The sequence below is a fragment of the Podarcis muralis genome, chromosome 7, assembly GCF_964188315.1.
Source record: "Podarcis muralis chromosome 7, rPodMur119.hap1.1, whole genome shotgun sequence".
In the NCBI taxonomy this organism is placed as follows: Eukaryota; Metazoa; Chordata; class Lepidosauria; order Squamata; family Lacertidae; genus Podarcis; species Podarcis muralis.
This window is the reverse complement of record NC_135661.1, coordinates 32932056-33004144: the sequence shown is the minus strand read 5'-3', so window position 1 is coordinate 33004144 and position 72089 is coordinate 32932056. Positions and strand designations below refer to the sequence as shown.

General features: G+C 45.2%; 1 protein-coding gene across 1 annotated transcript; it reads right to left on the bottom strand.

Moving 5' to 3' along the window:
• Window positions 1-63563: 63563 nt before the first annotated feature.
• Window positions 63564-69015, bottom strand: UQCRFS1 (ubiquinol-cytochrome c reductase, Rieske iron-sulfur polypeptide 1). Its single transcript, XM_028740250.2, has 2 exons — window positions 68730-69015; window positions 63564-64363 (listed from the first exon to the last, which is right to left on the bottom strand). Exons 1-2 carry the CDS (start codon window positions 68938-68940, stop codon window positions 63753-63755), a joined length of 822 nt encoding a protein of 273 aa, XP_028596083.1. The 5' UTR covers window positions 68941-69015; the 3' UTR covers window positions 63564-63752.
• Window positions 69016-72089: the final 3074 nt, after the last annotated feature.

Below are 72089 nucleotides of genomic sequence, written 5' to 3'. Positions count from 1 at the left end.
TGCATGGTGGCAGCAGGAGGCCCCATTAGCTAAAGTGGTACCTCAGGTTAAGAACAGTTTCAGGTTAAGAATGGACCTCCAGAACGAATTAAATACTTAACCCGAGGTACCACTGTACCACAGAGTAAGCTGTCTTGCCAGGCTTAGCTAAGTCCACTTCCCATCAAGTCTTTGTTCACTCCATCAGCCTACCTGATGAAATCAGTATGTGAAGAGACTAACTAAACATGTGATATTTTCCTATGATGGGGGAAGAGAGAACTATTTTGGAACTCACTTGAAAAGACATGTTTTCTTTGCTGTGTATTTTGTGTTTTTAAATTTCTGCTGGGGGTTATCTCACCCTCCAGAGGACTTGCCCTGAACTTGGAACTTGGCATCCAGGAATTCTCCTTTTATACCTTTTATTTTCCCCTTGCACCAACAATATCAACCTAATCCTTAATTTCAGAATCAGGAAAAAAGTCATTGTCCCAATCTCCTTATTCTCATACATAGCTATTTTAGTCAGTGTGGCCAACATACATTACCAACGTTCTCCATTATCTGTCCACAAAACCAAAGTTACACCTAAGTGCCATAGACTACCGGTGATGTAATTTGCATTATATCATGAGAGGCCTTGTGGACTAAATCAGTATTTTAAGTGGTGAATAAATAACAGGTGTGGTCAACTTGTGTCCTGCCAACCTAAAGTCCTCCCACTTATGCCTCTCCTCCTCCTTCTGCATTTTAGATGGGGGCCTGAAAATTTTGGGAAGATTTCTGATAGGTACCAGAGGTCTTGAAGATCTACCATGCTGGTGGCCGTCATGTTAGAGTTCCCAGAATGCCCAGCATTGGGAGGAGATAATGGCTTGTCCCTGCAAAAAAAGAAGCAGCAGCAGTTGTGAAGGAACATAGTGGGTGTTCCACCACCTTTGGAACAGGGCCTTCTGGGAAATCTAATATCGTGACCAACAGCACAATGAAGCCTCAAGAGATCTGGTAGGTATTGTCCCCATAGGGAGATTGCTTCATCTCCCAAAATAGTCAAGACACAAAGAACATGAGAAGATCTCTGCTGGATCAGGCCAGTGGCCCATCTACTCAAGCATCCTGTTCTCACAGTGGCTAGCCAGATGCCTGTTATTATGAGGCATACATCCCTCAACCCTGAAGCTAGAACCCTATCCTCATCATGGTTAGTAACAAAAAATAGCCATATTCTCCTTGAATTTGTCCAAACCTCTTTTAAAGTCATCCAAGCTGTTGGCCATCACTGCCACCAGTGGGAGCAAGTCCCAAGTTTGACAATGCACTGTGTAAAGGAGTACTGTCTTTTACCTGACCCAAATCTTTCAACAAACACATTTTTGGTCACTTCTATCAAAAAGCCAGTGAAGCAATCTTCTGGCTGGCCTGGCCATTGAACTTTGGCTCATCAGGTGTCAAAGTTGCACATTCCTCCTATATCATCTTAGGAGTCATCACTCATGTAAAATTCCCTATTGTTCAGTAGGATTTTATTTCATAAAAAGATCCCACATGGGCACAAATTCAATCCGCAATATGCACTTCTGATATGGGAACAATAAATAACCATTGTGAAGAGGTGGGCACCCATCTTGCCTGCTTAGAAATTAATTTTTTCCCCACCTGCTTTGCATTGAGTTCATATAGCCAAAGCATTTGCATCTTTGCAACAATGTAGCTATGAGCTATACTGCCCGCCCATCCGCCTGCACCCACCCCCTCCCCACCCGCATACACTTTTAAACAAGGAACTTTAAATAAATGATAAATGTTCAGCGAACCGGGCCAATAGCCTGCGATAAACATTCCTAAACCCATTATTCTGCATAAAGGGTGCCAAATTCTGCTCTCAATTATGCCGGCATAAATCCAAAGTCAGGATTTGCTGGAGCCAGAACTCATGGCTGTAAATAATGTAAGAATATGCCTTTTGGTGCCCAGAAGGAAAGGGAGAGAGGCAGGAAATAGATTGTGGGCTGGCAGCTGAAAGGATGCATTATTCCCAAAACCATTTTCCAAAGCGTCTGTGTCTTGGCCTCCAGAATCCACAACAGCATGAATACATTGATGGTATTTTCTTACCATTAATATTGAAGGACATCACCTTCCTGACACTTTCAGGTTGTCTGGATAGGAGACAAACTGATTGCTGTCACCTTTCCTTGAGCGCAACTCCCTGCCATTCAGGTTCCCTTTCACTCACATCTGCAACTTCTTTCCTCCCCAAGTGAAGTCAATCACTTTGGCTCCTTTCAATTTATTTTATTTTATTTAGCATTAAAAAGAAAAAAAATACCAGACATTATGAATGCTGGTGACCTTGTTTTCTATGTCCTTCCTACCCCACCCAGATAATGCACATATATCAGGAGTGGGGAGCCTCCAGCCCATGGACCTAATTAAGCCCGGCATAGGTCATAATTTGGCCCATGTGGCTGTTTCTCTCAAATCAGGGCCACCTGCCCCACACCTGTCTTTTTGTTTTTGATTTCTGCTGATGATTTTTTTTAAAAAAACTTATAAGTAAGTTCATCACGCTACATACACATAACAGCGTAATACATGAATTAAACAATGAGAGTAATTTCATAATTGCCCATCGTTCAGCCCAGACACTGAGATCCAGCACCGAGGGCCTTCTGGCGGTTCCCTCATTGCGAGAAGTAAGGTTACAGGGAACCAGACAGAGGGCCTTCTCGGTAGTGGCACCCACCCTGTGGAACACCCTCTCTTCAGATGTGAAGGAAATAAGTAGCTATCCTATCTTTAAAAGACATCTGAAGGCAGCCCTGTTCAGGGAAGTTTTTATCATTTAACACTGTCTTGTTTTTAATACTTGATTGGGAGCCGCCCAGAGTGGCTGGGGAAACTCAGCCAGTTTATTATTATTATTATTATTATTATTATTATTATTATTATTATTATTATGTTTTTATCTCTACATTAAGCCTTATTGCCAACTGTTCGTTAGTGGCTAGATTGATTATAAATCCCTAACTAGTGCTGGGTATGAATGATCCAGATCTTCCATGTTAAATAAAGTTTAGCCAGTTTCTCATAAATCTATTTTGCCAGCATTCTCCTTCTTTGCTCTTTAAATAATAAGTCAGCTTTATCATGGCTGTATATTCCCAAACCTTTTCATGACATGTTCCAATAGAAGGTACAAAATATTGCCTCAATGTTTATTTTCTTTCATAGATTGCTCTAGTTGCTGTGATTTTGTAGGAGGCTAATGCTTTGCATTCTGTGATTGATTTAAAGAAGAATTCCCTGGATCCCTAGATCCAAACACAGGGCAAGCATTCTCTGGTAAGAGAGTCCCAGCAGAGATTTTAAATCACAAAACATGCAGCAAAGCAAAGCATTGAAATATAGGCTGTTAGACCTTTAAAACACCCCCTTTTAAAGTCCCTTTTGAATTATTTTCCCATTTGGCATAGGAAATACCACACAGTTTTGGTAAGTTAAAAAAAAAATGGTTTACTTACAGACTTGTCAAAGGTCAGATTCATGTGCTTTTCCATACAGCAACAAGAAAACACAGGTGGGGGGGGGAACATGTAGTTACAAAACTTGGTACAATGTCTCTAAACACACAGTCTGCACTTGGACCAATTAGCCTAGATGACTTCTCTGGTCAGAATCACATGGTGGATGAGACTGAACAAAGAGAATTTGCTGACCCTGCATCCCTCAAGGAGACGGGACGTGATGTAGTCAAGTATGGCAAAACAGCTTACTCTATGGTCTTAAACCATTCTTGCATTAACTAGAGCTAAGCATGCTGGTTATATGATACTGAATTTCCCACAAGTTTATGAGAATTCGTTATTTGAAAATCCCCAGCATTTGTAAGCTGGGGGACTCACTGGAAACTTTCAAAGTGTGTCTCATTATATTTTACTGGGTTTGGAGGGAAGACTGAAGGTTGGATTATTTTAATGAGATCTGGTTATGTTTCATACAATATTGCTAAGCATTTGTTGGAGGGCTAGGAGTCAAGAAAGTGGTGTATTGAGCCCCAATCCAGAGAACTATTGCTAAATTGTTATGAAATAGGTTTTTAGTCACTCACAGCTAATTTCTCCAACTGATTTCAATCAAATTGCATAGTTCAGGGATTTGATTACCTGTAGTTTAAGTGTTGTATTCCCTGTAGTTTGGGTGTGTGTGCGCGCGCGTGCACCCCCCCCCCACACACAAATATGCATCTATTTATAACATACTGGTAAGGGAAGAAAGGTAGAGAGTGGTTTAACAGCCAACCCATCTCCACACCGAAATCTAGGAATTGTCACTCCATGAATATGGGCCTCTGAACCACTCTCAGGACCCTTAGTAAACTACACCTCCTAGAAATATTTGGGTGAAGCAATGCCTGTTTTAAGTGGTATCCTGGCACTTTGAATGTATTGTGTGAATGTGGCGTCAGTCAGCCATTGTTTACACAGTTGCAGTATACGTTACTCCTATTTTTTTGGCCCTGGGTCATGTGTTAGGATGCTCAGGCCCTTTGCAGTGGATTTATGGTGGCCAGCCACTATCCCCTGCGGCCTGGGATAATGCCATCCTGATGCTTTACAGTAACACATTACCAGTGTCCAAAAGGGTTGTTATGACTTCTTGTAAAGCTTTCAAAGACACCAATAAAATATTGATATCAAAATCCCAACATAGCTTTAAACAGGCAAATCAATGAGAGCAAAGGAAAAGCTGGTCAGGAAGCATGCCAACTTAACAGAAGTGTGATTTGCTACTGGACCCGCATAAATTATTGCTTCCGGATGATGCCAAACATTAGGTGGCAAGCAGGCGTGTGGGAAGGCTGGAGGTAATGCCATGGTGCCAAAGCCAGGGTGACAGCTGTGGAGATTATGTAGCTTCCCCAAGTGAATTGCAGCTCACCGTTTTGTCAGAGGATTTTGCACCAGGAGAGATGCAAGGCCCATGCAGCCTGGGTTGCCCGGGAGACTGCAGTATGCTTCACCCCCTATTGCCCTCTCAGAGCTACAATTTATAGAGTTTCCTGGGAAGATGGATGGACTGTTAAACCACTGTGGAAATTGTAGCTCTGTGGGAGAGAACAGGGGCTCTGTTCCGGCTCCGTTCCTGATTGCCCAGCCTCTCATACCTTGAAGCCACTACGTCATGCTTCCACAGCAGCCACTTTGTGATATGCCACACCCCTTCACTGTAGCCATTTTGTGACTTGCACCCATGGTGCTTTCTCAAGAGCCAGTGTGGTGTAGTGGTTAAGAGCAGTAGGCTCGAAATGTGGGAACCGGGTTTGCGTCTCCGCTCCTCCACATGCAGCTGCTGGGTGACCTTGGGCTAGTCACACTTCTCTGAAGTCTCTCAGCCCCACTCCCCTCACAGAGTGTATGTTGTGGGGGAGGAAGGGAAAGGAGAATGTGAGCCGCTTTGAGACTTCCTAGGGAAGTGATGAAGTGGGATATCAAATCCAAACTCTTCTTCTTCTTCTTCAAGATGCCAAATGCACCCACTGGCTGAAAATATTTGGTGGCCCCTGTTGTAGCCATTTTCCGGAGGCCTGAGCGTTTTTCATATCCTCATTAAGAGTACACTGGCAGTCCTTTGTGGCTGCTACTCAGGATGCATGTCACCCCAAGTTGCCCCGAGGAAGCTCAGGATGTGAGTGTGTTAAATCAATCAATCAACCTGCTCATTGTCAGCTTCTCTGCATGGAGCACGCAGGCCCTGTGCAAAGGCTTTGGTACCAAGACTTTGCTGAATAATGGTAACTGCCAGAGGGACATTTGGTGCGCTCTCTTTGCTCCAAGCTCCCCTGCTGCTTATCCTGGAGTCAACCTGCTGTTTGAAATGCCAAATGCTTGTTAGGAAGATGTAATCTATCTCCAGCGACTGCAGGAGTTGCATTGTGAAAGGAGCTTGGATATGCCCAATCAATTCTCTATAATTATGCTTTGCATTTGGTTGTAGATATGGGGGGGGGGGGACGTCAGATCTTAAGGAAGTCCCGATGGCAGTTTGTTGTGAACAACTATTTTGGCATGAGCCTGCCCAAGATATTGGCCTCATCTGCATTATACATTTAGGACCATATCATACCACTTCAAACAGTCATGGCTTCATCCAAAGAGTTCACTGGGAAGAGAAAGGAATGTTAGAAAATGAGAGGGAAGTGCTAGGATTATCACACCATACACTGAAAGCACTGTGATGCCACAGGATGGAACTAGGCCCCATCTTCACTACACATTTAAAGCAACACAATGCCACATTAAACAGTCATGGCTTCCCCCAAAGAATTCTGGGAGCTATTAAGGATGTTAAAGATGCTGAGAGCTGTTAGGAGGCCCCTATTCCCCTCATAGCCTACAATTGCAAAGTTCCCTGAGAAGAGGGCTTTATTGTTTAAAACCACACTGAGGACTATAGTTCTGGGATGTGTGAAAGGGGGTCTCCTAGCAGCTCTCAGCACACTTAGCAAACTACAGTTCCCAGGATCCTTTGAGAAAAGCCATGACTTTTTCGACAGATCTGATCCTGCTTTAAACATATAGTGCAGATGGGGCTAAGGGTGAGTGATGACGCATGGCTATGATACACCACCAAACTGACCTAAGGCACCATGAGAATGCATCAGACTGGACTGGCACAATCGCTATAGGAGCTTGTTTTTCAGCAAGCTCCCTCCAGGAAAGGGCCTCAGCTCAGTGGCAGAGTATCTGCCTTACATGTAGAAGGTCCCAGGTTCTATCCCTGGCGTCTCCAGGTAGTACTGGGAGGTACTTCCTGCCTGAAACCCTGGAAAGCTTCTACCAGTCAGTGTAGACAATACTGAGCTATCAGGACCAATAGTCTGTTTTGTGCTCCTAGGTTCTCATCCACCCTGGCTGAAAGTACCAACTTCAGAGGGACTGAGAAAGGAGGTGCCGAACGATCGAGATCCAACTTGCCAGAATAGCAAACGAAACAAAAAATATATATGAAAAGGGAGTCTTTAAAAGAGGGAGGCTTAAAAAAAAGAAACAGTGATGAGAAATAAGATTGTTAAGCAACATTTTAAAAAAATTCTTCTCAATTATGAATATTCATAAGTCTGAATGAAGTATGGACTCAGTTAACAGCACAGCATGGAATGCAAACCAAAAGTAATTTAACACCTGTTTTGCTTCTGTGAGAATATTAAGGCGCTTTATCTTAAATAGCCGAGGCGTCATTTTTCTTTCTTATGCAAATGCTAATGAGTTATTTATTGTCCACCTGTTACAAACATCTCCGCCCTTGTCAGTCATGTTTTACATGCTCTCTGAACAAGCCTCGGTGCATCCTAACGGAAAAGCACCTTGGCATTTTAATGCAAAGCAATATCCAATAACTAACCATTTTCCTCACCCCCCTTTTTAAAAAAGGTTTTATATAGAGAATGTGCATATCAAATTGAAAATTGTGATATATTTATCACAAGTTTTCTAAGAATCCATGAAAAAAGAAGGGTGGGGAGTTAGACAAAGTTTAAATAATCATGATCTATACTTCGTAATCAACGTCATGAAATGAATTTGTTTCCATTTTATTTATTTAGAATATTTATGTTGCAATTTGTAGCCCAGAGAGGCTCTCCAGGTGCATAATTCACCCAATAAAAGTCACATTAAAATCTGGTATCAGGAACCGAAATAGCAGGGTGTCTTGATAGTGTCAGGATTACTCCAAGGATATTTCCTCTTCGTTCATTCATTCATTCATATGCATATAATTGCATTTTGATCCCACATTTTTTCTCCAAGGAGCTCAAGGGTGGCATACGTGGTTCTCTTCCCTCTCCATTATTTCCTCAAAACAACCCTGTGAGATAGGTTAGACTGGGAGAGGGAGAGTGGCCCAAGGCCACCCAGTGAACTTCGTGGCTGAGTGGGGATTTGAACCCTTATCTCCCAGGTCCCAATCCAACCCCCTAACCACTACACCTCACTGGCTTTCTTGGTCTTCTCAGTTTTGGTCTCCCCTTTTGTCAACCTTGCTCTTTTTTTGGCAAGGTTTCACAGCCCACTGATATCCTCTGGTTGGAGGCAGTGGAGCTAAGCAAGCTGGATCACGGAGCAGCTCAGCCCATGATGGAGTGATATCTTCCCAGTAGTCTATTATATGGCAGTAGAAGATGGCAAGGTGGAGTGGAGGTCCTACCTGTCATTTGTACAGCCACATCAGTTAGGGTTTCCATATTTCAAAAAGTAAAAACCCCAAAATTGTTTAGCTCCCCTCCTTTTTTTTTTTTTTTTAGGAAAACAGAAAATAGGAAAGCACAATTTTTCAATTGACTTGCCTAAGATCCAGGACAAAGCACCACCTTTCAACCCCCCCCCCCCCGACATCAATTCCACCTTTGAAATACTGGATATATACCAGCCCTACATTAGTAGCTTAGCAGGAATTAGTAGCTTAGCAGGAAGTAGAAGGGGAGGGATGAGCAGATGGGAAAACCAGTGAGGTGCAAATGCACCAGCAGGAACACTTGTGATGTGCTTGCACCACCCTGACCTCACCGCCTCACCCTTTCCCTCTATTCCCTGGTAAGCAGCTGCAGTGAGGCCAACGAGACATCAGCTGGGCACAATCCCACCACACAATCTGCTACTGTTACAGGGGTATGCAATATCACGCCTGGACAGTATCATGAAGAGGAGGCTACACAAAAGAGGCACCCACTCAGATGGAGCATGACCATGCACAGCAGAACCATAGGATGAGAATTCACCCTGCCTCATCTTTAAAAGCTTGCTGAGCAGAACGTGCCAACTGTTGGGGCATCTTCCTAGCTTCCATTCAGTTATGGACCTCTTGCCTTGCTCATGTAGCTCAGAATCTTGACTTTTGAACCTTGTGTTTGTCTGACTAAAGATCTCTTCCCTATTTTCAATTAGGAGTCACTGCTGTTGCACTTTGGGGACAGGAGTCTGACAGCTATGGTCCTTCCATCTAGATCTTTAACCTCACTTTCCCCCCTCCTTTGACAATGATTATAGGAAAACAGCTGTCCCTCTTTAAATCTCTCTGTCTCTCCCTCAGTCTATCTCTAGGAGTGATAGCACTGTGCTTGCCAACAAACACAGCTCAAAGTGCGCAAAACCCAGACCCAGGAGATACACACACATCTCACCCTGCATATTAAGTGGATTCTGCCAGAAACAGCAGACCAGGCATTTCGACCACATTACACTATTTCATTTATTGTTTCAAAAGCGTCCCGTTGCTGTTTGTTTTTCTTTAAATGAGTTTTAGTTATCTAGGTGCCCAACTATTCCACATGTTTGAATCCATCCAAATTCAAGCAGAGATTAAAACCTCAGAGCAGAGGAAGGAGGGAAAAACACTAACTCAGCTCTCAGTGATTTGGTGATGAAATATAATTGCACCTTTGGAAGGAAATCGCAAGCTGGGAAGGGAGGAAAAATACACAGTTCCCCCTTCTGACAAATTAGCTGTGCGCTAAGATGCACCTCCAGCAGCACCTGGAAGTGCTAAAAGAGCAAGCTACGGTCTGCTTGCACTTCCAAGCTGATCTTAAAAATACGAGGCAAGCTGACACAGGCGTCAGATGATGGGTGAAAATTCGCAAGATTGCACCTACCAAAGGGAGCTCCGGGCGGCTTGGGAAGGGAATGATAAGTGACCTTGATGAGTAGAACTTTTCTGCACATTAGCTTTTTTTCTCCCCCTTGTCAAAAACTTACAGAACTTTGATAATGAAAAAAGAATATATGCATAGTTCAAGAAAGGGGCAGAATCTCATTTGCACACCAGATGTAGGTTTGGCTGAACTCCTTTCTCTCTCCTTAAGAGAAGAAGAGCCCTAGTGCATTAGACCTCAAGCCCAGCACCCAGAGAACATAAGATGGGGCCTTCTGGATGTGGACAGTGGTCCACCTGGTTTAGCACCTTGTCCTCATAGTAGCTGACCAGATGCCTGTGGAGAACGGCTAAACAGGACCTGCTCACAAGGGCACTCTGCCTCCTCTACCTTCTTCAGTTTAAGGCAGGGCTTAGTCCTGGAAACTATTTTCAAGGTTCAGCCATACAGCATTATGCTTGCATTCTGTTTTCTTTTCTTATGGCCCAGATCTTTTAATCTGAATTGTTTCAGCCAGGAGTGATTCACCTCGCAGGCTGGCTAACCTGCAGGCCTTTAGATCTTCACAGAATTGTAGAGTTGGAAGTGATCCTGAGGATCATCTAGTTCAGTGTTTCCCAACCTTGGGCCTCCAGCTGTTTTTGAACTACAATTCCCATCATCCCTGACCACTGGTCTTGCTAGCTAGGGATGATGGGAGTTGTAGTCCAAAAACAGCTGGAGGCCCAAGGTTGGGAAACACTGATCTAGTTCATGGGTAGGCAAATTAAGGCCCGGGGGCTGGATCCGACCCAATCACCTTCTAAATCTGGCCCGCAGATGGTCTGGGAATCAGTGTGCTTTTACATGAGTAGAATGTGTCATTTTATTTAAAATGCATCTCTAGGTTATTTGTGGGCCATAGGAATTTGTTCATTTCCTCCCCAAAAAATATAATCCAGCCCCCCACAAGGTCTAAGGGACATTGGACTGGCCCCCTGCTGAAAAAGTTTGCTGACCCCTGATCAACTCCCTGCAATGCCCAGATCTCAACTAGATCATACAGTACAGGTGACCATCCAGCCTCTGCTTAAAAACTTCCAAGGAAGGAGAGTTCACCACATTCTGAGGGAGCTCATTCCAGTGTCGAACAGCTCTTACTGTTAGAAAGTTCTTCCTGTTGTTTAGTTAGAATCTCCTTTCTTGTAACTTGAATCCATTGGTGTCAGTCCTAGCCTCTGGAGCAGGAGAAAGCAAGCTTGCGCCATCCTTCATGTGACAGCCCTTTAGCTATTCGAAGATGGTTATCATATCTCCTCTTAGTCTCCAACTCCCACCTACCCCAGCCAATATGGACAATGGTCAGGGGATGATCAGAGTTGGAATTCCAAAACATTTGGAAGGTCACTGGTTTCCCATCCCTTTGTTGCTTAAGAAAAGATTCCCAATCCTCATAATTCAGCATTCGTGTTGCAAGGACAGGACACAGACTAAGCTTGTGGGCCTTTGTTCCAGTGATGGCAGCTGGCTACCGAATGGGATAATTAAGAAAGTCCAACCATCCTTCAGACCACTGGCATCCCCAGATATAGACAGCTCATTGAGCTTCTCAGTCTATCAGGAAGCCAATTTGAAACACTGGCATTGCTGAGACCAGCTTGGCTTGGCCTCACTGCTTCTGGGGTTTGTTCCCTTGCTGGGAACTTTGACAAGGTTCTAAAGCCGAAATCCACTGGGCTTTGACTAATGTGCATGTTGCTTAAAGTGAAAGAGGACCTCCCTGGGCTCAGAGGGACTCAAGCTTATCTAATGTGTTTGGCACTTGAGCCCTAGGAGAAACTTGGCCAGAGAGGGAACTATTTGAAGGAGGGGTTAGGGTGGCCACATACACATTGCTAAAGAGAGCAAATGGTCACACAGATTTGTATATGATGTGCCTCTGTTGTGTTATACGTGTAGATGGAAATTTGAAAATAATAACTTTGCTAATAATTCAATACATTCCACCATAGAGAGGAAGAATGTGACCATGTGACCTTTGTGCCTGCTCAGTTAAGGGTCCCAGTGGTCACTGCTGATGGGCAGTTTCAATGCCCTTGATACCCCTTCCTAAAGTTGCTTTATCTTTAAACTAGACTTTGACCAGACAGGCATAAAGGGAAGGGCTTGAGTCATATTTCTCCTACCAATGTTTTATTTGTGCTTGTTATACAGACTTTGTGTTGTGAAAAAACAGACTTTGCTTTACTACAAAGTTACTAAAGAATATTAACTACAAAGTTACTACAGAGTAACTACAACATTTTGTCAGCTGCATCTACGGCAGTGTTTTCCAAACCCTGCAAGCTAGGGATGGTGGGAGTTTTAGTCCAAAAACAGCTGGAGACCCAAGTTTGGAAAACATTGATCTACAGGGAGGAGACTGGATGGCTGAATGCTGAGAATATTCATCCAGCAGTTACTGATATAGAGTAACAGCAACATAACTAATTGTCCTGATGGTCCATCATATTCTAACAAGGACGAGATTGCAAGTTGGCCTTCTGTAGAAAGCTGACACAGGCTGGATTTTTAAAGCCTGGGATTCTCTAGATGTTGGGGAGAATAGTTGTAACCTAGCATTTTCCCTGAAGTGCTAGGTTGCTGCTGTTTTACTTGGAGGAAACTACTGACCGACCCATGTACCTATCTAGTTTTTAAAATATTGTGTGAGCCCCTTCTTCATTCTGGACATTCTCAGACATAAGTTTACCTATTCAGTGAAAGTTAAAGGCAAAGTAAAGGTACCCCTGCCCGTACGGGCCAGTCATGTCTGACTCTAGGGTTGTGCGCCCATCTCACATAAGAGGCCGGGGGCCAGCGCTGTCCGGAGACACTTCTGGGTCACGTGGCCAGCGTGACGAAGCTGCTCTGGTGAGCCGGCACCAGCACAGCACACAGAAACGCCGTTTACCTTCCCGCTATAAAGTGGTACCTATTTATCTACTTGCACTTAGAAGTGCTTTCGAACTGCTAGGTGGGCAGGAGCTGGGACCGAAAGACGGGAGCTCACCCCGCTGTGGGGATTCGAACCGCCGACCATGCGATCGGCAAGCCCTAGGTGCTGAGGTTCTACCCACAGCGCCACCCGCGTCAGTGAAAGTTATCCTTGGAAAAAAGAAACCCTGTAGCCCTTAATAGAGACTTTACACAGGGGTTGAACCAATTCCTCATTTCACAGTCTTCTTCCTCATCGTCGTCCCCTCCCACAACTCCTAGGCATGCCCACTACTGCAAATCAAGAGTAATTCTCCTGAAGTGTGCATGTGTCCCATTTTCCTCAGCTAAGCTTTACAAGAAGCAATCTCATAAGCTCAGAGGGGGTCTTACTGCTTCTTAAGCCACACGCAGGCTATGGCCATATGTTCTGCTTCTACCATAATGAGGGACACAGATCACTCAACACTCCCTCCCCCCAACCGCCCATGAGGCAGCAAGGAGATATGAAAACCTGATTCGTGACCGAACTGCACCGAGAGATCCCAAACTCCTGTCACAGTGTCCTCTTCTCATTTTATTTGACAAAGAAGCCAAGAGGAATGACTTTAATTCCGGTTAATTAGCGAGAGAACATTAAGACTGGAATAGAACGGAGAAATATTAATGCGGGGAGTCATTAATCTTTGACATTGGTAGGAAAGGGTTATTCGTTTTCCAGACCAATCCTGTGTCTGTTTACCTGAAGGGAAGGCTCATGGGGGTTCAATAGGTTTCTTGCAGTTGAGAGCGGGCAGCTTTCATTTTCAGCTGAAGGGCCACATTTGCTCTCTGGGAATGTCTTGGGGGCCACATTCCAGTGACAGGCAGAACCAGAGACAAATGTGGGTAAAGCAGAGGTAAAAGGGGATGGAGCAATTGGTGTGAATTTTGTTTGCATATATTAGGCTTCATTCTCTCTCTCACTCATTCACACACACACACGCACACACACACACACACACACACACACACACACACACACACACACCCCATTCTAGCAAGCAAGAGGCATTATCACAGGACAATTATTTCAGCTAGCCAAAAGCAGTCAAGGAAGGCATGGGGCAGGGCCAGTGAGGGTAGCATGAGGCTCAAGAGGATGACCTAGCTGGATCTGATTAGCAGCCTTGTCATCCGCATATTGTTTTCCTCTTCCCCATCCCCTTTTTCCTTTTGTGTTGTGCATTTCTTTTCTCAGCTGCAGCACATTCAAATACAACCCACCCACGCCAAGTGAGCAAAGAGGATCCTTTAGAACAAGGGTAGAGAACCTGTGGCCCTCCAGATGTTTCTGAAATTCACATTCCATTTAATTCCTAAGATTTCTACACTGCTTGATTGTAAAAAACAGCAACACCCAAAACACCCCAAAGCAGATTGCAAAAAAAAAGATAAAACAATAAAATTATCACTAAGAGAAATTGACAAAGGTAATTTAAGAATTTAAAAATATAAAATGATGATAGGCTAAAAGCAGATTAAGACTTGCATCAACTTTCTAAACATCTGCGAATGCTTGTCTTTAAAAAAAAAGTTTTTGGCAGGTGCCAAAAGGCATACGGTGAAGGCGCCTGCCTGATACCAATAGGCAGGGAGTTCCAAAGTGTAGGTGCAGCCAATGTGGAACAAGTCTTTTGTGGCACCTGCAGCAGTGCCAGTTCCGCTGATCCCCGGAATGCTTGCTGAGGCTGATGTGAGTTGTAGTCAGTGCTATTTTTCACTACTACAGACCACCATGAACACCTCCCTTGTTCTCTTAGAAGGGCAATGGCGCCCACCTGAGAGGTGTCGGAACTGAGTTCCAGTGAGTTCCAGCTGAAAAAAGCCCAAGTTGTAGTTCAGCAATATTTGGAATGCTGCAGGTTCCCTACTCCTAAATTAGATTTTAAAAACCACCCACCATTTTCTTGTAACATTGCTGTTCTTTATCTCTCCTCCTGGTTCTTTTCCAGAAATTTGCCTCTTGCAAATGAGTCTCTGGCCCCCTTTCCATGTTATCGAAGATAATCTCAGCCCGCACACTTCTTATTCTGCTCCTCCGATTAACTATGCGGCTCGCCTCAGCTAATTTGACAGCTGTTCTTGCCTAACTGGCTTCCTTTCTGAGTTCTTTATTTCCAGTCTCCTCCTTGCTCAGTCGCTCTGACTCAGTTTTATGTTCAGCCTGCAGCAAAGCAGCCAGGCCTGCTTCCTAATCCCTAAGAAGAAATGCCTTGCCAGCTCCCTGCACAGGGGGTAACCTTCAGTTCCACGTACCCAGATTTTATTACGTGCTTTTCAATGCTCTGAAACCTTTAGCTGGCGTTGATTGTCAGAATCCGCTGCTGGAGCCTCCATGGCTACCAGTGGTACTGATAGGCTTTGCTGTTTTGGACATGGTGACCTTACACCTCAAGGGGTATTAAGGGAATCAGCCAGGGTTGCAAACAGCCTGTCTTGCAGGAGTCAGCAGCTCAAGAAGCAAAAGAGGGAAGCAAAAGGTTGTGATACCCAGTCTTTGCAGAGTAGGCTACATTGCAGCCACATGGAAGGCAGAGGTTTCTGCACATGAGCTGAGCAGGAACCTTGATTGGCCAGGATTTACATGCCTGGAATGGCTTGGAAGTAGCCCTAATGAGGCATTCAAGAGAATGGGCAGGTAGGAACACAACCATTCATTTGCAACACATGTGCCATCAGCATCCTCCCACATTGTCAGCTGAGTCCAAAGGAAGCAATTTCAACATGCATAGGGTTTCCTCCATGGATGTGGCAACCTTGGCCATCAGGGATCACACAGGGACCTTGGCCAATCAGGGTTCCCATGGGAATCTTAGCCAATCAGGGTTCCCATGAATATTGAAGTGGCTCCCTCCAGACAGAGCCCATCACGTACTTATCACTGCCATCACATTGTCATCCTCATGTTGTCATATTCAAGGGGGCAGTCCAATGCATTCCCACTGGTTCCTTCGCGCACATGGTACCCACAAGTACTTGTCACCTGGATAGGGCTGGTATTTTAAACTCTCTAGCACCCTTCATTCAGCCACTGCAACTGAGCAGTGTTCTAGAATGGCTACTTACACACTGCCAAAGGAGAGGAAATGCATCACCAAAAAGAAAAAAAAGAGGACTAAAGTAGATGCTAAATTTGCATATTTGTTTAAAATTCAGTTTTAGAAAGAAGTAGTATAATGTAAATAGAAATAGCATGCATCTCACCATAGCAGAGAAAACTCAGGTAGCCTAAGTGGCTGCTCAGTTGGCTACCCAGGTGCTCACTGCTGATAGGCTAGTTCCAAGTGCCAGACCCTTGGGTCTTTATCCTTAAATTGGACTTGGGCTGCCTTTCAAACACAGAACTCTTGGAAACAGAGGCTGTTCTGTATAAAGTGTTGTTGTTGTTGTTGTTGTTGTTGTTGTTTTTCAATTTATAGACTACTTTACTATCCAAAAGATCTCAAAGTGATTTACATAGAGAATGACAGAAACTTTATCAAATTATTCAGATAACATAATACATTTTTAAAAAGAATCATAACCAGGAACACAATATAAAATAAACAAGGTCAGAGAGCACTCCAAGGCAGTATAATGTAAAATGTCAATCAGCTCAACATCCATACAATGTCACTCCCCATCCAGTTCACACAACAGCTACAACACCTACTACCTCAAAAATACCATTCATACATAAAACACTCACATTCTGCTATATTACAGCCCACCTAGAAAGGGCCGCTACCAAACATACACATATGCAGAACTCTCCTAATCTCTGAAGCTCTAATGGACTCACGGCACCCACCCACTGGATCATCAAATGTTCCTCTCCCGTACCTCACCTGAGAGGGGCCAAGATCTATACCAGAGCAGACTCTCACTGCTCCCATCCACTTACTCCCAGCTATAGAATCATAAGATGCCTGGAACTGCAGAGCCTCAGCACCTGAGAAAGAAACATTCAGCACTGGGAATGCCCAATGGTCAGTCTGGGTGGGCCAGGCCAGTACTTCCCTCAGATGATCAAAGCTCTGGATCCTCAGAACTTACCCCTAGGGACAGCCCTCTGCACAGAATGGAATGTTTCCAGTTGCAGTAACGCCAACTCCTGACAGCATGCCACCGTTTGCTAGCCTTCAAGATGCTAAAAGATTGTTGTCCCCGAGACTAGCATGTCAACGCTTTGGCCTACGTCCAATTTAAAGATGGCAGAGGGGCTTCCAAAGAACAAGAGCAACTGCTTTCAGGTCCCTTCCTCGTGCCTTCTGAGAATCAAATCAGCGGCGCCTTGAATCCGTTCCATCTTTTAGGGCAGTAATTATTGTCAAACCATGCTAATGAATTAAATACAAGCCTTTTATAGATGCATTGATCATCATTTACATGAAATAACCAGACAGCCAAAATCTCGACGGTAAATCAAAAAGGAGGAAAAATGGTTTATTCAGGTTAATCCTAGTTAAACCAGCTAAATTTTTCAACATATCCCAGCGGCCTCTTTTACAGAAGAGTGGGGGGGAAAGGGAGATGTGACTTGAATGAGATGAGGAGGGATGGATTTCGGCGCTGGCTGAATCCATTCATGAGAAAGGGGTAGTGTTAAGTTTTTTTTTATAAAAAAAATCCTGCGAAAGCAGACAAAATGGTTTCAAGTTTTCCTTTAAACATCTCTGTGATGTGCAGCCCCCCTGCTGAGCAAGCCAACCCTTTGAAACTATTTAGCAAAACCAGCCAATCCCAGCTATGAAGTGATTGAAATTCAGCACCACAACTACTGATTCCTTCCTGTTGCTGGAGGCTATGCGGAGGGCGAGAAAGACTGGGAGCTGGTAAACACTACAGGATGCAAAATAACAGATTTTTTTATTTTTAAAAAATCGCCTATCCTTGTAAGGGAAATTTTTAAAAAGCCCCCTTTGATGATAGAATTGAATACGCACTAATTAAGTCATTGTGTGTGCGTGCATGATTAAAAGCACCAGTGAAAAGGATTTAACAATGCTTCAAGTTTAATGTAAAAGTAGTGTGATGTTGTGTTAAAGGCAATAACTGTATTGTTTTTAACAATGACAACAATTGGGTTTTGCATTGGCCCTTCACCATAAGGTCCCAGGGTGGGTAGCAACAATATAAAAATACAGGATTTTTATTTGAATGCAGGAACACAAGAAGAGCCTGGTGGATCAGGCCAATAGCCCACTCAGGCCAGCATCCCGTTCTGACAGTAGCCAATCAGATTTCTGTGGGAAGCCCACATGGCAGGCTCCAAGCACAAGAGCCTTCTCCCCTCCTGCGGTTTCCAGCACCTGTTATTCAGAAGCTTTGCTGTCTCCAGCTGCGGAGGTCAGCAGCCATCCATCGCCCTCTCCTCCATAAATCTGTCTAATCCTCTTTCAAAACCATCCAAGTTGGTGGCTATCCCTGCCTCTTGTGGGAGTGAGTTCCACAGTTTAACTAGACACTGCATGGAAAAGTACTTTATATTATTTGTGCTGAATCTCCCAACAGGATGCCCATGAGTTCTGGTGTTATATAGGGTGGGGGGGGGATGACTTTTTTCTACCAGCTTTCTCCATGCCATACATGATTTTATGAACTTTGATCATGTCACTCCTTACTTGCCTTTTCCCTAAACTCAAAAGCCCCAAATGCCACCATCTTTCCTCTTAGGGAAGTCATTCCGTTCCCTGGATCACTTTGGTTGAACAACCTCATGGGGAACATTTTAACCAGCTGTCCTCAAAAGGTAAGAATAGGGACTATCCCTGGAAGGTAGGACTGGTAGGCAGACCTAACAAAGACATTTCTGCTATGTAGTCCCCATCCTGAATGTCGTTCCTCTTTTTGCGGGGGGGGGGGGACATGCATAAAGTGTCTCCACTTCCACTCCTCCAAGTGAAACCCAAAATTCATGCATCAAACTCAGGCTTGGACGTTTATATTACCTGAACACTCCAGAGCACTTTATGACATTGTTCACCATAACCCCTGCAGTCCTGAGACATGGCCATATATTCTGAAGGCTTTCCGAGGAAATATACACATTTAGCTGAATCTCTAGGTCAGAAGTGTTGGGAAATCGCTGTTTTAAACAACAGTGCCAAAAGTAAAATTTAATGGTGGAACAAATATACCTTTTATTTTTTTATTTTTTTAAAAACCCACACAAATGGCCTAGAGATTGCAGAGATGAAGTTGTCAAGAGCAGTTTGTGAAAAGACATTGCCCAGGTAGGTGCGCTGAAATAGCTGGACACTGAGGTTGGGAGAAATCAGCCCAAATCTTTATCGACTACAGGAGGAAAGCTGGTTTGGCATGGCAATAGGTCACAAACTCAGTTCCTTAGTCCAGCAGCTCTTGCTGATGGAATGGCACTCAGTCAGAGTTGAGAAGCATCCAAACCCCAAACCATAGGAGAAACCCAGCATTGAGCCCTAATGTGGTTCACGTCAAACATCCAAGGTCTCACTAGAAGACCAGAGTGGGGGATTCAAGCCAGGCAGAGGACCAAACTCAAGCTTAGGGCAAACTACAGACAGTCCTCCACCCCAAGCCCCTTATAGGGGCCCCCTTTACTATGTTGATCCTACCCAACGCCATTTCCGCCAGAGTATACAAAGTCTCAATGCCGCCAAACAGAAATAAACTGATGTAATGATGAAAAGGTTGGGGGGGGGGAGACACCCATCCCTGGAGCCAATTAAGGTTGGTAGCAAAAAATAAAATAAAAAATACGTTTCCAATCCTGTCAACCAGCAGCCAAGTATTCCAGGGAGGCGGTAACACTGAGGTGGGGCTGGTGAGAAGCTCGCAAGGGGTGAGTGACCCCAAGTGGGTGAGGTCTTCTACAGCCTTCTTTGTCTTGTGAGGTTTCCTGCAGGATGGTTGTCATCCCATGAGATCCCACGAGAACTCCCCAGGGGAAATGCAACTTCACCCCCTCCACTGCTGTTTGAGCCCTCCGCCAGGCAACGGCACCCTGTGTGCAGGACGCACCCAGGTCAGGGCTTGTCACCAAACCAGAAGAAATGAAGGCCAATAAGTTTGAATGAGCTACTAAGAGTGCAATCCTATGCGCATTCCTATGCATCGCCAGCGGTGGACTAGATGCCCCCTTGGTTCCCTTCCCAGGCTACACTTCTATGGGCCTGCGAGTCTAAGATGTTGGTGTAAAGCGAGACAGTGTACATTAAAGGTAAAGGGACCCCTGACCATTAGATCCAGTCATGGCCGACTGTGGGGTTGCAGCGCTCATCTCGCTTTATTGGCCGAGGGAGCTGGCGTACAGCATGACTAATCCGCTTCTGGTGAACCAGAGCAGCGCACGGAAACGCCGTTTACCTTCCCGCCAGAGTGGTGCCTATTTATCTACTTGGACTTTGAGGTGCTTTCGAACTGCTAGGTTGGCAATTCGTGGGGATTCGCACCGCCGACCTTCTGATCGGCAAGTCCTAGGCTCTGTGGTTTAGACCACAGCGCAGCCCATGTCCCTACAGTGTACATTATTCTGGTGTTAAGTTACATCAGGAGCAAACCCTGTTTGGCAGCGGGGTGGCTGCTGCTGCTCTGCCTACACCTGGCAGAGGGAAAGCAAGGCTTTAAAATACCCTGGGTTCCCAGGTCATGTGACTGAGCTGAATAGCCCTGGATCCAGCCTTAAGTTCGCACTGTCTGGTCCCACCCCTGCTACACCTCCGGAACCCCCCTTTTAGTTAACACTGGCCTTGGCTCAGCTGTAGCTCAACTAGCCAAGAAGAGCAAGTTATGATGGTATGGTATCTTTAGCTGAGCCAAGCTTGAAGACTGAGCTGGAGATCTCCTAAGCTGCTCGTCCCGGTGGATCTTGCCATAGGATTCCCCCCCCCCTCCCAATCTCCCTGGAGACATTCAGTTATGATAAACATATTTTCTTCCATATTTTGTTGATGTTCGTATTCAGTGTTAAATGCTGCTAAAGAGTTCCCATTTTAATTGAGAACAGTCTCAGGAGGAGTTGACAGTTCCATAGCCTCCCACATTTCACATATGGGAAACATGGGAGTTCAGGCTTCCTGTACTCATAACTGGGGGGTTATGGAATATACAGGAATATACAGAGAAATTAGTTTCTGCTTGCATTTAAAGGCAGACCTGCCTGATTTGCAGCTTCCAAAGCATTACTTGAACTGAAACACGGCCATCCTTCGAAACTGAGACATTTCCACATTTCGCAATGCATATACTCGTGTAAAGTGTGCCCCAAAATACATTATATTAAGTGAAATGTGAACTGAAATCTTGATGAATTTTCAGGAGAGATTTTAAAAAAAACTCACGAGTGAAAACGTGAAGAAATTAAGAGTGCAAAAATAAGAAACTGAGAGAAACCAGAATGGATAAGTAAGGTAAAGGTACCCTTGACTGTTAGGTCCAGTCGTGGACGACTCTGGGATTGTGCGCTCATCTCGCTTTACTGGCTGAGGGAGCCGGCGTAGAGCTTCTGGGTCATGTGGCCAGCATGACTAAGCCGCTTCTGGCGAAACCAGAACAGTGCACGGAAATGTCGTTTACCTTCCCGCTGGAGCAGTACCTATTTATCTACTTGCACTTGACATGCTTTCGAACTGCTAGGTTGACAGGAGCTGGGACCGAGCAATGGGAGCTCACCCCGTTGCAAGGATTCAAACCACTGACCTTCTGATCAACAAGCCCTAGGCTCTGTGGTTTAGACCACAGTGCCACACATGTCCAATGGATAAGTACTCCGGCCTATAGCCCATCAAGAATAAATGCCTGGACCTCTGTTCTCCTGTGATTCCCATCACTGATGCCTCTCCGACATAGGTATCAAAGGGAAGGTTTTCATCAACTGACCAATCCGCAACAGATGGTCATCCAACTGCTGTTTTAAAACCTCCAATGAAGGAGATACAACCACCTTCCAAGGTAGTCAGTTCCACTATCAAACAGCTCTTCCCATCTGAATGTTCTTCCTAATGCTTAGTCAGAATCTCCTTTCTCATCATTCGGAAGATAGCGCCTTCTGAAAAAACTGGTGCAAAAAATGTGTGTTGCAAAAGAGCAGAGGAAAAAACCCAAGAGACTTTCATGGTGGACTGGTGGCCATTCAGCCAGCACACAAACAAAGACTCTACAGGACAAACGATACCTGCCACATTCCGTAATATACATCTGTGTTAACGTCTTGCTTGATGCTGACATCAGCAACTTTCAGACTCTCTCCACTTCAGTGCCTATATGAATGTTGCTATAATTATTTAGATCTAAACTATGCCTTCAGGCTGTGTAAAAGGCAGGGGGGATTTTCAGTTTGCCTTTCCTTCCCCCCAATATGTAACAATTAATATTTAATTCTAAATATATATCTATAGAGAAAGAGTATTGAGTGGATGCAGAGGAAAAGATGTATGGCAGATACGTACCGTATTTTTTGCTCTATAAGACGCACCAGACCACAAGATGCACCTAGTTTTTGGAGGAGGAAAACAAGAAAAAAATATCTGAATCACAGAAGCCAGAACAGTGAAAGCAGCAATCCCTCTTGCTGTTCTGGCTTCTGGGATAGCTGCGCAGCCTGCATTCACTCCATAAGACGCACACACATTTCCCCTTAATTTTTAGGAGGGAAAAAGTGAGTCTTATAGAGCAAAAAATACGGTAATTTGATCACCTAGCCTCTTGCAAGGGAAGGTAGGTGGGAAAATATGTAAATGTGATTTTCTCTGCAAGACCGTGATCTCCTCTGAGGGTTCTTGGCTCCTTCTTACATCACAGGAGAAGGCTCAGAGATGCTCTAAGCTTCTGTCCTGCGAGCTGTGACTCATCCTAGAAGAAGACTGTGGACAACCTGTCCTGCCTAGCTCCCTCCTACAAACCAAAGAACTATTATTATAATATTCTTTTAGCAATTCTTTCTGCTTCTTTGCAACGTCCGTCAGCTTCCTCCTTCTGTCTCCTATCCTCAATTTCCCCCCTTGCTACTTGTAAAGCAGAAACAGTACACCTGGGCTTAATTCCAGAGAGATGGCACACACAGACAGCCAAGATGCCTTAGCATCTCTCCCAGACTCATCACACAAGTTTTAGAAAGCTTTCTCCCATGGCAGAACTGAAGGGCTAAGCAAATGGTAACTGGAAGAAAGTTAGATGATGGTGGAGCCACCACTGAGAAGACCCTGTCTTGTGTGTTTGCCAAGCTAACTGATTTCACCAACAGACACACAAGCAGGTAAGTGCAGAACTTTGATTATGGGAGGGATCTTACAAGTGCAAGCAGTCCCTTCAGGTAACATGGTCCCAAACTGTTTAACTGTTTGATCTCACAGTTGAACTTGGCATGCTTGCTTTCATGTTTACATTATCATTTCAAACACTTTCAGCAGCTGTAACTGTATGAGATTTGGAGGTGGGCAGGAAGCACTGCATTTTAGTTTTTTAGGTTGCATGAATAGAACCATAGTTTCCAGATCTTGAGGAGTAATAGTCTCACTTTATTCAGACGTCATCTGGAGTACGGCAGATCGTGACATATTGCTTTTGTGGAAAAGCTGGTGGCTAAGGAAGGATGGAACTGTCCATTTTGATTCTCTCATTTTTCCAGTCTCAAATCCAGTTCTCCACATTTCCATATCAGTCCACATTTATTATTTTCCATTTTCCTTTTTGTTATTTTCATTGATTTTAGAAGATAATCATTGATTGTAGAATTGGAAGGGACCCTGAGGATCACCCAATGCAGGAATATGCAGCTGTCCCATAGAGAGATCAAACCTGCAACCTTAGCATATCGGCACCACACTCTAACCAATTGAGCTATCCACTTGGACATAAGATATAAGCGAAAACAAAATAAACACAATTTAAAAAAAAAACCTCAGGAAAGTATTAGTGCAAATTTCTCCTAAAACCGTTTTTTGCAGTTTTGCCTAATACACAATTTTTTTGCAATGCGCTTTCGCCTAATAAAATGCATTTTTATATGTTGTTTTCAATAATGTAGGTCTTTGTATGTACACTTCACCCCCAATATATGCATTTTTGTATGCAATACATGGCTAGAGAACCAAACTGCAAAATTCAGAGACAGCTGTGTTTTGGTTTGCACATTGTTTCAGAGGATGTAGAGGGTTCATCTTTCAATACAAACTGGATTGAATTTCTCCCTCAGCTGTGTTTATTGGTTCCAGAGGGAAAAAATCCATGTGCAACCCCATTGACCCAGAAAACCTTGGGAGTAAAGTGATGAAATTTGGGGTACTGTGCTGGCATGCAGTTATTTCCTGTCATTTTCATGGGGAAACAGAAGCACTCAGGTGTAGAAAGGATGGAGGAGTAATGATGTTGTCCAATTATATTCACTGTTGTGCTACACTACACCCACTGCTGTGAATGGGATTTAGCACAACATGCTGGTAAAGGTAAAGGTACCCCTGCCCATACGGGCCAGTCTTGACAGACTCTAGGGTTGTGCGCCCATCTCACTCAAGAGGCCGAGGGCCAGCGCTGTCCAGAGACACTTCTGGGTCACGTGGCCAGCGTGACAAAGCTGCATCTGGCGAGCCAGCGCAGCACACGGAAACGCCGTTTACCTTCCCACCAGTAAGCGGTCCCTATTTATCTACTTGCACCCGGGGGTGCTTTCGAACTGCTAGGTTGGCAGGCGCTGGGACCGAGCAACGGGAGCGCACCCCGCCGCGGGGATTCGAACCGCCGACCTTTTGATCGGCAAGCCCTAGGCGCTGAGGCTTTTACCCACAGTGCCACCCGCGTCCCTAACATGCTGGTATCTTGGTCCAAAAGCCAGTTCTGTAATGCAACAGGTCCTGCAGTGTGAACAGAACATGAGAACCACTAGCATAATAGTCAGAAAAACCAGTGCAATGTACCCCACTTCTAAATGCAGCCTTAACTTTCATTTCTTACTCAGATTCTTTTCTGTGAGATGCCACCTTCTTTAACAACCCTGTGCCCAAACTGGGAAACTTCTCTTTGCCCCCCAACCCTCTTTTCTCTCCCCCCCCGCCCCTGCAGAGAGGAAGAACTGTTTTATGAACCTTGACATGGCAGATAAAATGCTGTGTGTCTTTGTTTTGTGCAAAGTTTCATTTGCCTCTAAGCATCAGAGATTAAATCTGTTCAGATGGAGAGGTGGGGGGGGATGCAATGTTCTTTGTTCTCTGCACAAAAGATAGACACACACACATACAAAAAAGGGATTCTTGAGAGGGGGGCTGTGGAAGATGGGAGTGGGAAAAAGAGAGGGAATGTGAGTCTTCGTTGAGCTGTTAAGGGAAATAGCCCACATAAACCAGTTTTTTAAAAGCAGCTATGATTATTCACCCTGGTGTTGTGATGGGAGCCGCCTTTTATTTCTGAGATGCGAGTGTCAGCCTGCTACGCCTTGAATAGAAACAAGGTTCTCCACGGTTTGGTTTTGTTGGTTTTTAAAAATCATCCTCATCGCCAAAGTTCTTTCATGAATATAAATTTACATCCCAATAGAAATCACCTTCTCGTCTGAATTCATGAGTTTTAATAGCACCTTCCGACCGTTTGGATTGGTGCATGCGTACTTTCTTAAGTAAACAGACTCGTTTTCGACAAAAGGGTCTGATCTCTACATCCTTCCCTTAAACTCCCTCCTCCCTGGCCCCTTTCTTGCATTTTCATTAGCTGCATCGCTTCGGGTCCTGCCTTTAATACTCCCCCCTTTAAAACATTTTTGATCTTCTATCATCTTTGATGTCAGCTTCAGAAAGAATTTCTTTTTGCCTCTTTTCATATCAGCCAGCTGAAATGACTTAGCAAGGGACCATGCCAGGCTAATGTTCTATGTGGAAAGCAGGGAGGGGGGGGGGTTATTATAGGTAATCATGCAAGCTCCAGTCTTAGCAAAAGAAAAAAGAGAAGAAAAAAGAGCCCTGATGAGAATAAGGATAGGTGTGCTGACAAAGCCAGTGTTTTGTAGTGGTTAGAATGTCAGACTGGGACCTAGGAGAGGGCAAGATTCTAATCCATACTTAGTCTTGAATCTCACTGGGTGACCCTGGGCCAGCTGCTGCCTCTCAGCCTAACTGAACTCACAGGGTTGTTGTGGGGGTTAATGAAAGAGAACCATGTACACCACCTTCAGCTCCTTAGAGGAAAAGGTGGGATACTGTATATATAAGTTACACCTCTACTTCTCCTTTACATCTGCAGGTGAGGCAGTGGATGTGCTGGCCTGCATTCTTGTCCTGGTAATGGACTGGAAGACAGCCAACAAACTGAAATTCAATCCTGATAAGAGAGAGGCACAGTTAGTGGCTGGTTGCCTGTGTTAGAATTCCTGCTCCATGATTGCAGTCATGAGATTGTTGTCTATCACATGATGGTGTATGTTTTGATTCCACAGAGTGGGAAGCGACGGAGACAGGATGTTTGTGTTACTGTGTTCTATGAAGTGGGACTATTGTCCTTTGTTCTTTCTCTTTGCTGTCTGATGCTAGAGAGAGAGGGAGCCATGTTGCAGTGCTCCGTGTGTGTTTATATGTAAATAAAGTAGATTAGCCAAAATGCTGAGTTGCTGAGTTCTGTTACGCAAGTTGTGAATACTCTGTGGATCCCTAAGTGTGCCAATGTCTGTTGGCATCCGTCGCTGTGATGTTCGGGCAGAAGAAAGCTTTTGAAGCTCCTGAATGATCAACCAGGAGGGAGGGAACATGCCATTTGGGCATGTGTCTCTGCCAGGGTCCTACTTGAGTGTAGGACGAGCTCCTGACAGCCTGCTCTTCATGGGGTCACACTCCCTCTGAAGGAGTGGGTACGCAGCTTGGGGGTACTTCTGTCATTTGAGGTTCAGGTGGCCTCACTGGCCTCCCATCAGCTTCCCTCTATGTACTGTGGAGAGGAATATGTGTGCCTATATGTTTGCTGTATAGAAGATACAATCCAGAACCTCAATTGCCACCAAATGGAAAAACCTTACAGGATTTGTGATTTTCACTTTGGTATAACAATAGGTGGAGTTTAGTATTAGTTGAAGAAGGAAAGAACTTCATAACATACATGCTGTCCAAAGCTTGGGGGACCCTGAGAAATGCTGTGCTGTTTACAGGTCTCCAAGGCCATTGAGTCAGAACTCTCAGGCTGAGCACAGACGCTTGCCATTCAAAACCTGCACCCCAACTTTCTTTGCAACATGGGATGTGATCCCAGGGTCCACCCCCTCAAATTATGTTGGCAAAGGGGCTTTCATCCTCTCTGCTGGAAGCATCATATTGGTGACTCCTTTTAGAACATTCACCTGATGTCCACCCTTGACCATAAGGTGTCAAGGCATGCTCATCTCAGTGCTTCCTTTCATTTCCTCCTAGAGCACTCCAAAGAAACAGCTCACTCACCTGCCCTTCCACCTGAATTACAGGTGAAGCAGAGGAGGCGGAGGAGGCGGAAAAAACAAACATTAAGTGTCAGGAGATGGTCTGGTGGTGTTATCAGCTTGACACTCATCTGTTCTTGTCGCATGGATGGACCAGTCTGTTGCAATTCATTAGCTCACTTCTCCCTCTCTCTGCATATCTGCTGTAGGCTTTAATGTGACAAATATATTAGCAGGGAAGGGGGGCATGGAAGGCCATGGGGGAAGCATAAGCCATCTTAATTGGTTTACATAAAAGGCAGAGGTCCCTTATGCTCTTTGCATTAGCACTGAAATGAAGGACTTACCTCTTGCCCTTCAGCTGTGCAAACCAGTCCTATATAAAGCTACAGGCCTGAAGGAAAGAGGGGTACCTCCCCTGCCTCCCCGTCTTTCCAAGTTGGCTTGAAAACAACAGCCTGAAAAGGTAATCAAGTCCTCCCTTCTTTCTAATAATAATAATAATAATAATAATAATAATAATAATAATAATAATAATTTATTATTTATACCCCGCCCATCTGGCTGGGTTTCCCCAGCCACTCTGGGTGGCTTCCAACAAAATATTAAAATACAATAATCTATTAAACATTAAAAGCTTCCCTAAACAGAGCTGCCTTCCAATTGCCTTCGGATTCATTGTAGTCATGGCTGGGGGAGCAAACAGCTGTATGAGGAAAAGTTGACAATTTGGTAGGGTGGGGGGCAGAGAGATGAAAAGCCCATGTGGGTTACTTTATTTTTATGAAATTTCTCCTTCCACCTCCTCTATTCCCCTTGCAAAAGCCCCAGCAAGCTTTCGGATTAGCTCAGCTGGTTTTCTTCTGTTTACCTGTTTACCTGCGGCTGAAAGGAAATACAAAAGGAAACAAAGCAAACAAAGAACAATTACCACCCCGAGAGCACAGCTCGGAGTGTGTTTGATACAGCTGAGGGTAGGCAGGCGGCTGAATGAAAAGCAGGCGAGGTGGGAGAGTCGACTGTATCGTTTCAGACAGCAAAGCAGGAAGTGCCGCTTCCTGAACGGAATGTGGAAAGCAGCCTGAGACTGAGTCAGATCATGCATCTAACTCAATATTGTCTACACCAGCGGTTCCCAAATTGGGTGGGACCATCCCACGGCGAGGTGGGATTACTAAGAGGCAGGAGGTCACTGGCTGTATAAATGACTACCAGTCTTTGAAAAGCTGGCATCACTGGATCAAGTTAATCACTTTTGTTGAATTGATTAAGCTAAATAGTTTCCATTGGATTTTGAACACATTGTTAGCATTTTGAATTTTATTGTTCTAGGGTTGCCATACGTCTGGGATTTCCTGGATGTAGCCAGTATTCAGCCCTCGTAAACAGCGGCCAGTTGGAAATTGCTTAAACGTCCGGGAAAATCTGGACGTATGGCAGCCCATGTTGGTAGTGTAGATTTTGGCAATAAAAAAAAAATCAAAAACTGGAAAAAGCTCAACAACTTTTTAAAAAAATAAAAATAGGCAACCCTAGCATGTTCCTTAGTAAGTCATGCAAACCACTCTTCTGAATAATGCTTTTTATAGAATAGGGTCAGGGTCACCGGGAATGAGTTTATCAATTTGGCATGAGAGAGTTATGGTAAGCAGAGATCACAGTATACTACCTCCCCACCTCACAGGCCACTACTAGGGGTGGGGGAGAAATTCAGTTCCGTTTGCATTTAAAGGCAAATCTACCTAATTCACATCCTGTGAAAAAATACACGAATTGAAACACTGTCCTTCTTCCAAATTCACACTTCTCCAAATTTTGCAGCGCAGCTTTCCAAACACGTGTACACAACCATGGATACGAGGGAGGAAGTGTTCACAAATATGTATATATTTCTGAAAATAACAGTAAAATTAATTATTTTATGAAGAATCGGGGGGGGGGGTGTATTGTTTGGGGAGTCATCAGTCTGGAAGATATTTGTGGGTCCATTCCAAAACTCTGATTCTTTATCTGTGAGGTTAGACTCTATAAGAGTAAAATCAGCCAAAGCTGTCAAACTAGTTCATTTGTGAAGGTAGCAGCCTTAGCCGCTCAGCCAAGTACCCATCATCAGCATCTTTAAAGAGTGAGATCTGTTGCCATAAAGACAAATGGGTGGGCCTTTTCCCACCTCACCTGGCTGGATGCCAGGTTATCCTAGGATGGAGAACAATAGGCCAAGAGGGGCTGTGTGAGAGAGAGAGTTTTAGCTAATGCTTGAAGCTGGAGACACAGAGGACTGTCTTGTTCTGTGCTGGACCCAAAGTTATGGCTTGGGGATCTTCCTGGGAACCTAATGGGAAGGCAAAATCTGCCAGAGAGTAATGCTGTGAGCCCCTCCATCCTGTATGTGAAAATACAACCATCTATCCCAGGCATAGGCAAACTCGGCCCTCCAGATGTTTTGGGACTACAACTCCCATCATGCCTGACCACTGGTCCTGTTAGCTAGGGATGATGGGAGTTTTAGTCCCAAAACATCTGGAGGGCCGAGTTTGCCTATGCCTGATCTATCCTAAAGACACCACAGTCTTTCTTAAGAGCATAAGAAGAGCCTGCTGGATCAGGCCTGTCTAGTTCAGTATCCTATTTACACAGTGGCAGAACAGTTGCCTGTGGCAAACCAGGAAGCAGGATTCAAGCACAAGAACATTTCCCCTTTCTGTGGTTTCCAGAAATTAGTACAGTGGTACCTCGGGTTACATACGCTTCAGGTTACAGACTCCGCTAACCCAGAAATAGTGCTTCAGGTTAAGAACTTTGCTTCAGGATGAGAACAGAAATCGTGCTCCGGTGGCGCGGCAGCAGCCTGAGGCCCCATTAGCTAAAGTGGTGCTTCAGGTTAAGAACAGTTTCAGGTTAAGTACAGACCTCCGGAACGAATTAAGTACTTAACCCAAGGTACCACTGTATTTCTGCCTCCAACTGTGGCTATTGTGGATAGTAGTCATCAGTAGCCCTCTTCTTTCCAAGGAAACTAAAAACTGGGCACGTGCTGGGACCCTTAGGGTCTCTTGGTGCTCTCAGATATCGGGGGTGTGTGCAACAGTACCAAGGAATTTGCATGAAGACTTTTCAAAAAACAAATTTGCAGGTTGTTATGGAGATGTGGAGAACTGAGCTTCAGATTGGCAAAACCAAAATGGACAGATTTGCCCACTGAGAATGCAGTGAGATTCTTTGGCCTCCTGGTGCCCAAGAAGACAGTGCAGACATGCCCCACAGCCAGCATGAAGGAGAAGCCAGGTTAATAATGGCTTTGCCTTCTGCATTTGTATTCAGGCTACCCACCCCTGGATACCCAGTGCATTTCAATATGGGGTTGTTACACCAAGACAAATGGCGGAGGAAGGCTCCAGAAGTAAAGGAAAGGACAGGACAATTAATATTTTACAGCCTTGCGACAAATTTACTAACTTTCGGCAGCAAATGACTTCATATATTGTCTGACGTTCTGAGCCAAAATATTAAGTGGGCATTACAGATGGCAATTTGTGTGATTTTTGGGAGCGATGATGGATGGTTGTAATCGAGCTGGAAATAGCCGGCTAATTAATTATTGTGCACTCAGAGAGAGCATTAACTGGAAGACAGTGGAAGTCTGCAGCATCACCTGTGATGAGTGATAAATGACTTTTACTCCAGCATTGCAGAGACAGACGCTCTGAGCATTCATCTGCTCGCAAAGGACAACGCTCCCTTTGGCAAAGGAGCCGTGTGCTACAGAAGTCACGCTGGCTACCCTTGCATGGAACTTCGGGAGGGGGTTGGATGTATGCCACTAACTTCAGCCTCTGCTCATCACATTCAGATAAGAAACTGTGACCTTCTGAATAAAACCACTTGTCGTCCCCTGGGTGGCAAAACTGTGGCCCTCCAGGTGCTGCTGGACTACAAATCCCATCATCCCTGAGCATCTGTCATGCCAACTGAGACTGATGGGAACTGGAGTATATTGACAGCTGGAGGTTCATCAGCCGTGCTCTGACTGCTTCCATCACAGCCGGAATAACTTCCAGCTGCTGTGTCCCAGTCCCTTGCCTCAGAGGACTTGTTGCCTGCAAACTTGAATCCTAGGAACTGGAGATCGTTCAGGGAACTGAGAGACGTTCCTCAAACAGAGCTACGGTTCCTAGAGTACTCTGGGAAGAGGGATTGATTGTTAAGCCACTCTGGGAATGGCAGCTCTGTGAGGCAAACAGGGATCTCCTAACAACTCTCTACTCCCTTAAGAAACCACAGCTCCCAGGACTCTTTAGGATAAGCTATTATTGTTTAACGTGGCATGATACTGCTTTAAATGTATAGTGCAGATGGAGCCTAGCTCTGTCCTTGTACCAGATTTGAGGGTGATTTTGAATATGTTTTTAGAATCTTTTGTAAGCGACTTTGGAAAATCCCTCAGGTCTTTAAACTGGGGTAGAAGTATTATTGATAAATAAATCATGAATAAATAACTGACAGTGGCTCTGTAAGGTCTCAGACTCTGGTGTCTTTACTAGCTCAGCTTTCAAAAACCCTTTATTGCCAGGATTGGATATGGGATTTTTCTACTTGCAGAATATAAGCTGCATTGCTGTGCTCTGAGTTTTGCCACCATAGAGACATACCCCCTGCTTATTCCCAACACACTGACAGATACCATTTCAGAGCCTTCTGCATATAATGATGGACCTTTGGTGGGGGAAAGGTATCTGATGGGTCCAGCATCCTCCCTTCTGAGTTTCCAGGGAACAATCCGATGCCCTTTCACACAGTGCAGAGTTAAATTATGGAACTCACTCCCACAGGAGTCAGTGATGGACACCAAGCTAGATGGTTTTTAAAGAGTACTGGACAAATTCATGGAGGAGAAGGCTACTGAGAGCTGCTAGCCTCCACAGTTGGAGGTAGCAATGCTTCTGAATACCAGTTGCTGGAAACCACAGGAGGGGAGAGTGCTGTTGTACTTGGGTCTTTCTTCTGGACTTTCCTTTGGGGCATCTCGTTGGCCACCCTGAGGACACTATGCAGGGTTCTTTTTATGTTCTCATGTTCTTATGCCATCTGGAAAACCAAGTCTGTGTTATAGGAGAATTTCAAGCAGACGATCTGCTGTTTGCTGGTTCATTCATCCATTATTATTTAAGGTACTTTAACTCACTTGCAAAGCTCATAGAAGATCAATTAAAAGCAGCAGCAAATCATCTCAATGGCAAAAAGTGTGCAACATCCCAAAGAGCCCATTTAACGAGGTGGAGATAATGACTTTTCACCTTGATGGTTCCCCTTCCTCCTCCTCACAAGGCAATTGGTTCTGATAGCTTCTGTGAGACCATCAAATGAGTTGCCACTTCTGGTGGCTTTTGTAGCAGAGGAAGGCGGAGGGAGTCTTAGCTGCTGAAGCAGCAAGGGGTAAGATTGACAACAATGGCTATTTTGTTGGCTACTTCCCTTCCCATCCTGGATGCCTCATTCATGGTATCCAACAAGCCACCATCATTCAAGCACAATAAGGCAGCCTAAATGTTCAAACTTGCCAAATATCAGATAACAATATGAGCAAATGGAAGGTAAAGAGATTGCTGGCCTTAGGACAAATTGGTAGAAGGCAGAAGTGAAGGCAAGGGAAGGAATGTGCTTGCTGACTGTTGCTTGGTTTGCCTCACTGATATCAACAGTCTGCAACCCACAAGGGGCAGATAGCCAATCAGCAGACACTGTGCTGGCCCAACACAGCCTGAAATGTCTCAGCCACCTCTCATCACTTTCTGGTTGGGATGAGAATTCCTTATCCAATTTAATGTTCCTGCAGCAGTGGACAGTGGCTTCAAAAGCCATGCTGTTTCACTCAATGCCATCACTCAGGGAATGCATAATACCTGCAAATAATCTGTGAGCTGAGATGACATTATATTATTTCACCAAGTTCCCTGAAGGGCCCTGTGTGGTCTCTCGTAAGTTGCTTTCGCCACATGCTGAACACACTCAAAAATCAATTAAACACATTGGGTTGCAGCTTCACATTGAACAAAAAGGCATTTGTTGCTTCCTCCTCGCTGCTGACTAACAGACGTGACTTTGGGGGGGCTGGCCATTTCACAGGGATTAGCAAAAACAGAGAGACAGGTGTTTAAATATAACTGCATCGTTCTTTGCTTTTTAAAAGATGTGTTGTTGTTTCGGCAGAACCAAATCTTTACGGAACGATTAATTTACAGGGAGGGCACCGCTTTCCAAGTTCCACAAGACAAATAATACAGAAATCATAAAAGCCAATTATGTCAGATTAATAATTGATATTTGGCCGTTTTGTGGCCTGCCTTTATGTATGTATTGGACTTTGCCACAGTCTAGTTTGATAGGATTTTAAGAAATCAATTCCCTTTCCTGCATTTAGACCAGAGTTTCTCCCATTCGATGAAATCGTATTCATTCATCACTTAAAGCCCATTAGTTACGGAGGCAGGGAGCTGTATTACGCCAAGCCAGACCACTGATCCTTGCAGCTCAGTACTATCTACTCTGACTGGCAGCAGCTGCCCAAGGTTTTCAGGCAGGAGACTTTCCCTGCTGTGCCTGGAGTCAGAAGGGTTGAAACTGGGACCTTTTGGATGCAAAGCATATGCTCTCCCACCGAGTTACAGTCTTCTGCATCAGTCAGTCTCACAGCTTTGAATGAAGTGTGCCTGATTCTAAGGTGAGACTTCAGGAAGTTGGCTGGGAGAATACCTCGGTTTAAATGAGTGAAACAGGGAGTCATCATGTGCCAGCTTCAATCAGTGAAACGGGCATGGGTTCAGAAAGTGGGGTGCGTAGAAGTCCTGGGCATCTCTGGGATCTCAACTACACCAGCCCAGAACTTTATCATTCAGATCCCCTTGCAAAGACAGATCACCCTGGCGCAGGCTGGACATCCCTCCCCAGGGGCCACAGCCCTTGTTCCCAAGGGCCTCTTAATCTCCACCCCTCTGATGGTGCACCTGGCTAAGTGGTGATGATCAACCCCTTTCAATTTCCCCATCCATTCCTTAGGGGAGGGGCGTAGAGCCTGCAATAGGTAGCCAGACTCATTGGGCTCCAGCCCAAGTCTATGGGCAGCACTGGGGAATTGGAACAGATCAATAGGTTATCTTTTTAGGTGTCTTGGTCTCAAGCTGCTTAGGGCTTTGTATCTTGAGCAAGGGGCACCCTTTCAGCCTCATTTTCCCCAGCTGCAAAATGGCCCTTTCAGCCCCCCACCAGGTTAAAAAATTCACAGGCCTCCAACCCAATAATAGTGAATCTTTTAAGTGCAAATACAAAATGCCCTTTTAAGACACTTCTTTGTATTGCTCGCAGCTAAAAGACTGTTTAGCATTTCTCCCGCTACTGTTATTAATAATCATCATCATATCCCTTTTCTCCAGTGCATTATGACGTACGAGGTGCACTAAGTGGTTTCAATCACTTGGGAAGTGTGTAATGGCTTAGTAATGCATTCCCTGTTCAGTCTTTCAACTTTTATGCAACAGCAATGAAAATATAAAATGTGTTTAATTAAAGAAGGTGGCTTGTTTTATTGAACAAATGTACTGAATAAATAAAAGGAATCATAGCGCATTTTAATGTGCTCATCCAACATTCAAAGTAGGGTTTCGTTTATTATGTGTAGTAATAGATTTCATTGCCTTTCTTTTAAGGGAGAGGGGAAGAAACAAACATTTTAAATCAATGCATATATATCTATATATATGTTTGTTTGTTTGTTTTTAATTTTCATGAGCATTAAATTGTAAGTTTCCCAGCTGTGAATCAGAATAGCTGAGATCATAAATTGATTGGAAGGAGAGAGGAGTCTTCAGGAACATCATTCATTAAAGAAAGCTGCCTGCGTCCAGTCCCTTACTCCAATGAGTCATAATAAGGTCACATTCAAACCCTTCATTTAGAGGACTATTATACCACTTTAAGCAGTCCTGGGTCCCCATTCCGGGAATCCTGGGAAGTGTAGTTTGTTAAGGATGCTGAGAATTGTTAGAAGACCCCTATTCCCCTCACAGAGTTAGGGGAGTTAGGGGAGCCTCCCTGAGTGGCTCAACATCTCTGTTCCCAGGAAACGCTGAGAATAGGCCTCTAGTTTACTTTGCCCAAAAATTGTTCTGAAGGCACTTCTATTTGTTTCTTTAAACATTTGGAGAAGGCCTGTAGCTCAGTGTTATATGTCCAACTTGCAATTCAAACCCCAGCATCTCCAAGCAGGGCTATGAGAGTTCCCTGCCTGAAACCCTGGAAAGCCATTGCTAGCCAGTGCAGACAATACTGGGGTTCATGGGCCAATGGACTCAGTAGAAGGCAATTTTCCATGTTCCTACATCTCAAGTAGGAGGTCAGTGGCACTAAAGTGGTATAGTTACAAGAGATAAGCCAGAGCTTCAAGACTACAAGCAGAAGTAGCTAAAAGAAGAAGAAGCGTTTGGATTTGATATCTCGCTTTATCACTACCCTAAGAAGTCTCAAAGTGGCTAACAATTTCCTTTCCCTTCCTCCCCCACAACAAACACTCTGTGAGGTGAGTGGGGCTGAGAGACTTCAGAGAAGTGTGACTAGCCCAAGGTCACCCAGCAGCTGCATGTGAAAGAGCGGGGACGCGAACCCGGTTCACCAGATTACGAGTCTACCGTTCTTAACCACTACACCACACCGGCAGGGAAATCCCCTGCCCTCCGCCCCCTCCCCAAACACCCGCTGCTAAAGAGGGTGGTCCATTAGGACAAATGGGGCACTGCTCCACCAACTTCAGATTCCTCCAACCCCACCTGCCCTCTTCCTTACAGCAAGTCCAGGGATAGTCCTGGTTGTTGGCGTTCTCTTCCTGGGTCTGGGTGCTGCCCTGTAGTACTCAGGAAGGAACAGGATGGGGATAAAACTAAAATGAGTTAGATCTGCCTATCATTAGTTTTGACTCTACCTACCTGTGGGAGTTAGGCATGTTTAGCCTGGAAAAGAGGAGACTGAGAGATGTGGTGGCCATCATCAAATATCTAGAGGGCTGTCACATGGAAGATGGAGCAAGTTTGTTTTCTCCTGGTCCAGAGGATAGGATTCATACTGCAGGAAATGAGATTCTGATAAAACATCAGGAAGGACTTTCTGACAGTAAGAGCCGTTTGACAGTGGAATGGACTCCCTTAGAAGGTGAAGGACCCTTCTTCTTTGAAAGTTTCTAAACAGAAGTTGGATGGCCACCTGTCGGGAATGCTTTAGTTGTGATTCCTGCATTGCAGGGGATTGGAATAGATGATCCCTTGGGTCCCTTTCAACTCTACATTTCTATGATTCTACTGTTGGCTTCCCTACTTTCTGCCCCAGCATTCCCAGTGGGTATCAGCCACCCCTGAGTGATACCTCAGTTCTAGGCCAAATCTGCTCTGCTGTTAAGCCCCAGGGCTCATGAACTAAGATAGATAGGAGATGCCTTGCCCCAGTTCCTCTGAATTGCTGCTGAGTCACTGCAGCTGCAACAGTACTGCAAGTTTATTAGAATATAAAAGGAGGGAAACACATGAGGAAATTAAATATTGAAAGCTTGGTTGAAATAATAGAGTCTTTGCTCATCATCATTTGCTTGCTTCCACCGCTCAGCCTATCTGTTTCGGCATTTGGTTCTGATTTATTGCATAATGGTTCCCCTTTTACACTGTAATGCAATTCATATCGCTTTTTAATGTACACCGCACGGTAATGAGTGTACCAAAGAGAGTAGCAAGAAGATCCTGATTGGTTTGTCATGGTGGAAAATACCCGTTAATTATTTTGTCTATCTATATTGGACCCTTTTGCAGATTGAAAGTCATATAAAACACACAAAGAGACTTTTTGTCAGCATTCTGTGGTGAGAAGAAGATACAGGCCACACATTCACCTTAGATTTAAAGCAGTATCATACCACTTTAACACTCACAGCTTCCCCCAAAGAGTCCTGGGAACTGCAGTTTGTTAAGTACTAATGTGCCCATATGCTCCCTCCTCGTCTTCCCTCCTCCACTCATGCACTTGGCTTCAGCAAAGCTATATTTATTTCTCAAACCATGGTTTCATGTGATATCTGAACCAGGAAACTATGACATAAGGACTCCTTCCAAACCTGCATATGAGGCCAGCATGAGAGCCTTAAACCACTGTTTCCCAGTTTGGATGTCAAGGTAAACTGTGACTTAAGAAAGTAGGACACCGTTGTTCTCTGTAGCCAGGCACACACAGGAATGAGCTACTGTGTCAAGAAGGGAGCATGGAGACACCCAGTTCATTCCCAGGCAGATAAACCATAGCTTATCCAGCTGGAGTCACCACATCTGAACTGACCACAGAAAGGCTGTCTGCTAGCCAGGGAACAGAGGCACCAGTTTCTTCAGAGGATTGGGGGGGGGGCATTGTGATGCCACGCAACATCCTGACATTGCATGTACAATGATGTGAGGAATCAGGGGGCAGAGCCAAACACTCTCTGAAAACTGAGGGGCCCCAGCTCCCTCAGAAAATACATGGGGGGGGGGACTGCCTTAGCCCCTACAAGTTGGTGCCTATGCCAGGGAGGCATTGGAGAGGCAAAGAGAGGGAGATGTAACAGAGGATTTTGAGATGAATAGTTCTCCAGTCTCTTGAGTTTACCTCGACCCACAACTTCTTATTTAGGATAAAAGCGAAGGAAATGCCAAAATGTGAGGTATGGGTTAATTTGGATTGCTGACAGTCAGATATGCATAAAAATGAGTCCCTGTCCCAAGACTCCTCTGAATTTCCTTGCCACAAGCGTGTAAACCAGCTGAGGTGCCCCTATTTTGTCAGTTAACGTAGTCTCTGGGGTGCCTCTTGTAATAGCTTTGCCAGTGTCAAATGTCAGGTAAATAGTGCTCTGTTCAGGGGAAATGCCAGAAAACCATCCAACATAAATTATTTACAGGCCGACGTGATAGCCGATCCCACACGCCCTGGGACCCAGTAATGCTTAGTCAGGCCAGCGCAAGGACCTTGCGGTTTACAGAGATCTTGAAAAACAGACTTCTCTGCCAGTAGGCCTCCTTTCTCTTCAACAGAATGACAAGCAATGAGTTTCCAGATGGGAAGAGGGGTGGCATTGTTTCTGTGTGCCAGTTCCAGGTGAGAGGAGGCAGGCAGGCAGGCAAATGCCACCACATAGCCTGCTCCAGCTGGATTATCCCACCTCAACCTCCAAGGGGCTATCTACCATCATGTGCCTCACCCGAAAGAGGAAAGGAGGGGGAGACTAGGCTGAGGCACAGCCCACCCCCATCTGATTCAGGGGCCCAACCTAGGGACACCCATCCCAGATTTAGCCCCAAATCAATTTTTCTAGATGATCCTGCAGGGTGTCCAATGCCTCACCCCATAACAGTCCAACCCAGCACAATTCTGAACCATCTCCACCAAATTTGTTTAGGAATTTGGGCTTTGTCTGAATCATGGTTCAGACTACCACAGAGCCTACTACAGCTGGACTTCTCACCACAATGACCTCCTAGGTTTCAAACTGACACTATGGCTCTTGTCCCCAGTGCCCGCCTGTTTGTGGTGAACTGTTCCCAGGCTCAGTTGATCAGGACTTGGTGACAAAGGATGTGTCAGGAAGAGGCAGTGTCAAGTTCTGGCCCATTGCTATAACCTAGGCAGGGCAGCTTAAAGGCTGCAGGACCATGGACAGCTCTAAATGAGCAACTTACTCCATTGAAAGTTTAGAGCACAGAGGACTTGGAAGCCTCTGTCTCCAGACTACCTCCTCTAGCCTCCACCCCCTTGGAGAGAGGAGACTTAAAGGGCCAACCCTCTAGCTTGAAATTGCCCACTCCTCCTATTGCGCTCCCAATACTGCTGGACTGGTGATGTGCTGTAGGAGGCATCTGGTTCTTCTTGCTCAAGGGAAGGCATCAGCGAGAGTCCAGGCTCTGACCCTGTAGGCCCTGGTGGTCTGGGACATTCCTCTGGGAGTTCCTGCCCACCCACCTCAGGTCATCACCTAATGGCAGCTGCAATGAAGCAGTGGGTTACTATTAAACTGGGTGATAATCCAAATACCTGTGGCACTTGAATGTTCCCACAAATCTTTGCATGGACACCCCCCTTCATTATGGAATAGTTATTCTGCCCCATACAGGGATTTATGATTCATGGAAAGGAAACTTAGCTAAATGTCGTATGGAGCTCAATGCACACAAAGGACCCTGGATACAAATGTGGAATGGAAGCATCAGACCCCTGAATCAGCATTGTGTGTATTACAATCTACAAATGTGCATGACTTTTAATATTTTACACAACGGCGGGAGGGGGTGAATAACAAGACCGTCTGTCTTAGAGATAAGTGTATTTTTCATTAAATTCAACACACTGCGGTTCATTTCCAAGAAATAATAAATTGATGATAGCAATGGAAACTGATTGCATTGTGATGGGCCATGGCAGCAAATCAACACCCTCTCATGCAGCCAAATAGAGGCTCATAGGCAAAATCACACTTGATTCCCAGAGAGAGTGTTTCAAACAAATTTACAGGCAATGACCCTCAAAATTGCACATACAATAATGCAAATAATTATTCTCAGACATGCAAGCCAGGCTTCAAACACTCGCCAGAATGAGACGCTTGTCTTGCTCAGTTGCACAAGCAGCAGGGCTCTGGGATTTCCCACTTGGAAACATTTGTGCTGGATGGTGACCATTAACTCCTTGCTTATTTGCTCTTGCATGGCCCCAGAATGCTTCTCTCATTTTGACCTTCTCTTCATTTACACATGTGCATGAGTGACCTTCATATACATCCGCTGAGAGCTTGTGTTAATCAGCTAGTGTGGTGTAGTGGTTAGAGCATCAAACTAGAACCTAAGAGACCAGGGTTCAAATCCACATGCAGCCATGAAGCTGACCTTGGACCAGTCACTTTCTTTCAGCCTAACCTACCTCACAGGGTTGCTGTGGGCAGGGCTGTCTTAAGTATATCCGACACCGTGGTTCAAAGCTCCCTCTGCCCCCCCCCCCAGTTTCCCAGCGGGGCTGGAGGAGACAGGCAGTGGTTGGAGGGTGGCTCCTCTGATGGGGAAGATTCAGAGGCTGGACACAGCGCCTCCCGGCTCAGTGGGCGCTTCATGCTGCAATGGCCATGGCAGACAGAGGCTCCGAGAGCGGCGCAACTTCGGCGCGGCATGTCAGAGGCGGGTGAGGGCTGCGAGCTGATGCTGGGAGGTGCCACGTCCAGCCTCTGCCTCTTCCGTGGCGCCCTCCACAACTTGGCGCCCTGGTGCCCCGCGCCACTAGCCTCTATGGGTAAGACGCCCCTGGCTGTGGGGTAAAATGAGGAAGGGGAGAACCATGTACAATATGCCACATTGAGCTCCTTGGAGATATAGGTAGGATATAAATGCAATAAATAAATTAACAAATAATAATAATTCTGTCTCTGTTCTTCAGTTTGCATTTTTCCTTTTTCTCCAATACTCAGACTGAGCCCTGGTGATGAACTGCCTGGAGGGCATAAGTCTTGAAAGATGGGTGCCAACATTCAAAACGCCTTCCGAACATTAACACACAGGACCCCCTGTTCAGATGTTGTGTCAAATGCATTAGAAGTGGGCATGCTCTGCTTCTCTTCTTTGCATTTAGTGGACCAGAAACATTTTCACATACAGAAGCTGTAAATGCTGCAAGTTTTAAAAAGCAAAGTCCAGCCCCTTCAAACAAACTTTCCAAAAGTTGTGTATGTTTGTCAATTCGACGGGATGTGTAGTCAGCGTCTTTTATCACGGAGCAAGTGCGGGAATGTTTGGCTTTTACAGAACAAGAAAACCCTGCAGGAGATGAGCTGCATGAGGCTATTAGCAGATTTTCAACGTAAAGCTAATTGATAAAATCATCGCAACCCAGTTTATATCTTCCTCCCCAAACAAAAGGGAATACTTCAGTTTGTTTATTCCAAATATACTTGACACATTAATTTAACATGAAACGAAAGGGTTTAATGAAGTCTGAAGAGAATTGCTATCTGCCCTTTGAATGAGTTATCTAAAATGCCACTTTATTATGCAAAGCTATGTAAAATAAATTGCATCCCAGCCCTTGTTCAAAAAGGAGCTTATCACAGGCTGATGTTTACAGAGAAATGATGGGGAGATCTGGGGACCATTCCTCGACTTTAAAGACATGGGGGAATTTTTTTGATATTTTTTTTTAGCACCAACAGTCTTGTATTCAGAAGCAGCTAATTTGACATGCAGATAATTATCATCTTGCTTTGAAATGTGATTAAGTGCAATTATATTCAGCTGGAAAAAGATATACTGAACAATGAAAACAAAATATAAGCACTGAGTCATACCATCATAGTGGAAGAAGGAGCCCCAAATAGATCACTTTTTTAACCTCCTAACCTAAAGTCCTAATACATCACAAATCAAATGCTCCATATATCATTGTGCACAATTTAGATCAGGGATGTGGAGGCCAGATGTTGCTAGACTACAACTCCCATCATCCCTGATCATTAGCCATGCTGGCCAAATGGAGTAAGGTCTTCGACAACATCTGGCAAGCCAGAGGTTCCCTCTCCCTGATCCAGGCTACAAAATATTATAATGCACTTTCCTTCTTTCTGGGTAGACTTCAGTGCTAGCCCCAATCAGAGTAGACACAGTGAAATTAATGGACATGGCCAACTTAAATTCATTAATTTCAGTGGATCTGCTCTTAAGTAGTGCAATGCTTTGCTTCCAACTTTTTTTCTAAGTCCTTCATTTTGTCTGTCTTGACTCTTCAAACATTCATCTTCCTTGGATGTCCACGACTTCTAGTGTTACAAGAGAAGGAGGAAAACTTTCCCACTGTCCACTTTCCCCATGCCATGCCCAACTTTATAAATGTCAGTCATGTCATTTCTTACTCACATTTTCTCTAAACTAAAAAGTCCACAAGCTGTGCAACCTTTCATGGTGTAGTGGTTAAGAGCGGTAGACTCGTAATCTGGTGAACTGGGTTCGATCCCCCACTCCTCCACATGCAGCTGCTGGGTGACCTTGGGCCAGTCACACTTCTCTGAAGTCTCTCAGCCTCACTCACCTCACAGAGTGTTTGTTGTGGGGGAGGAAGGGAAAGGAGAATATTAGCCGCTTTGAGACTCCTTCGGGTAGCGATAAAGCGGGATATCAAATCCAAGCTCCTCCTCCTATTCTTCACTGGGGAATCACTCCATCTCCTTGATAGTTGTGATTGGCCTTTCCTGGACCTTTTCCAACTCAAACAATATTCTTTCTCGAGTGAGGTGTCCAGAATTGCACACATGATTCTGACTGCAGTTGCACCATCGATTTGTACAAAAGAGATGATAGGCATGGCTGTCAAACAACATCTAGAGGGCAAAGCGCACAGTGTCCATTCTAGCTCTAACCATTGCACCACACCATCTTTCAACCACCGGTTGTGCTGGATCACGCAGAATAATTAAGACCTTTTAACCCACCCCTCCTGATTTTGAAGCCCCTTTGTTTATTTTAATTTTTTTACCGGATTTCTTTCTTTCTTTTCTAAAAAAGAATAAGAATAGGAATTTACTGCTTGTTATTCATGTGGCGCTCTCATACATAATTTATCATTTGATATTTTCTTCCCCTTTTCCTTTTTGTTGCACAAAATAATGTGGAACATGGCTCCTGGCTCTAACTGGCTGGTGGAAAGTGATTTTTATCGTGCAGAGCCAAATAAAGTATAGCGGATAAACAATGTGTATTCATTGTGATAGATGCTTTACTCCAAACAGCCTCCCCAGGCACTGTCAATGACAGAGTACCTCCTGTTCGGCATTCTTCCCTTCCCTTCCTTCTACATGCTGTCTCCTAGGCAAAGGTTCACTTCTTTCTGATAAACTTAAGAGGGCCTTAAGGAAGGAGGAAGGTGAAAGGAATGGAAAGGGAAAGAAGGTAGTTAGGACAAGGTGGCTTGAGAAGTCGCGGTAAGTAGGGCAGGATCACGTAAGGCATCACACTGCAGCAGAGAGGGAACTTCCAGCGTACACAGGGAAGCAGGGGGAGTGGAGTTCAGTTCAGTTTGACTGTAGAAATCCTCACATTCTGAAATAATATGCAAGGTGAATAAACTTGATATAAATCTTGATATGCGGTTTTCCAGTCAACCAATGCATACAAAACATGCATATACTAGGGTAAAATGGGCACACATTAGTGAAAATAACATCAGAAATGCCTTATGACAGGGAAAACCGCTCGGCAATAATGTGCATATTGGCAAAATTGCATATAGATAGATAGATAGATAGATAGATAGATAGATAGATAGATAGATAGATGATAGATAGATAGATAGATAGATAGATAATAGATAGATAGATAGATAGATAGATAGATAGATAGATAGATAGATGATAGATAGATGATAGATAGATAGATAGATAGATAGATGATAGATAGATAGATAGATAGATGATAGATAGATGATAGATAGATAGATAGATAGATAGATAGATAGATAGATAGATGATAGATAGATAGATAGATAGATAGATGATAGTATATTGGGGCGAATTGGCACTAAAATGCTGGTATAAATTTTCCAAACCGATGTGGAAATGGGGAGAACTGAAGCTCAGAAAAATGAGCAACACTTCAAGGACCACCTCTCTCTCTTTGAACCAAGCCGGACCCTGCAATCATCATCTGAAGCCCTCCTTCACGTGCCTCCTCTGCAAGAGGTCCAGAGGGCAGCAACAGAAGAACGGGCCTTTTCTGTGGTGGCTCCCTGCTGGTGGAATGCTCTCCCCAAGAGTCCAGCCCCTTGCAATGCAGGAATCCTGCTCACAGCTGTCCCTGGGTGTGCTCGAACCACAAACCTTCTGGTTAACCGCCAGACACACTGAACCATTGCGCCACATGATTGTTTTTGGAAATTTTGCATTTTACTTTATGTAAAGGTCTTTGGTTGTGTAAGATAAACTTGGCTGAATAGTGATGGGGAGCAAGTGGCAGAACTTAGCCCCAGATAACTTGGGAGTTTGCAGTGGATCCCAGCTTTTTCATCTGCCCAAATGGCAGGAAGTCCCTGAGTAATGGCGAAGGTTCTCGGGCATTATTCTAGAAGCAGCCTTGTCTTGCACCCAGGGAGAGAGCAACAGTCCCTCTGGCTCAGGCAAACAGCAGGATCAGAGAGGTCAGGAAGGAAGGTCAAGAGGTATGCAGGGCGAAATGAGGAGGAGAACTCCCCCTCTCCCTCTCAAGTTTATTCCCCAAGAACAAGTGCATAAATGCTTCTATCTTAGCCAGCCTCTAGGGATAAGGAATGTCTCCATGCAGTGAATTAAACATCAGGACAGATAGGAAGCTCGTGAGCAATGCAACTTTCTGTAATTATTCTGAAATTTGCATATGGCCATTCCTTTTGGCTAAAAGTGGGGATTTGAAGATTCTGAATTATTAACTTCTTGTAGTAGTACCAACAGAAAGCATAATACTTGTTAAACATATTTCTTTTTTTAAAAAAGAGAGGAGTAGATCTGTAACGCACAAACACTGTTCAACATGAACTTTTGATAGCCCTGTTCATGCACCAAAAAAGAACATAAAAGGACCCTTCTGGATCAGGCTAATAGCCTATCTACTCCAGTATCTTATACTCATAGTACTACAACTCCCATAACTGCTGACCATTGGTCATGCTTGCTAGTGGGTCTATTGGGAGCTGCAGCCCAGGATAACTGGTTGGGGAAGGCGGCCCTAGATCAAAGGTTTGTTGATGGTAGAAAGTCTGGAAAACACTGTGGCAGATTATTTAATTCGAGCTTTAATTGTTAACAGCATTAACCGTGATGCATGCTTTTGATATGTAAGTCATTGGTTGTCTATTAGCTTTTATGAGGAATTATGTGTTGTGGTAGATCATCAATCGATCATTAGTTTCATTTGTCAGAAACCACATGATTAAAATGTACAACAATTGGATTTTATTAAAAGCCCTCTAACGGGCCATCCTTTAAAGAAAATCAAAGATTAGAGGTCATTTTAAACTAGGGTGTGGTTTTGTTTTTTTCCCATCCCCTGAAGCAGGGCACAACTCTTGATAGCTAATTATTTTCTGTAATTTGAATTTTGGTTAATACATTATTTACAGGAGCTTAAATAGTGGCATTGTTTTCTTAATTGCTTCAGAAACCATTAGTAGATTTGCAGGATTGAAATAAACCGATAATTACTCTAAAAAGTAGGCCACCTTGCTTGGCGAGTCATGGTGGGGAGGGTAATAGGCAGAATCCACCTGTTGTCAGGACAGGACCATATTATAATTAGAATCATAGAATTGTAGGGCTGGAAGATACCCAAAGAGCCAACACAGCACTTTGAAGGCAGGAGAACAGACAAATCAGAAGAGGAGTTTGGTGGTGGGGGTGCCCCAGTGGGGCTGGGCACAGCATTTAGAAATGACACCAAGCACCTGAATTTGTCCCCCACCCTCAATGCCTTTGTTTTCTATTCTTTAGGAACATTAGACAACTGATTTATATAGACTTTTGAAGAAGAAGAAAATCTTGGGTCATTTGCTTTTGATTTCCCCCCTCTTGATTGTAAAACAGGAGTAGGGGAGGGAGCTACCTTTGAGAAAGGGATGAGAGGGGGGGAAAGATGGTGAAATACATTTTTAAAGACTGTCTTTGTACCCAAAGGTATTTACAGTAATCCAAGCTCCTGCAATGAAGAAAGCACACCTATACAATCCCTATAAAAGCACAAAATTGTTGAGTTGGTTGCACATCTGGGTCTTGGTTTATTAATTTCACACTCACATGCTTCCAGCGTGCCAACCTCACCACTGCCAAGCCTCTTTTGATGCTCCCAGTCCTTTTCTTCTCCTGAGCAAGAGTTCATCTTCTTGAGTCCATACAGGTGACCATTTTAGCATACATTGCATCATCCATCCGCAAATGATATCTGGTCAATCTTCCTTACCATGAGCTGGAATGAAAAAGATCTAGACTAGATGGAAATGCTTGTGCTGGAGTAGTATGGTCATTTGATCTTTAGGAGAGAGAATTTTATTAGTGATGTATGCTCTCAAGTTATGGTCTTTAACAAAGTGGCACCTGTAGTTTGGAATGCACTTCCAATTAACACCAGGCAAGCACCTAGGGTATTGTTAGAGGGAACCAGGCAGAGGGCCTTCTCAGCAGTGGCACCCACCCTATGGAACGTCCTCCCATCAGATGTCAAGGAGATAAGTAACTATACAACTTTTAGAAGGCATCTGAAGGCAGCCCTGCATAGGGACATTTTGGATGTTTGATGCTTTATTATGCTTTTTATATTTGGTGGAAGCCAACCAGAGTAGCTGGGGCAACCTAGTCAGATGGGTAAAGGTAAAGGACCCCTGACAGTTAAGTCCAGTCGCAGACGACTCTGGGGTTGTGGTGATCATCTCACTTTACAGGCTAAGGGAGCCGTCGTTTGTCCGCAGACAGTTTTTCTGCGTCATGTGGCCAGCATGACTAAGCCGCTTCTGGCGCAACGGAACACCGAAACCAGAGCAGCGCACGGAAACGCCGTTTACCTTTCCGCCGGAGTGGTACCTATTTATATACTTGCACTTTTTGGCATGCTTTCGAACTGCTTGGTTGGCAGGAGCTGGGACCGAGCAACGGGAGCTCCCCTTGTCGCGGGGATTCGAACTGCCGACCTTCTGATCGGCAAGTCCAAGAGGCTCAGTGCCACCCGAGTCCCTATTCAGATGGGTAGGGTACCATTCTTAGCTTTAGCATAAGCATTAGCATTTGGGCACTGGCTTAAAATTCACCTCTTCAGCTGTTATCCCCATGATGAGTGGTCCAGCTATGGTGATGTCTTCATTTGATCTACTGATTTGTGACATGTTTTGTATTTGTTTGATGGGTGTAATTTGATTGTCAATGTAGTGCTGTTCACTGCCATAGTATTTTTCCTTAAGGTTGGCAATACAGAAATATTTGCAAATAAATAAATAAATAAATAAGCAAGCATGGGCTCAGTGTGTTTTGACAGTTCAGTGAAGAGAAACATGTTGGTTAGAGTTACTATTCACAGCAGCCTTGAAATTGTGAGGGTATGGGACTGCTTTTAAATGTGTCTAGATGTTCTTCAGTATTTCAGATATGTTGAATATGCCATGTTTTGTTTTAACTGCATGGTTTTACTACCTTGCTGTTGTGGAAGCCATCCTGCAGTTGGAGGCCAGCCCATTAGGGTGAATGGGGCACCGGCCAATGAACCTCAGTCTACCCGCAGCCAGTCCCTCATCTGCCTGCCTTCTTACTTAATAACCAGTCCAGAGGCTGTCAGCTTCCCCACCTTAGTTTCAGTATTGCCCTCGTAGAACTCAGCAGGGAGGAGGATGGGGACAATTTATTGACTATGGCTGTGGTTGCACCTGCCATTGGCTCTGGCTCCACCTACTGTTGGCCTCCTGTCTTACACCCTACCAGTCTCAATGGACACTAGCCACCATTTTTGCCCTAGAATTCTTTTGGAGGAATGGCAGGATAGAAATTTAATAAATGAATGCATTAAATAAATGAAATAGAAGGGAAAGTTTGAAAATGGAAAGATACAGCTAAACCCAAATATCAGCTATTCTAGGATCTACTTCTAGTTCCAAAACTGGATGGGGTCATTCAAAAATGATTCCTCTTCAAAGCAAACTCCCTGATTTTCTGTGTTTTGTTGGATTTAAAACTTGTAAAACCAAATCCCTCAAGCAAACTCCATCTGTAATCTAAGACACAGATTGCATCATCCTTGGGGCTCAGGATAGTGTACAAAGGGGTGATACAACAATGCAGCAAAGGGCACTAGTCCATCCTACACCACACCCAGTGGCGTAGCATGGGGGGTGCCAGGGGTGCCGGCTGCACCGGGCGCAACATCTGGGGGGGCGTGAGTCCAGAGGGAAGGGACAAGTTCATTCCTCCGCCGGGCTCCCCGCCGCCACCGCCAGCCTTGCACCCTAGCGCGCGCCCCCCGCCGCCACTGTGGCTGCGCTCCACTCACTGCTCGCAGGAGGAGCAGCCACTGCAGCAGCGCCAACGCCACCACCGACGCCTGGCCGGGCACAGGCAGCCTCCGCACCCCGACGCCGACGCTATCCCCTCGGCCCAGCCACAGGCGGCGGCTGCTTCTGCCGACTGGAAGGGAGGAGAGCTCCAAGGGGCCTCGACGCGCCCTGCCCTCCCCAAAACCCTCCGAGAGGAAGCCAGCGGGCGGGCGAGGGTCTCCCAGCGGAAGGGGGCGCCGCTGGCTCCGGCTCTCAGCGCAAGTCTCAGCCGCGGGGGGGGGGGGGCAGCTGGAAGCCCCCAGACCCAGGCGGGAGGAGGAGAGGCGCTCGCCAAGCCCGGATCTGGAGCGCCTCGGAGCACGGGCTCTACCTACAGCCCAAGGAGAGGAGGGGGCGGGGAGGCACCCGAGGGGAGGGGGCTTCGGCTGCCTCGGCCCGCGGGGGCTCCATAAATAATAAATTTAATAAATTCCTGCTGAGCCTTGGAGGGGGTCCTTGGCTCCTTTGCTCGCCCCCAGCCCCAGTGGCGTAGCGTGGGGGGTGCAGGGGGGGCCGGCCGCACCGGCCGCAACATCTGGGGGGGGGCGCGTTCGCACTCGAGTGCTAAAATCCACGGGTTAGGGGGCGCAAATTACTTGCCTTGCCCTGGGTGCTGACAACCCACGCTACGCCACTGACCACACCATCAGCCTTTGGCCCTTTGGAGTCTTCTCTGTGTGATCTAGAATTTAATCATTGGTCCATCTTCAACCACAATAGCTGCATCCTGCCCTCTGATCTTCCTGTGCTAGACTGGAATCCTAGTTTTAGCTTATCTCCAAACTTGGTCAAGTTCTAACACCATATGACATAATTTAGGTTGATGGAGATGGCTTAGCCCAAGGTCACCCAGGAAGCCTTGCAGGTGAATGGGGATTTAAATCCACAGTTGCCTGGTGAAGCTTCAACCCTCCATTCCAGCCTTCACCAACCTGGTGCCCTCCAGAAATTGCTGGACTACAACTCCCCTCACCTCTGACCATTGGCCATGATGGCTTGGGCTGATGGGAGCTGGAGTCCAACAACATCCAGAGTGTACCAGATTGTGAGGAACTGATCTACTCACTACGCCGCAGTGTTTCCAATGATTCATCTCCTATGGATGGATTTTGCCCATTACATTCAAAATTTAAGTTGCGGAGGGGACATTATTAAGAAATATGGCTCCTCAAGCTTCATTGCAGCTCTGAATAAAATCGCTAATTTATTTTTCCTGGAAGGCTACCACAGGCTACAAAAATATGCTGAAGCATATTTAATGGAAGCAGAGGAGAAAATGGCAGTGATGGAAAATGTGTTGTGAAGTAGACCTATACATCTGGAAGAAAGCATCTATGAATATTGTCCAGCAGAAAAGTTCTCCTAGAACTGTAGGGGTTGCTGTAGTTACACAGAAATACATCTCCAGGACAGCATTGACTTAAGACAAGTGAGTGACAAGCTAATCTTTTCCTAAATAAAACATGAATTGAGAATAATGAAGATCGCTCTAACTTATGTCCTCCAAGAAGGAAATGGAAAGTGAGCAGATGGGAAGGAGCAGAAAGCTAAAGGCAGCAGCGGGGTGGGAGGGGGAGGGTACAGATCAAAAACTGCAATCAGTTGTCAAAGCCATTCTTATTGCTGCGACTTTTTTGTTTAGCTCAAAAGACTTCAAAGTGAGCACCCTCTGAGAATTTGCCCAACAGTTCAAAGGGCCTTGAGAGTTGAAGCAAGTCGATCATCTCAAGATCTTACGGTATTTCTCTAAAGTGGTGGCTATCAAAAGCTGTGCTCCAGGGAAACCCTCCAGTTCCTTAGAAGCTTAACAGGAGTTTTTAAACGACCACATCGACAACAGCAGACAAGTGTCCCTGAAAGTGAGCTGGCTCCTAGCCACAGATCTTCCCTTGAAACCCAGAGTTCCCCCCTGGGTTCCATTTAGATGGTCCTCACAATTTGTTTGCAGAGTGACAATGAGTCGTAACTGGCCTGGCCAGCATCTTCCTGTGTCACATGTGACAGAATGCAATGTGCACAGCAAAACATAAGAACACAGAGAGCCGGTGTGATGTAGTAGCTAGAATGCTGGACTAGGCTCAAATCCCCATTCAACCATGAAGTTCACTGTGTGACCTTGGGCAACAGTCACTATCTCTTGGCCTAATCCACCATGAGGATAAAATGGAGGGGGCAGGAGTCATAAGAACATAAGAAAACCAATGGCCCATCTAGACCAGCATGCCATTCCCACAGTGGTTACCTAGATGCCTATGGAAAACCCGCAAGCAGGACTCAAGCACAAGAGCACTCTCTGCTTCTGAAGACTCCAGCAACGGGTATTCAGAAACATTGCAGCCTCTGGCAATGGATGCAGAGCATAGCCTACATCATGGCTGGTAGCTACTGGTAGCATTATCCCCCGTGAGTTTATCTAATCTTCATTGAAAGCCAGCCAAGCTGATGGCCATCATTGCCTCCTGTGGGAGCAAGTTCCGTAACTAACTATTCTGCTCTTCCGTCTGTTATTTTACCTTGTCCAGCACCCTCCTATCTTGTGAAACATCTCACCTGAGTTGCTAGAGGACTCCTATTTCCCCTTCAGAGAACTAGGATTCCCAGAGGCACAACAGGGAAGGCCAGGGAAATGGAGAAAGGGGTAAAGAGAGAAAGAATATGCATTTATTTCAGTTGTACATTTTTTAAAGTTTGGGTTCATGGGATCTGGGGGTGATGGATTTGTGCCAAAAGCTTCATGGGAAAGATAGGTTTGAGGAGGTTTTGTCCCTTTGCTGAACTTTCATTGAGATTGACAACTTTCTCCCAGTTTGTGTTTTGAATTGGGATGTGGAATGAGGCAGAGGTGAAGGGGCCCGAGGCTTAAGAAATGCCCTGGCGGCTCAGAACCTCATGAGGTGCCACTCATGTCAATGACAAAAGTTAATGAAATGGGTCTCTATCACTGAGTGGGTGACCTATTGAAATAATTGAAAGTCTATTTGCCTGGGAAATAAAGCAGATTAGGATGGTTGCGAGAGAAAATCGCATCGGAAGATAAATGGCACCTGAAGCTCCGACCTTTAATGACCTCAGATGAACAATCTGGAAATGACATGAAATTCAGGCTGCTTCTTCTTCTTCTTTTTAAAAAGGAGGATAATTTATAAAGCATATGCCAGAATGAACAATGGCTATGGACAGGACTCGTAAGTAAGTGGAGGTAACACGTCAAAAAACAAAATGTTGCTGGGAATACCAAATGGGTTTGAAGCATGATCTGATTCAGGACAAGTTCGTAGGAACATAGAAGACTTCAGGGCTGGGCAACCATAGGCTCAGCAGCCAGTTGTGGCCCCCATGCCTCTCAGTGTGGCCCTCAGGAGTCTCCCTAGGCTGTGCACCTTACTGGCCCTTCTCCACATCTTCCTCAAATGCTTTTACCTGCATGGAATGCATCACTGAACTGTGACTATGGTCACACTGAAACTGTAACATTTAAGGTCTTATGATACCACTTTAAATAGTCAGGGCTTCCCACCCACCTCCAAGACCCTTGAGAACTGTAGTTTGTTAAGAGTGCTGAGAGTCATTAAGAGACCCCTATTTCCCTCCACAGAACTACAATTCCCAGAGTTCCCTGTGAAGGGCAGTTGATGGTAAGTGTTGTGTACATAACCTACTGTACGAAGATCCCCAAACTGCGGGAGGCAGTGGAAGACAGGAGTGCCTGGCGTGCTCTGGTCCATGGGGTCACGAAGAATCGGACACGACTAAACGACTAAACAACAAAGATCCATACATCCATTTTTCCACCCACTTTCCCCTCTGACCCATCTTGTCACCAGCACACACACCCTAGATGTTTCCTAAGAAGGGAATGTTCTCCACCCCTAGAGTACTGCCTAAATTGATAAATCATTTGTCTGTGTAGCCCAGTAGCATCTACTCTGGCTGACAGCAGCTCTCCAAGGTCTCAGGTAGGGGTATCTCTCTCTTCACCCAATATCTGAGCCTTCTTGGAGAAGAAGCAGGGGCTGAATTTAGGATGTTCTGCATACAAAGCATGTGTTCCATCACTGGGCTATGGCTCCTCCCCTGTGGGGCTCGCACTTGAGTGGCAATTTTAGCACTCAAGCACATAGAATCATAGAATTGTAGAGTTGGAAGGGACCCAGAGTGTCAGCTCACAAAAGATCACCCTGTCAGATTTTAATACTGTTCACACATACGTGAATTTAATAACAATACAGTAAAAGAAATGCAATGTGATAAATCAGTCTTTGGCGCCTGAAGACTGGAAAGTGAACGATGAAAGTTCAATTTTTAAACAGAAAACCACGTGGGGGGTGGGATCCAGGAAATTACAGACGCACTAGTTTAGTGCTGTTCCAGGAAAACAGCTGGAAAGCATTACTAAAGATAGAATCAACAAATGTATAGAAGAACAAGCCTTGCTAAAGAAGGACCAGTATGGCTTTTACAAGGAAAGCTCACTAACCTTGACAAAGATACTAAAGTGTAGCAGCCATGGGTTAAGAGAATGGACCATTCTCACAATGCAGAGATGTAGGAAGTGGAGTCTTTAGCTTGAATGAACTAACCACTAAACTGAAAGGTCTTCCCTACAGGTCTGAATCAAGGAAAATGTGAGTTTTGAGGAGGGATTTGGAGGAAGGAGGCAAGGTGGCCTTACAGAGACATTATGGAGGCAGTCTCAGACATAAGGGGCAGTAAGGGAGAAAAAGGAGTGATAGAGGGAGCAGCAGACTTTTAGGTGAGTAAAGATGATGGATTGGTTGCCAGACCTTCAGGTGTGACCTAGTTTCTCCAGGTTTGCCTGGTCCCCTCTAGATGTCAGGGGGATCTCCAGGTGCATGAGAGTACCTTTAATGATGATGATGATTAGTGTGCATACAACTTGCAAGCTTCAACCGAGCAGGAGCTGGCTGCAAATTGCAGCATAGACACTCTGGGCATGGGGTCTGCCCATCTCCCCTACACTTCCATGTCCAGGGCCTGCCCCCATAACATCACCAGGTAGCAGTCCTAGGTCTCAGGTTTGGGCCCTGAAATCTCAGGGACTGGGATGCTCCTCACCTGGCAAACGTAGTTGGGATATAAGTGCAGAGAGATAAGCAGGGAGCAAGACTATAGAGAGGTTTGAAGGTAAGGACAAAAAGCTAGCAAGCCAAGATCGGGACTGGGGGTAGGGTGGGCACTGCAAAGCCCGAAATACGAGAGGGATTCATAACTGTGTCAGCAGGCAGGGCTGAGGGGACCCAGATGGACTAGAGAGGAGGAGATTGCAGCAGTCAAGACATGACATGGCTGTAAACCAGAGGTTTGGGCGGCACTTATTTTCATCTTGTGAAAATAAGAAGCTGCCTTATACCAAGTCAAATCATTGGTCCAGCTACCTTAGTAATGTCTGCATAGGCTAGGAACAGCTACCCAGAGTTTTACACAGGTCCTTCCAGCTCCGACCAGGAGATGTAAGCATTTGTGCCTGGGACCTTCTGCATGCAAAGCACATGCTCTGCCGCCGAGCTAAGGATATTCAGCTTGTAATTCTGTTTTTATTTTTTGCTTGAATGGCAACCTCCCTATCTCTCTTGTAAATAAAATAAAATAAACCACGGAAAGAAGTGCAAATGCGTTTAAAGGAACCCGACCACCCCACGTGCCACTCTGAAATGTGCCAGCAACAGCAATTTCACTTACAGCGTGAATAAGCCAAATATAATTTAAAGTCACCAGTCCTTCCTGGGCTTGATAAGGATTTAAAAAGCTGCTGTTTACAGATTTGCCAACCCGCCCGTCCCCCCCACACCCAAAGAAACCCAGAGCGTTCCCAGAAGAACACCCCTAAGTTCTATTATGTACATTACACAGCAGGACTCAGCCTGTTCTCTCATCAGTTTAAAGCTGTTACATAGCAGATTATGGGCTAAATGTCAACATTTGGGCGATCACGCTGATTAACTGTGCATGAAAGATGCCTCCAGTACAAGCTTATTATGAGGCCAGAAGCAGAATCAAAGATTTTTGAACTACCATTTATATATTTAGTCCTCTTATCCCTGCCGTTAGGTCCTGCTGTGCAGATTTTCTTTCATGGGGAGAAGGAGGAGAGAGAAATTATTTCTAGGGCCTTCATTAGCGCTCTATTACTAGCAAGTGGTTGCATTTTATATGTGCAATGTCGACCAATAGATTGAGCCTATTCCCAAATCATACTCTTTCCTGTGGCTACACACAACCTTTTCCTCCTCCCCTCTGCCTCCTTCTTCCTATTCTCAATCGTCCTCATCATCACTGCTTTTTTCTAGGGACGCTAAAAGGTACACCATATTGTTACCCTTTCTTCTAGAAGAAAAGCACAGGTTAAAAGTGTGGCACATACTGTTACAACTTTGTGGTGAGTACTGGCACCATTTTTTTCTAGAAGGAAAGCACAGGTGATAATGATACATTTCTTACCTGCTCTTCACCAGGAGGTCCCAGTGTATTTAAAATTCAGAATTAAAAACAGTGAAAACAAATTATAGTTGCAGGAATGGGGTGGTACCGAAAACCACCAATTTCAGGTGCCAATGATCAGGGTAAAAAGGTGTATCTTCAACATTCACTGGAAGCTGTATAGTGAAGAAGTCAGATGCACCTCTGTGGGGAGGGGATTCCACAACTTAGGGGCTCCCACAGAGAAGGCCCTCTCCTGGGCCACTATCAACCCACAAACTTCTGAGGGCAGTGGAACTACCAAAAGGGCCCCCTTCGCCGATCTTAGCACCTTGGAGGGTCTGTGGGGAAGGAGTTGGGTCTCTCAGACATTTGGGGCCTGAGTCATTAAAGGCTTTAAACACTAACACAAGCACCTTGACTTGGGCATGGAAATGAACTGGCAGCAGTTTTAGAGGTTATATAAGTTCTAAAGGCAGCCTCAGCCTTTAATCTGGCCAGTGCAGAATAGCTCACACAGCAGGGAAAGCACAGGCAAAGTTCTAGGGAGATCCCTTCTAGGAGGATGGGGAGCAGTGGTGGCTGGTGCCAATTGGGATTGGTAGGACGGAAGGCAGGGAGGCCAACAGTAGGTGGCGCCACAGCCAATGACTGGCAGAGACAAGAAGTTCTAGTTTTTCCACAAATACCCCTCCCGCCGAGTTCTTCAAGGGCGACATAGAGAATAAAGAGAAGGAAGCTGATAGGTTGCAACTCCCCCTGGACTGATCTTAGGTAGGAAGGCATGGCAGTTGGGTGGATGCTGACTGAAGCCAGGCTGAGGTTGGTTGGCAGTACCCTGTTTGCCATACTGAACCAGCCTCCACTGCTAGGGAGCAAGAAGGGAGAGTTCTGCTCTTGGACAATTTCTGTGCACTTCAAGCATATCATCAAGGAATTGACTGCTGAAAGCAGAGGGCACCTCTCATGCAGGAGGGACTCCAGAGTTGCCCAAGTTACAAAGATGGAAATGGCTATGTGCTAAAGGAGCATGCACTATCTGTGTTACCCCCAACAGGTCATTTTGCTGTGTTAAGAAAAAGGCTTCATAAATGTCCACATAGGTTACAGGTCCACATAGAATCACAGAACCATCCTGCTCTTCCATTCTGTGATTCCATGTAGACCTAGGAAGCTGCCATAGTCCAATTCAGACCATTGTTCCATTTAGTTTCAGCAGCAGCAGCCAATCTGGTGCTATTCAGCTGCTCTTGGACCGCATCTACCACCTGTCTCAGCAATCATGCCCAATAATAATAATAATAATAATAATAATTTATTATTTATATCCCGCCCATCTGGCTGAGTTTCCCCAGCCACTCTGGGCGGCTCCCAATCAGTGTTAAAAACAGTACAGCGTTACATATTAAAAACTTCCCTGAACAGGGCTGCCTTAAGATGTCTTCTGAATATCAAGTAATTATTTATCTCTTTGACATCTAATGGGAGGGCGTTCCACAGGGCGGGCGCCACTACCGAGAAGGCCCTCTGTCTGGTTCCCTGTAGCCTCACTTCTCGCAATGAGGGAACCGCCAGAAGGCCCTCGGCGCTGGACCTCAGTGTCCGGGCTGAATGATGGGGGTGGAGACGCTCCTTCAGGTATACAGGACCGAGGCCGTTTAGGGCTTTAAAGGTCAGCACCAACACTTTGAATCGTGCTCGGAAACGTACTGGGGGCCAATGCAGGTCTCTCAGAACCGGTGTTATATGGTCCCGGCGGCCACTCCCAGTCACCAATCTAGCTGCCGCGTTCTGGATTAATTGCAGTTTCCGGGTCACCTTCAAAGGTAGCCCCACGTAGAGCGCGTTGCAGTAGTCCAAGCGTGAGATAACTAGAGCATGCACCACTCTGGCGAGACAGTTTGCGGGCAGGTAGGGTCTTAGCCTGCGTACCAGGTGGAGCTGGTAGACAGCTGCCCTGGACACAGAGTTAACCTGCGCCTCCATGGACAGCTGTGAGTCCAAAATGACTCCCAGGCTACGCACCTGGTCCTTTAGGGGCACAGTTACCCCATTCAAGACCAGGGAATCCCCCACACCAACCCGCTCCCTGTCCCCCCAAAACAGTACTTCTGTCTTGTCAGGATTCAACCTCAGTCTGTTAGCCGCCATCCATCCTCCAACCGCCTCCAGGCACTCACACAGGACCTTCACCGCCTTCACTGGTTCTGATTTAAAGGAGAGGTAGAGCTGGGTGTCATCTGCGTACTGATGAACACCCAGTCCAAACCCCCTGATGATCTCTCCCAGCGGCTTCATATAGATATTAAAAAGCATGGGGGAGAGGACAGAACCCTGAGGCACCCCACAAGTGAGAGCCCAGGGGTCTGAACACTCATCCCCCACCACCACTTTCTGGACACGGCCCAGGAGGAAGGAGCGGAACCACTGTATAACAGTGCCCCCAGCTCCCAGCCCCTCTAGACGGTCCAGAAGGATGTTATGGTCGATGGTGTCAAAGGCCGCTGAGAGATCCAGCAGAACTAGGAAACAGCTCTCACCTTTGTCCCTAGCCCGCCGGAGATCATCAACCAGCGCGACCAAGGCAGTTTCAGTCCCATGGTGAGACCTGAATCCCGATTGGAAGGGATCCAAATGGTCCGTTTCCTCCAGGCGTGCCTGGAGTTGTTCAGCAACCACCCGCTCAATCACCTTGCCCAAGAATGGCAGATTTGAGACTGGGCGATAGTTGGCCAAATTGGCCGGGTCTAAAGATGTTTTTTTAAGAAGCGGTTTAATGACCGCCTCTTTCAGCGGGTCTGGGAAGACTCCCTCACAGAGGGAAGCATTCACCACCCCGCAGAGCCCATCGCCCAGCCCTTCCCGGCTCGCTTTTATCAGCCAGGATGGGCAAGGATCAAGGAGACAGGTGGTCGGTTTCACTGGCTGTAGTCAAAAGAACCTAAGAAGAGCCTGCTATGGAGCAGCAGACAGACGGCTTATTTAGACCAGCATCCAATTCCCCCAGATGCCTGCGGGAAACCAGTAAGCAGGACCCAAGTGCAACAGTACTCTCCCATCCTGTGGTTTCCAGCTACTGGTATTCAGAAGCATCACTGCCTATGACTGCGGAAATGGTACAAAGCCATAAGGGCTAGTAGCCACCGACAGCCCTCTCTTCCATGAATTTGTCTAATCCTCTTCTAAAGCCATCTAAGTTGGTGGCCATCACTGCCTCCTGCAGGAGTGAGTTCCATGGTTTAACTATGTGCCATGTGAAGTAGTCCTTTCCTTTGTCTGTCCTGAATCTTCCAACATTCAGCTTCATTGGATGTCCACTAGTTTTAGTGTCATGAGAAGGGACTTTTCTCTGCCCACGTTCTCCATGCCATGCATAGTTGTATAAGCTTCGCTCGTGTTGCCTCTTACTCTCTTTTTCTCTAAACTAAAAGGTCCAGAATGCTGAAATCTTTCCTCATAGAGGAGTCACTCCACCTCATTTCCGGAGTCCAGGGACAGCAAACCTTTGGTCCTCCAGAATTGTTGGGCTCCAACTCCCATCAGTCCCATCAGCACAGCCAATGGTTGGGGGTGATGGGAGTTGGAATCTAATAGCATGTAGAGGACAAGAAGATCCCGTGGTCTGAAAGTTGTCTTCCAGCATTTCTCTCTACAGGTTTCCACTGCATGTGTCCTAGGCATCGTGGCTGCCTTATCACAGTCCTCCACAGCTTGGAGCTTCTTGGGAAGAGCAAAGTCATAGCGCCTGAAGTCCAAAGAGGGAAGGACTAACAGGCTAGGAGGCCATCCTCCTCTCCCTATTGGAGGCATTACAAGATTTTCTCTGGCCAACACAGGCCAAAGGATGAAACCTTTGAACTCCTCCAATAAGGCATGTTGTGCATTGCACGAAGCAAGAATAGAAATGTATGAATGTCAAGGATGGTGGATCTGAGATCCTTTTATCTCTGGGGGAATTAGCAGGTGGAATGTCCACCCCTTAGGATTTCTTTAGCTCTGTATCCTGCATGTATGTATATATTGCTTTGCTCTTCTAAGGTTCAGTGGGGGGGGGGGGGCTTTTGCTACTAGTACATCGGAACATAGGAATCTGCCTTATAACATATCAGATCACTGGGCTATCCAGCTCACTATTGTCTAAACCAGTGTTGCCCAAACTTGAGTCTCCAGCTGTTTTTGAGCTACAGTGGCCATCATCCACTGACCACTGGTCCTGCTAGCTAGGGATGAAGGGAGTTGTAGTCCAAAAACACTTGGAGACCCAAGTTTGGGAAACACCAGTCTAAACTAACAGGGAGCAGCTCTTTAGGATTTCAGGAAAGGAGTCTCTTCCAGCCCTACCTAGAGATGCTATTGGGGGCTGAGCTTAGGACCTTCTGCACACAAAACAGATGCTCTACCATTGAGCTATGGCCTTTCCTCAAGACAGTGGGTGGGCAGCAGCACTTGCAGTTACCCCCTATCAAGCCCCACTCACAGGTACAAAAAGTAAGAACTCAAGCCTGCATAGGTTATCCCTGTCAAAACATGGGCTCAGCTGGGTTCAGTCTTGTGCACTGCAGCGCCTGGGCTCTTTATAAGGTAGGAGAAATTGGATGCATACCGAAAGTGGCTAGGCAAGGCCTCTTTGAAGGGAGATCAAAGCAGCGCCAATGTCTCTTAAAATAGCACTGTGCATGATTCTAAGGCCTCAATTGCTTTCTTCAAGCTGTTAGAATTCTTTCTCCCACCCATCCAGTCAATGCTGTTTCAATGATAACACATCCAACACAACATGCTCAGACATCCAGAGATAGATCACTTGCATATTTCATGACAGAGACTTTTGTGCCGACATTTTGATGAGTGGTTTGGCTAATCTCTTTCTTTTACAGGCTGGGCTCTGACTTTAATTGCATCTCAGACCGTGTTGCGGAGAGGCCCCTATCCATTGTCAGCCTGGGCTTTCACCGGGTGCTGCTCCCGTCTGGGTCCTCAGCCCTGCTATCATTTCATCTCCTTTATATAACTTAATTGTCTGTATCTTGGTAATGTAACAGTTAGCAGAGCATTCTTCTGCAGGCCAGTTAATAAAAATGGGAAATGATTCACATTAGCAGCTCACTAAATGTGCAATAGCAAGTTCTTTGCTTTTCGTCAACCTGTTTTGGTCTGCTGTCATTATGGCAGGCTCTCAAATGGACCAAAAGAACATCATAAGAGCCTGCTGGATCAGGCCAGCAGCCCACCATCCTGTACTTCCAGTGGTCCATCAGATGCCACAGTTGGAAGCCTGCAAGCAGGACCTGAGCACAAGAGCAGCTCCCTTCCTGCAGCTTCCAGCAATTGGTGTGCAGGAATATTACAGCCTCTGGCCAAGCATGCAGACGATAGCCTTCATTGCTAGTAGCCATCAGTAGCCTCCCATAAAGAAGGCTGATCGCCGAAGAATTGATGCTTTTGAATTATGGTGCTGGAGAAGACTCTTGAGAGTCCCATGGACTGCAAGAAGATCAAACGCATCCATTCTTAAGGAAATCAGCCCTGAGTGCTCACTGGAAGGACAGATCGTGAAGCTGAGGCTCCAGTACTTTGGCCACCTCATGAGAAGAGAAGACTCCCTGGAGAAGACCCTGATGCTGGGAAAGATGGAGGGCACAAGGAGAAGGGGGCGACAGAGGACGAGATGGTTGGATAGTGTTTTCGAGGTTACCAGCATGAGTCTGACCAAACTGCGGGAGGTAGTGGAGGACAGAGGTGCCTGGCGTGCTCTGGTCCATGGGGTCACGAAGAGTCGGACACGACTAAACGACTAAACAACAACAACAAACAACAACAACATCAGTAGCCTTTATCCTCCATGAATTTGTTCAATTCTCTTTGAAAGCCGTCCAAGATGACTGGCTAGCTTGTAGAGGTAGGTAAGGATTCTGAGGATTTTGAAAATATGAAAACAATTAGATTTTAGAGGGTTCTTTTTTAATCAAACTCTGAGCATGACAAAGGCTGGATCTTTCTTATAAATATAATTTGAAGATAGGAGAACTCCAAGAAAGGCACTTTACAGAATGTTGTTACAGGATATCCAATCCCTTTTAATACCACCATAGTTCTCAAAGTTTCATGGCAGGGTAGGGGAGGAACAGTTAAATGGTGTTTAGATTTCTGGCATTAAGAGCCATTCCAATCTCCTTGTAGCCTACTTAAACACAACCATAAAAGAACTTAACGTCAATGGATTTGCCTCATGCCTTAAGCATACAAGCTGGAACGAATGCAAAGAAAGGTGACCAAGATGTTAAAGCATCTGGAAAACGAGCCTTATGAGGAATGGTTGAGGGAATTGGGTAAGTGTAGCCAGAAGCAAGTCTTCAAATATCTGAAGGGCTTTCACATGGAAGATGGAGCAAGCTTGTTTTCTGCTGCTCCAGAGGGTAGGACGTGAACCAATGGATTCAAATGACAGGGAAAGAGATTCCAACTAAACATTAGGAAGAACTTGCTGACATTCAGACTTGTTTGACAGTGGGCTCCCTCAGAAGGCGATGGGCTCTCCTTAATTGGAGGTTTTTAAACATAGGGATGATGGCCAACTGTCAATGACTCTTTAGCTGCGATTCCTGCATTGCTGGGGATTGGACTACATGAGGTTTTGGATCTCTTCCAACTCTATAAGTCTATGATTCTCTGACCCACCAGAGCATTCTATAACCAATGAACAATTTTTTAAATCCAGTTAATGCCAAAAAAAAAAAAAAAGTTAAAAAAGTAGCATGTCAACATAGATGCAAGCAACCACAATACATTTTGGCCTAAAATAATTATACTAAGCAGTTGCTAAAGGATTAGTCTTTTCAAGATTTTGCAGAATTCTTGTGCAAAATACAGAATTGTGTTCTGTATTTTACCTACCTTCGTTCAGATCTGAAAAACACCATCTCTGTATTTGGCAGGTCACAATAGCTTTGTTAGAAGACAAGGTGCATGGGATTGGTTTATGATATTTGTAACTGGCATTGCACCATTAAATTAATCTGTCCTTCTGTTCATTTTCATGGCACAATTTTGCAGAAACAAGCAAGTGGCATGGTTTGTCATGGATTGTTTTGTTGTAGCTTACTTCCAACCAAACCTTGACTTTCTAGAGTAATGCCAGTGCTTGACACTCTGCCCAAGTGGTGCTTTTGGGGCAGACATATTATTAGCCTGAATATTTCTCAAATATTTCTAACACCTATTTACCGTATTTTTCGCCCCATAGGACACACCTAGTTTTTTTGGGGGGAAATAAAGAAAAAAAATTTATTTCCCCCCCCCCCCAGGTGCAGGGCTGGGGCGGGGGAAGCCCGAGCTTCCCCTGACCCCAGCCCCCAGAACAGGCTGCTATCCGCGTGACTTCGCGCTGCTCTCCCAGGCTAGCGGACAACTGCGCGAAGCCAGAAGCTTGGGGCGCACTGAGCTCGGCGCACCGACCCCCCTCGCTCTCCAGGTTTCAGCGAAAGCCTGCATTCGCCCCATAGGATGCACACACATTTCCCCTTCATTTTTGGAGGGGGAAAAGTGCGTCCTATAGGGTGAAAGATACGGTATATTATGTGTTAACACCTTACACCTCAACATTCCATGTATCATTATTATTGGCTGGTAGAACAGACTGGGTGACAGAAAAATCAAAGTGCAGAAATGTTCACAAGACACCATGCGCATCAAGGAAGCCTACATGAGATCAAAGAGTTGCTTTGGGAAGTACAGTGTAGCTGGGACATCAGTGCATTTTGTATTTAAGTTGCATTTTATGTATCCTAGTATTCTGACTGACCGCTTTGCTGACCATATACATCATTTGTAAGCTGGAATAAAGGTGAAAAAACAAATGCAAACTTTTACTTTCATGTGTCAGACTCAATGCCTTTAATGCCGTGTAAGAAGTTCAGTGCTTGAAGCAAAAGGGTTGTGGTTGTTACATCTCTATTTCCTGGTGGGGTGCAGTGGGGAGGGAATCAATCAGTGAGTCTTCAAAAGAGAAGGAACAATTCTCTAACAAAATAAAATATATATTTGCAGGATAAGGCATTTCTGTGCTCAGAAACTGCTGCCTCATTTTAATTCAAAGGTTCCTGGACAAAGACCAGATTTACTTTCAGATTTGGCTGCTTCATTAACACACAAATCTAGAAAGTATGACCACAATCCAAAGGGCTGTCATAATTTTTAATTTTTTTTTAAAGAATAATAATAATACCACCACCACTCATGTTTGGCTAGCTTTCAAGCTGCATGGTATATTTTGAAACTTAGTGATGCATTGACCAGATGTTACTCCACAACTTTTCATTCTATTTCTCCAACATAAATGTGGAAGAATATCTGATCACTGATCTCTATCTACAACCAGGGATGGGAGTCCTGTAGCTCTCAAACAATTGCTCGACTTTCAACTCCCATCTGCCCCAGTCAGCGTGGCCAATTAGATCTACAGGAACTAGAGACAGTACTGCAATAATGGGAGCCCAGTGTGTCCCATAATCACCCATGAGTGGCATATCAATCAGAGTCCATTATCTTACCATGGGAAAGTGGCTGAGAAAGGCCTAGCTGTTTATTTGATAACAGAAGATGGTTGGACTCTCTTATTTCTTCAGTCAAGGTGAGGGGCCTAAGCTCTCCAAATGCATCCAGGAGGCTAAAGATGTCAGAGCACAAGGTCAATAAATTGTATTTGTCATCATATAGCAGCTAGTGCAAGTGCAACCTCCACCAAGGGCACACAATGATGGAAGGCATTAGAAGCTTATGTCTGCTATAGCTTTAAAACAACAACAACCTAACAAGCTATCAGATCTCATGAGATTCTCAGTATGAGTCCAAGGATGGCTGGGCCTGCTCACACATAAAGCAAAAACTCCTGTGCAAACTGGCCCATCCAAACCTCAGTTGTCTGGTTCATAGCTTTTCATCCAAAAAGGTTACTATTTTTTATTAAGAAGTATTGATTTTCTCTTAGAAAACATTCAATTGCTTTACTAATTATAGACAAGCTACACATCATTATGGGAAAGCACTTTAATCCTTTATTAAAACTGACCAAGTACACAAAAAATCAGATCTGAACAGTGACTTGGGACAGTTAGCCATACTTTCCACTCAACTTTTTATTTTATTTTAAATACATTACATGAACACCAGCCTCCTTCCTCTGCATACATACAGGAAATAAAGAGCCAGGCATCCAGAAATTTAACCCACAATAACTAAATCTTCCGAAGGGAATTCATAGTAGGGAACCTCGAGATTTAATGGAGCTGGACCTTTGCGGATTCTGCCAGACGCATCGTAATGCGACCCATGGCAGGGGCAGTAATAGCCACCAAATTCCCCAGCATTTGAAATGGGTACGCAGCCAAGATGGGTGCAAACACCGATCAGGATGATCCATTCAGGTTTCTTTACTCGGTCTAAATCATGCTGGGGGTCTCTTAAATCAGTCAAAGATACTGCAGCTTCTTGCTCAATCTCTTTTGCGGTTCTGTGACGCACAAAGAGAGGCTTCCCTCTCCACTTGAAAGTCATATTCTTGCCTTCAGGAATATCGGAGAGCTTGATCTCAATCTTCGACAATGCCAACACATCAGCAGAAGCACTCATGCTGCTGACGAACTGAGTGACAACATTCTTAGCAGCATATGCTGTCGCCACACAGGTTGTTGCTGTCATAAAGTAGGAGAAGACTTTCCTGGATTCACTGCTCTCTTGGGATGATTTTGCAGCATCTGTTACATCATGACGACGGTAGTCAGAGAAGTCAGGCACAGCGACATCATTGTGGACGTAACGAATGCTAGCAGGAGCTGCAAAAGAATGGAAAAAACCAATTACTGATTTTTTTTAAAATTACAGGACATTATACTGATAATGGATTGACTCCATAAAATTTATATTTTTGGTACTACACTAACTATCATGAACATTTAACTATTGATTTTCATACAAGTTCCATACAAGAACTAAATCACCTTATGGAGGTGCAGGCATTCCATTTATTTCTTCCTGCAATTATACATGAAAATCTATTATCTCCTGGCTGGGAAGCCTATAAATTGTCATCAAATGATAGTAAATACCAGAAAAGAACACAAATATGATTATATTGGAGTAAGGGGGAGAAATCTGGTGTGTCTTGTATGCTGTAAAGAAATCCCTGCTATTCCAAAGTGTTTGGTTAAACCCACTCCAGTAGCCGTTTATAGGGTTGCTATATGTCCTCTTTTTCACGAGTATGTAAAATGAGTGTCGTCATAACGATTCATCGCCAATAGTAGAAGTCAGCAAATGTGTTCTCTTTTTTGCTCTTCAAAATATGGCAACCCTAGAACTTGACTAAATTTTAAAAGGCACTTTTAATGGACAAGTTTAGAAGATTTCTGTACATTTTATGGGGGATTCTATGGCCTAATCTACAAACCAGTTAAACCAAAGTACCTTGATTTACATTTAGCCAAGCAAACAAGTGAACTTATGCTGGCATCATTAGCTACACTGTAGCCTATGAAATTACATCTAAAGTTTAGAGTAGGATTAATATCTCTTTTAGATGCATTAATATTATTATTATTTTGAAAACTTTGAATAAGAAAGCTTCCAATGCAAACTGACTCAAATTCAATTTTGTATGCTTGACATATTTGGTAAACCAAACTGGATAGGTGATTTTATGTCGCTTATGAAAATATTATCAACTTTTTCCAATTGAAGGAATTAGTTAAGCTAAAATATTTGATGGGGAGGGGGGAAATCAACAAAGTTCACTTAGCATGATAACTCTGTCAAATCCAAAGGAGTATTTGGAAAAATATTTTTACTAGAGTATATGTAACTGTTTTAAGCCACAACAGCTCAATACCATGCACCTTCATCAAGTTGTTTATTTTTTAAGAAATGAGGGCACTTCATAAAAATGTGACTTTGTAAGAATGCAAGTGCAAGTTTTATTTTTTGACTTAAGGGCAATAGCACTAAGGGATTCAGGAATCAAGCTCAAGGTAATTAGGATCTCTTGGGACATTGTGCAGAGATTGCAATAAGTGTTTGCAACAAGCTTGAACTAATGAAGGGATAAGAGCATCTCTTTATAATAAGATTATTATTTTTTTGAAGACTGCTTCCTTAGAAATTAAATGAAGGTTGTATTAAGATTTTCAGGACAAGCTAATACACACTTAATTTCAAGGTCTAAAGTTAAACAGAAGGCTATTTGCCTCCAATAAAAAGCTAATGAAGCAACACAATTTTTTAAAGAAAGTTTAAACCATTTCTGCAATTCCCTCTAGTAGCATATTATCCTTCGCTTTATACTTGGCACATAATACACGGGATATTTACATTTTAACCTTGTAGCAAATAATCCAAACTAGGTCTATGCTGAAAATACTGTATCAGATATTTTTTTTATAACTGTGCCACGACTTCCAAGCAGTCCCACAACTTAGCACCTGCCCTTTTATAAACTATAACTTACTTTATTTGCTGGCTAATAGGTATCAGTTGATCACATTTAATAGGCCTCCACTGACCCATTGGCTGCTGCTTCATTTTGTACTGTAATTTTACTAAACACCACCTTGTGATTTCAAGTGAAAGACAATTGGTAAGGCTCATCTGACACACACATGAAACCAAACCTTTAGTGTCAGCAGCCCAGTCCCTTGAAAAGAAATTCAGCAGCCACCTTCTGTTTTAACCTTTAAACATCTGCTGAAAGCTTTTCTTTCCTGCCAAGATTATGTAGTCAATTAAGAAAACATCTTTCTGCAATAATTGATAATCTGATTTTAAGTATCTACATGCTTTTATTGTACATATGTATTACTGTTGTAAAGTGCTTTGACTTTTTAAATGTAAGTGGTATATAAATATTTTAATCAACGAATAAGTTAGATAAATAAAATATTTTAAATAACTAAAATAAACATCTTAAATACATAAAACAATAAACTAGAAAACTACCAGTTGGAAACAAACAACTGGGGCAGTGTGTGTACTGTTTCTTCAAGTACTACTGGCTGGAGAGTGTTGCAAAGAGGATACTGGACTAGAAATGATGCTCTCTGATCCAACAGGGCTCTTCTATACAAAAAGTCAACCTCCAACATTCCACCCCACTCCCAATTTTCAATTTGGGAAAAGGAACAAATTCAGCCTATATATGAACAGCATCCCCAAGTATAGCTTTTACTTCCTATTATGCAAGTGAAAGGTTAGTTTCTCTAGAGGAGTGAAAAGCGAAGGGCTGAACTTAGTGATCCTGCAACAGTGAGAACAAAAAGACTCTATCCCCTGGTGATATGTGATGAAGAACCAGCTAACAGGGAACCTGTGGAGTGGCAAGCATTATGCTGGGGCCACAGATAAACACAGATACGATCCTTACACTATACAAGTCTAACCCCTTCCAACTCCCATTTTAGGAAGAATTCTTAATATGGTAAATCTTTCTCTGGACTGCACCTCTGAGGCTGCAGGTAAAAACTTGTGTGATTTAATACTCCTTGCAAAGAAAACACTCGTACTGTCAGATTTTTGATCTATCTTACTCAGTGGTAGTAGCCGAAGACTGAACCTCTGCATGCACAGCAAATGCTCTACACCTAACAATGTCCCTTCCCCATATTGATTTCTTACTAATACCTAAGGTTTTGGTAGAGGGTTTGGTTGTGTCTTTTTACCAGGGTGGGGATAGTCAATCATGCAAGCTCCATTATGCAGTCTTGGAGTAGTACAAGCCAGAAAATAATACTCCACGAAGAATATTCCCCACAAACAGGAAACCAAGGTAGAAAGCTACTACCAAGCCTGCATGCAGGGACTTCTGTTCTATACAAAGGAACATTCAATCATGTAAGCCTCCATCTTCAGCATGACAGCCCCAATGAAGCAAATAATAAATCCCTGTGTAAAGAAAACTCACACTTTTTATTACAGATATCTCAACTTTCCCCCATAGCAACTCATTTCATCCTCACAACAACCCTGCAAAGTAGGTTAGATTGAGAGACAGAAACTCTAGAGAACAGCTGCCAGCCAAGTATAGACAACACCAAACCAGAGGGACCCAGTCTGACTGTATAACGCAGCTTATGTTGACTTGTCCAATGTCACCAAGTGAACTTGACAGGTGTGTGAAGATATGAACCTGGGCCTCCCCAGTCGTAGTCCAACACTCTAAGCCAAACTGGTGCCATTTAGATATTTTGACCCACAACCCCCACTAGCATGACTATCAAGCAAAGGATGGTAGTCCAAAAAACATTTGGATAGCACCAGGTTTAGGGGGCTGCTACTCTTAATGACTGCACAGCAACAACTTTGTCAGGAAGGAGATCTGGCGAATCCCTGCCATATTAGTTTTGCATATGAAGTTTGAGGTGGCACAGTTCAGACACAGCACCACTCCATTCAGGAGGTTATCCCTTAGTATAGAAAGCCAGGAGAAGCCTGACTTGTGTGCGGGGAAACTGTTTTGTACACCGCATCATCTGAATCAAGTGAGCACCCTTCAGCCTAAAGGTGTGAGAGAGCCAGAGTGGTGCAGTGGTTAGAGCAGCCCTTCTCAACCTTGGGTCCCCAGATGTCGCTGCACTACAACTCACATAATCTCTGACCACTGGACCTACTAGGTGGGGAAAACGGGAATTGTAGTCCAACAACACATGGGAGCCCAAGGTTGAGAAAGTCTGGGTTAAAGCATTGGACTAGGACCAGGGCAAGAAGGGTTCAAATCCCCCCTCAGCAAATGGAATTTGCGGGGTGACCTTGAGCCACTCACCACCTCTCAGCCTAGCCTACTTCACAAGATTGTGCTGGGGATAAAACGTGGAAGGAAGAGAACCACATACACCCCATTGATCTCCTGGGCGGGGGGAAGTGGGATATAAATGTAATCAATGACTCAATGAAGCGGGGCAGCCCTCTACCCGACACTGCATGCCCACTACTATGATGCACGACGGGCGTTTTGCTGTCACCTTCCCTAGACTTCATGAAGCCCAGAGGGGACACAGAAAACGCCTTCCAGTCCTGCCTCTGAGCCACCCTGGAAACCTCGGTAAATGAAGCGGGAGAGGGACGGAGGGGAGGCAGAGAGAAAGCGAAGCGACCCCACACCCCGCCCTGCTCAAGCAGCGCCGACCGCCCCCCGCCCTCCTTCCCCGCCCGCACCATTGAGGCTGGCGGTGGCGACGAGCCCCCCACGGGCGGCCTGGCCTTGCAGCGACTCCCGGCAGAGCAGAGGCCGCTTCGGGTCCAGCGGCAGCTTCGAGGCCGCCGGAGCCAACCCGGCCGCCAAGGGCTTCAGCGGGCCCGGGACGGCGTGGGCGGCGGCCGAGAGGTAAGGGGCCAACGGGCCGGAGCGGGCGGCCACGGACAACATGGCGACGTCGGAGTCAACTTCTCCTCTCTCTTCCCCCTCCGGCCGGTCACCTTCGCGTCCGACGTCAAAGCTGCGCGACGCGCACACGCGATGACAGCAGACGCCGGTAGAAAGTGCGGCGCAGGCGCGCTGGAGGAACTTACCCCTCCCTCTCCTGTCCGGAGAGAAAGAAGGCGAACGGAGAGGCGTGGCTGGAGCGGCGACGAGAAGGCCAAGGGGCGTGGTCGCCTCGCTCGTCACTGCGTGCATAATAGAAGATGGGGTAAGAAGTTTGAGCTGCGCCTGCGCAGGCGACCCTAGCCGATGGGGGCGGGGTGTTTCTTCTCTCTCTAAATACTTTTTACTGAATTTTAATAAAAACAACTTTTCATAAATAGCAATGATAATGATAATAAAATGATTAATAATATTAAGAGGGGGAAATGAAATGAAATTGGTGGTGGTGTTTTTTAAGGGTGAATTGTCACAATTGCCTATAAGGAAGTTTGTTTATATACTGCTTGTTCCCTCCAATGGGCTCAAGGTAGCATGTTTAATCGCCACAACAACCCTCTGAGGTAGGCTAGGCTGAGAAGCCGAGTGATGGGCACAAGGTCACACCCAATGAGCTTCTTGGCCAGTTGCAGGGGAATTTCAACCCTCGCCTCTCCCAGGTCCTCATCTGACTCCCAGGTCCTTGTCTGACTCTCGAAGTCCAGTGTAGGATGCAGCCATGTAATTTCCTGAGTCGGTAATAAAACATACCAAGAGGGAAAGGGTGTGTCGCTTACAATCGCAAGGGCTGAATTAATACTATGTGTGTATTTAATATTGTTGTTGTTTAGTTGTGTCTGACTCTTTGTGACCCCATGGACCAGAGCACGCCAGGCACTCCTGTCTTCCACTGTCTCCCGCAGTTTGGTCAAACTCATGCTGGTACCTTCGAGAACACTGTCCAACCATCTTGTCCTCTGCCGTCCCCTTCTTCTTGTGCCCTCCATCTTTCCCAACATCAGGGTCTTTTCCAGGGAGTCTTCTCTTCTCATGAGGTGGCCAAAGTATTGGAGCCTCAGCTTCACGATCTGTCCTTCCAGTGAGCTCTCACGGCTGATTTCCTTCAGAATGGATAGGGTTGATCTTCTTGCAGTCCATGGGACTCTCAGGAGTCTCCTCCAGCACCATAGTTCAAAAGCATTAATTCTTCGGCGATCAGCCTTCTTTATGGTCCAGCTCTCACTTGGTGTTGTGTATCACAGTCATGCAAAGCAGCAAGGCCAAAGGGGAGACTTCAGTGGAGCAAGTGCTCACCAGTGATGGGCGTGCAGAAATGCATCTGAGGGTGCAATGAATTTCCTTCACTAAGGCAATCACATAGGAGTACAGAGTCTTGGTATACTTCTTGCTTGGTATTCCAAGGAAGAAAATACAGTGGTGCCTCGCAAGACGAAATTAATTCGTTCCGCAAGTTTTTTCTTCTTGCGAGTTTTTCGTCTTGCGGAGCACGGTTTCCCATAGGAATGCATTGAAAATCAATTAATGCGTTCCTATGGAAACCGCCTTCAGACCAGGTCCGGGGACAGTCTGTCCCCCGACCTCTTCTGAAGGCTGGGGGGGGGGGGGGGGACAAGGGCTTTTCTTCCCACCCCCAGCATTTTAAAAAACCCCGGGACAGCGGAGGACTTCTCCGCTGTCCGGGGCGATCTTAAAATGCTGGCGGGCGACATTTTAAAATCGCCCCGGGATAGCGGAGGACTTCTCCGCTGTCCGGGGCGATTTAAAAGCCCCTGGGAAGGCAGGCAGGGGGGACAAAGACTTTCGCCCCCCGCCCGCCTTCAGAAGAGGTCCCTCTTCTGAAGGCGGGCGGGGGGCGAAAGTCTTTGCTCCCCCCCTTGCCTGCCTTCAAAAGCCGTCCAGGACAGGCTTCGCGGACCTCTCCGCAAGCAGCGGGAGCGCTCCCGCTGCTTGCGGAGAGTTGCCAGCATGCCGAAGCCTGCGGGCGCTGAGATCAGGGGGGAGCAAAGACTTTTGCCCCCCCGCCGGCCTTCAGAAGAGGTCCAGGACCTCTTCTGAAGGCCGGCGGGGGGCAAAAGTCTTTGCTCCCCCCCCCCGCCTGCCTTCAAAAGCCGTCCGGGATAGCGGGAAGCGCTTCCCTGCTATCCCGGACTGCTTTTAAAATGCTGGCGGTGGGGAGCAAAGCCTTTTGGCCCCCGCCAGCCTTCCTGGACCTCTTCTGAAGGCCGGGGGGGGGGGGAAGGCTTTGCTCCCCACTGCCAGCATTTAAAAGAGGTCCCCAGAGATTTCCCTATGGGCTTTCTTCTTGCGAAGCAAGCCCATAGGGAAATTCGTCTTGCGAAGCAACTCGCAAACGGAAAACCCTTTCGTCTTGCGGGTTTTCCGTCTTGCGAGGCATTCGTCTTGCGGGGCACCACTGTATTCCAGCATAGCTATTTTATCAGTCAAACCTGTAATGATACGGAAAACTAGTTGTCCAGATACTTGAATGTTTCCATTGCAGTTGGTTCAACTGTATTTTAAGACCTCAAACAACTTTATCCTAACAAAGTAATAAATCTCCCGTTTAATACAACGTTTTTATTTCCTGCAGGCATACTCTTTTCCCCAAAACAATCATTTAAAAAATCCCTTACTTATCTCCCTCCCACTACCTCTCTAGCTCTTAAGATGCCACTTTCAAGTAAAGGAAAAGGTCAGTGATAATTTTCCAATTTATCATAAGAAAAATAGTTGTAAATCATGCATTGTACACCATGTTCAAAAACGCTCTCTTTTACAACACATTAGTTCTGCTTGTCGCCTTCGTCTGATTCTCTCCCACCCCCACCTCAGTTTTTTTCCTGTATTCCTCATGTTCTTTTTGGATCCCGTTAGAGGTCAAACAATCCCCGAGAAATTCATTCTCATCACTGAAGATTAGCAGGGCACACAAATGCTTCTGCTGCAGTTATCATTGAAAATAAAATCTCTAGCCCCAGTACATGCATGCAGCAGCCGACTGAATAATAATAATAATAATAATAATAATAATAATAATAATAATAATAATAAATTTATTTATATCCCGCCCTCCCCAGCCGAAGCCGGGCTCAGGGCGGCTAACAACAATAAAACAGTGCAACAGTACAACAGTACAACACAACACTCTAAAATCA

Excerpts from the sequence above, each read along its gene's own strand:
- UQCRFS1 (XM_028740250.2), bottom strand. The coding sequence starts at position 68,940 with ATGTTGTCCGTGGCCGCCCGCTCCGGCCCGTTGGCCCCTTACCTCTCG. Across the intron at positions 64,364-68,729 it reads CGCCACCGCCAGCCTCAATG|CTCCTGCTAGCATTCGTTAC; the intron begins GTGCGGGCGGGG and ends ATTCTTTTGCAG.